The sequence below is a fragment of the Ochotona princeps genome, unplaced genomic scaffold (assembly GCF_030435755.1).
Source record: "Ochotona princeps isolate mOchPri1 unplaced genomic scaffold, mOchPri1.hap1 HAP1_SCAFFOLD_135, whole genome shotgun sequence".
Lineage (NCBI taxonomy): Eukaryota > Metazoa > Chordata > Mammalia > Lagomorpha > Ochotonidae > Ochotona > Ochotona princeps.
Window position 1 is genome coordinate 52543 of NW_026696453.1, and position 70837 is coordinate 123379.

The following is a 70837-nucleotide window of genomic DNA, read 5'->3' on the forward strand; positions in this document are numbered from 1 at the left end:
CAGGGATTCTGCTCACGGCAGACTTGACTCCAACCAGGGGTCCCAACAGTGACTTCCTGGCCCAGTGGCTGGGCTCCATCCCAGCCTGGGCACTTGCATGGGACACTGGGATGCTGGGGGGCTCACTTTTTGGCTCCATGACTGAGTTTCTCCACTTGGAGCCATCGCAGGTGCTCCCCACTGCCTCAGGGGGCTGGGGCCCATCCTACATGCATGCCCAAGCATGCTGGGGGCACCATGCAGGGCATAGCCACTCGTCCACCTGACTGGAGCATCCAACACCGAACTCTGAGGAGCAGATTGTGCCCTCAGGAAGCTGCCAGCCTTCCTGCAGCTCAGCTGGCAGTTCCCAGGCATCCAGTCTCCCAGGTGGCTGAACAGCCACCTGCTTGGCTTGTCCAATGTCCACCAGGCGCTGGACCCACACCTGCTCTCTGGCCAGACTTGATGCAGGCATGCTTTGTTTGAATCATCACAGTCCAGAAGCTACTGCGTGGGCTCACAGAGCTTGGCTGGCATCGCCTGCAGACTCAGTCAGCTTCCTGCGTCCAGCCTGTGGTTTGACTCCAAGTTCAATGCTGCCAGCATGTGGCAAGGGCCCATGTGGGTGGCTGAGTGGACCCTCTCCCAGACAGCCCCCACCCTTCTCTTGCATTAGCCATTTGATGTTCAGACACACTTAGCTTTTATCTTGTGGATCCTCTGGGTACCAGCCCTGCCTGCCACCCTGCCCGACCTGGGGTAGCATCCGGCACCATGTGATTTATCACATTTCCCTTTTCTGGAGGATTCTTCGGTCAGCTGCTATATGTGGACAGCCCTGGGCCTGAGGTTCCCTCGGCAGCAGATCCAGGCTCTACTTCCTGTCTGGGATGTGGCGGTGCGATGCTGCCCGGAGGTGGGAAAAGCTGGGGTTGTCCGTTCTCTGCACTTTGTCATTGCTCCAGTCTCTCTCAGAATTAACAGCTTGCGAAGGGGCGAAGGGGTCCCTACAAGGAGCCTGCTCCTGGTGAAGGTTTCTCCCACTGGGCCCAGTGCTCACCAGCGATTTCCTGCATGCTCTCTTCCCACAGGCGTGCTCACAACAGCATGGATGCCCCTGTGCTCTGCAGACTCACTGGGGTTGTCTTAGTCACTTGTCCACAATCTCTCACTGCTGTTCTTTATCTTGATGCCCACACCGGGCCAGGCACAGCCCCCACAGGTGCTTCCTGTGGCCCGGCTGGCCTGCAGCTCTTGAGCTTATGTGCACTCCCTGATGTGGAAATCACCCACGCTGGCCTGCTGCTTCCCTGCTTCTGTTCTGCAGTGTTGGCAGCACTCACTGGGCATCTGCTGGCTGTACCCAGACCCCTGGCAAGCCCCTGCCAGACACAGGGCCCTGGCAGGAGCTGAGAGTGTCCTGACTTGCATGTGGTTATAAGGGAGATTGTCTCAATGTACTCTGAGGCCCTTAACACCAACATTTGAGAAAAGTTGCAAATGACTGTCATTTGAGAAGACCCCAGAAGGACCCCCAGCCTTTGCAGGTGCTAGGCTCTGTGTGGCTTGAGGAAGGCAGCATCCCAGGCCAGCTGGGCCAGCATAGCGGGCTCTGGGGCGGGCAAAGGGCCTGGCTGTGAAGACCCACGTGTCCAACAGGAGAGTCTACAGGTGCAGTACACAGTGCCAGGTCCTGGCTCCAGCTTTCTGCCATTGCTCATCCTGGGAGGCACCAGAGATGGTGTGAGTACCGAGTTCCTGCCACGGACATAGGAGACCTGGATGGAGTCCTGCTCCCTGCCCCAGCCTGGTGGTCATGGAGACAGCAAACCAGCAAATAGTATCTCTCTTTCTGCCTCTGTCTGATTCATTAACTAACTGTAAAAAGCAAGATGGCCCCAGACACCTTCCACGCAGGCCGGCAAGAGTCGGAGCTAGGCTGACTCATCAGGCTCTCTCAGCTTCCTCTTCACCACAGAGCCCCAGCAGAAGGCTGGGAGCCCCAGATCTCAGCCCTGGGGGCAGGCACAGAGAAGCCCCTTGCTGGCTCTTTCTTCCTTCTCCCTGGCTGAGGGTCTCCCTGCAGATCTCCATTACCTAATTGCAATATTAAGGCCATCCATCTCCCGGTAGCAGAGCCGTAAAGCCAGGGTTTTATTGCCCACTTACAGCACAGACCCTGACTGTTCACAATTATTCCACAATTACTGCTATATTGTTAAGTAAATAGCATGCCAGAAGCAGCAATTCCAGGGCTCATAAATATATAAACAAGCATGGGGGTGCGGGAAGCAGATGGGACAGGCGCAGGTGGCCACAGCCAACACAGTGCTTGGAGACCTGCAGCCACAGCTTTCGCCCAGCAGGGTGCTGGCAGCCGTGGGTGCCCAAAGGGCAGAGCTTTAGGTCCAGTACCCTGCAGCTGGGTGACCCAACGCAAGACATGGGCAGCTGCCTCAAATGGACACAGTCCTGCCATGCCAAACTGCCCTTCGCATGGGCACTCTGGGGACTCCTGACTGGGCCAGGAAGTGTTTGGGTGGAATACAGACAACCTGACTCCCCTGCCTGCTTGTTTTAAACAACAGTGTCCACAGCATCTTTGCTGATTGTAACCAACAATGGGAACCTGCCCAAAGGTCACCAACAGGAGGGTGGACAAGCGAAGGGTGCTCATGTGGAGGCATGAAATGCCAGCCTGTAGCCAAAGGAAGGACCTGCTGGCCCACACAGGCACACAGCTCCAGTTTCCACTCTGGGTGACAGAGGACAGAATCCAAGGCGCAGTGGTGCTAGCTCCTGCTGTGAGAAATCCCCAAGCTGGCCACAACTCCTGGTGAAGAAGCTCCCCTGATGTCCCAGTGTCTGGTACTGCCCTCCCCCACCCTGCCAGGCCCTGCCTCCAAAGTTCAGAGCAGCCCAGATGCTTCCCCAGCCACTGCTTCCTCCTCCACTGCCCCAACCCCCAACCCCCAAGCACCATGGCACTGGTAATCCCTAGGGACCTTATCTTCCCTGGCCTGTGACCTTAGAGATTCAAAAGTGGGAGCCAGGCCACACGTTATCACCGAGAGAGTTGTGGGGCGAGCTCACAGCAACTGCCGGCTGTCACCCAGCGAGGCACCTGGGACGGAACACAGCACACTCCCACCCCTGAGTACTGACAGGGCCAGCCCAGGACACATGCCAGGTCCATTGTAACCAAGAGCACACCCAGCCACGGGGCCAGAGCATGGGACACGTGGCCAGATGAGTGGCCTTGCCCAGAAGTGTACACCTGTCCATGCCCACATGGCCAGACCACGCCCTGAGCCAGGACATGTGGCTGGCAGACCAGGCTTAAGGGTGAGCACCTGCGGACCTCCCTCAGTGCCTGTTTGCTCCTCCACAGGAATCACCAGGGACCCCATGGCTGCCAGCTGGACTGAGCCTCTCCAGGGGCTCCTCACTGCCCTGCTCTACAGCCCGTTCTCCCAACAGTTTCAGCCCCTGTCCTCCTGCTGTTGGCATGGCAGAGGTAGAAGCTGGGGCCATGTTCACCTGCTCTGGGCTCCCTGAGTGCCACCCCAAATCAGCCAGATGCAAAGGACTCCATCACCGGAGCCGGCAGCTGGGCATGGTTTCTGTGGCCCTTCAGCTCACATTACTTGAGGGCCCTTCAGAAGTTCTTGCCTCACAGACAGGTTCCTCCCATGATGTTAAGACAACAGCAGTACAGTGAGTGGGGGTGGGGAGGGGTGGACGCATCTGTCCCAGGAGCTGGAGGGCTCAGTAGGAGTTGGAGAGCTTCCTGTCCCCACAGCTGCTGTGGCTGCAGCGCGGGTGGAAGCTGAGCAGGGACTGCCAGGCATGCCCTGGAGTTTGAATCCTAGGTTTTGCACAGCCCACCCTCCTTATGCTCAGGAGTCTGGGGTCTGCCTGGTGGCGTGTGACACTCAGCACTTTGGTGCAGATCAGATGGAGGGGCAGCTGCTTTCTGCAGCCCCTGGTCTGTCCCATCTGCTGGCAGGGAACCGTTGCTGCTGGAATCCATTCTCCTTCCCTTTCTCCCTATTTTTTTTCTCTCCCTCCCTCTCTCGGGGGAAGAACCCATGTCAGCCCAGACTAGGATGGGTGATTGCCTGCTCCAGATGACTTGAGGTGGTCAGGTATCCGGGACCATGGGGTTCGGGCACGGGGACCTGCATAAGCCCCAGCAAACCAGGACAGAAGACCCCAAGTTGGGGGTTTGAAACAAAGCTTGCTCCATCAAATGTGAGACAGGAAGGTGCAAGTCCTCCATTCAAAACTGTCCAGAATAATTCCCAGTGAAGGTACAGTAGAGTCCTAGACTGGCAGAGCGGCTGTGGGATCAGTTAGAGGGGAGGGTACTCTGAGGGAGCAGGTGATCCCCCCACCTCCAGATCCTGCTGACGCAGAAGGCTTAGGCACAAGCCAGAGACAGCAAGTGCGAAGTGAGGCCCCTGCCCTGTTCTTCCCCAGATGTCTGCCTCAAGTCGTGCAGCATTGCCAACAGCCCTGGGCCTTAGCCCAGTGTCACCAATAGCCCCTGGACCGCACTGTCCCCAGTTCTGCAGTGTCACCAACAGCCCCTGGGCCTCACTGCCTGCCACCCAGCATCACCAACAGCCCCTGGGCCTCACTGCCCGCCACCCAGCATCACCAACAGCACCTGGGCCTCACTGTCCGCCATCCAGCCTCACCAACAGCCCCTGGGCCTCACTGCCCACCACCCAGCATCACCAACAGCCCCTGGGCCTCACTGTTCACCAACAGCCTCTCCAACAGCCCCTGGGCCTCACTGCCTGCCACCCAGCATCACCAACAGCCCCTGGGCCTCACTGTTCACCAACAGCCTCTCCAACAGCCCCTGGACCTCACTGCCCGCCACCCAGCATCACCAACAGCACCTGGGCCTCACTGTCAGCCACCCAGCATCACCAACAGCCCCTGGGCCTCACTGTTCACCAACAGCCTCTCCAACAGCCCCTGGACCTCACTGCACACCACCCAACATCACCAACAGCACCTGGGCCTCACTGCCCGCCACCCAACATCACCAACAGCACCTGGGCCTCACTGCCCGCCACCCAACATCACCAACAGCACCTGGGCCTCACTGTCAGTCACCCAGCCTCTCCAACAGCCCCTGGGCCTCACTGCCAGCCACCCAGCCTCTCCAGCTTCTGCAGGCTAAACGATTTTGTTGCACGTCCCAGGTGTTAAGAGGGTGACTGATCCCCCAGGCCAGTAGCAGAGCCTCGAGGTCCTTTCTTCACCAAGGGCAACACTCTGCATGGGAAAACCAAGGCCACCTGCAGGGGTCACAGCTACATTCTTGGGGTCAGTCAGCAAGAGATCAGAGCCTCTATCTGCTGTGTTCTACAGTCCTGTGGCCCTGGGCCAGAGGCCCACATTCCCTAACAATTTCCCTTGGTTTAATGGTGCTAACCTCCGAATGTCCCGCATCAGGCACGAAGCAGAGGGCGCAGGTGCACAGCTGCGCAGTGGACGCGGCAGGAGCACTGAGACCCACTTCCGGAGGCTCACTTGGCGAGGGTAGCATCTCCTCCACGCCGCTCTCGGCCACCGTTTCCTCGTCCCACACGCCGGCCTCCACCACCTTGTAGCGGCTGTGTGGCTGGCGTAGCACGTGCGGGTCCTGTAGCGCCGCCTCCCGCTCCGCGGCCAAATCCAGGTCTTGCTGCGCCAAGTGTGCACGCAGCTGCCGGATCTCAAACTGCAGAGGGAGAAGGGCCAGGCACGTCGGCTGGGTGGGGAGGTGGGGGACAGGAACCCTGGCAGGGTTTGTCCCCAAAGGGGAGGAGTGAGTTGGTAAAGTGACTGCCTCGTGCGCGTGTCCATCGGACGAGCCCACCCTGGTCTAGGGCCCCCGCCTGCTCTGTCCCCTGCCGCGCTCTGGCCATGTGGCCTTGGATCTGTCTCTCCCTCCCCAACCTTTTTCATAAATTTTCACCTCTTTAAAGGACCTGGGTTGCCCCATCAGGGGGCTTTATGAAAACCACACATTTTAATTTTGGTTTAATTTTGGCCTTCTGTGTCTGTGGCTTGTGGTTGTTGGCATTCGGGGTAACTGGACTGTGACATTAAAAGATGGGGTAGGGCATTGGGGCAGGGAGAACTCTGTGTCCTCTGCTCAAGGGGCAGCAGCCGGGAGCATGCACAGCCCCCTGTCTGCCTGCCCCCTCCTTCCCACCTCCCCTGCCCTGCCTGCCCTCCCCAACTGGAAGTTCCCTCCTGGCTGGTGATGGCCAAGTACACGCAGCCTGTCCTGACCTCTCCCGGAATGTCAGGCCCACACCTCCAATGCCAACTCAAGCTGCTGGAAACAGGAGCGAAACCTGCTCCTCCGATAGCCTCAGTCCATTTCAGCTGCACCTTCTTCAAGTGTACATGGCCTGTCACTCTCCCTCACCCAAACACCTGTGCCCCAGTCCAGCTCTACCTCCAAGTGCTGGCCATGGCTGCCTCCTCCCCGGTGTCCACTGTCCCCACGGCCAGCACTCGCCTGCACCTGGACAGCCACACTCCTTATCCCCCACCAGCACCGGCCCTCCCCACTCCCAGCTGGAGCCATGAGGGTCCCATAAGATCACTGCAGACTGCGACGTCCCTGTCACTCAAACGCCATGGTGTCCCACCTCTCTTGGGAAACTCCCGAAGCCTTGTAGGTGCACTGTCTGCCAGTGCCCACCTGGCCAACAGTCTCACCCTCTTTCCCATTGCCAGCCCCTCCACACAAGCTCACTGTCCCTTGAAGATTCAGAGACCATGCGCTCTCAGGGTCATTTCCCCAACTGCTTCTTCATCCTACAACCCCTGACCTTTCGTGGAAGGTAGCTGGCCCAGGCCGTGGGTCACAGCAGCCTGTCTGAGTGCTCGGCATCATGCTTACCACCTTCTGGCATTTTGTGTGTGTTTATTTTAATGTTCTCTTAGTTTTTCTCTTTAGGAAAGTCAAACATGCACACTAATAAAAGCAGTCACGAACACCAGCAAAGCTGGCATCCAGCAGCCACTCTGGGTTAGTGTCTGTGGGCTTTCTCTCTGGCATTGTTCAGGTTTCCCAGAGAGGCCTTTAGTTTCTTGCCTATGGATAAAACCTCGAGTTGGCTCTGTACTGTGCAGGAAAGTATGAGATGGGGAGGGCGGGTGGAGGGAACTGGGGATGGTTAGTGCACCTCTGCCTAACCTACACTTGAATATTTTGTGTGCACATTTCTGAAAAAGATTTATTTCCATTTGATTTATACAGGTAGAGAGAGGGGGAACAAAGGGACAGAGCTCCCCCATCTGCTGATCCAGTCCTTAAATGTCCTGAGCAGGCGCTGGTGCAGTGGTATAGTGGCTAATCCCATGTGGGTGCCCATTTGAGTCCCAGCTGCTCCACTTCCCATCCAGCTCCCTGCTTATGGCCTGAGAAAGCAGTCGAGGATGACCCAAAGCCTTGGGACTCTGTCCCCATGTGGGAGACCTGGAGGAAGCTCCTGCCTCCTGGCTTTGGCCTGGCTTAGCTCTGGCCATTTGGGGAGTGAACCAATGGGTGGCAGATCTCTCTCTTTACTAACTCTTTCAAGTAAAATAAATGAATCCTTAATATCTATATCTGTATTATCTATATAGATAGATAAAGATACAGACATAGATATAGATCTCCTGTAATACCTACCCATGGCTGGGCCAGGCCACATCCAGGAGCCCAGTACTCCATCCAGGTCTTCCACATGGCTGATAGGGATCCAAGTATTTGAGCCTTCCAGGGTGTACACCAGTAGGAATCTGATCAGAAACAGAGCACCGCAGCATCAGATGTGGGTACCCCAAGCGGTGTCGGTATCCCAACTACTGCAAAAAAAAAAAAAAAAAAAAAAAAAAGAGCCCGCCCCTGTGTGCAGACTTAGCCAAAGCCCTGCCTCAAGGCCAGCTTCACCCCGTCTCCTTCTTCCTGGACTCCAGGGGTTTTCAAAGGAGAATTAGTCATGCCTCCCCTGACCCCTGCAGCAGGTGCCCTAGTAATTAACTCTCCCATCTGCAGTCCGCTAGATCAGCTGTCTCCTGTCTGCTCTCTACCCTCTCCTAGCCACCTGTCTCTCTATGATTCTCTGTACTTTATGATTCTTTTTTCTCTTCCTATCATTTGAGTGGCGTTTGGGGGAGGAGAGCAGGGTGTGGTTCCATCACCATTTCCCTTAGGGACTCCCAGCATCCCCTTCCTTCTGCCCCCAGGGAGCCATGTGCTGGTGAGGGAATGGGCTTGAAGAGGAGTCTGTGTGATGTCAGCGACTGTAGACTGTCGTCAGGATGTCACAGGGAGCTGAGAGGAAGTGTATACCACAGCTGTACAAGCAACTCTTCTGTTCTCCGCTCCCCGCCAGAGTTTTCACACCCCGGGTCTGCTTTGGTGCCTGGTGCCCAGGAGGCACCCAAGAAACAGTCTTGAATTAAAAATGAATAAGCAAAGGCATGAAACTTGTTAATTGCATGAAATTCTGTACTTTAGATCAAGCCCCAAACTCTAGCTACAGTATGAGCTCTGACCTTAGCCCAAAGCTGAGACCAAGACTGAACTTCAGTGCTAGCTGCACATGAAGTTCTGACCCTGGCCACACACTGGCCCCTGACCCTGGTCGTTGGTTAAGTCCTAGTCCTGGCCATGCCCTAAGCCCTGATGCTGGCCATACTCAGGGCCTTGATCCCAGCCACACTGAGCCCTGATCCCAGACATACTCTGAGCCCTGATTCCTGATCCCAGACACACTTGGGGCTCTGATCCTCTAACCCTAGTCCCAGACTCAGCCCTAATTTCTGATCTCAGGCTCTGGGACCTCAAAACCAAGTAGTTACATGGGCTGGGGGCTTCAAAGGGCCAGAAAACAGGGTTGGGTTGCTTCATGACTGGGTGCCTTCTGTGTAGGGGGACAGCATGCAAGCTACCCCTCTGGCAGCAGATCTCAGAGGGCCTGTAAGGCAACCTTCCCAGCCTTACTGGCCTGGGAGTCCTGCCTGGCCCTGCGTGATCTGAACTTCCTATGGGCACACCCTGTCCACTTTCTCCAAGCCCATGCATCTGGCCCCACAGGCCTGGCTAATGGCTTCCTGGCCACTCTAAAAGGATGCATTATTGATGGCTTGTAATTGATATGGAGCTGCCCAAGAGTGTCCCACTGGAATTCTGGCCAGACAGTCAGAGGCCAGCCAGGACTGGCCCTGCTTGAGCCCCCACATGCAGGCCCACACACAGAAACATGTCCTAAGCTGAAGAGGCAAACTCCAAACATGTGGTAGTTCTCCTAGTCACCTGCCAAGAGGCCAGGTAAAACAAGGGTCCACATTGAAACTGTTCCGTGGTTTAGAATGAGATTTCCTCCCCTAGCTGAGAGGTGAGTGCAAGTAAAGGCAGAAGGACAAGAATCCCGTGGGGAGCCGGGGAGCCCTGGGGTGGGGCTGGCAGCAGATGGTGTAGAACAGAGAGCTAGCTGACAGTTCAGAGGGGCTGGGGAGGTGGCAGGGGCCCCATTAGCCGAGCCTCACAGCACATCAGGGCGTGTGAAGGACAGAGTCTGCCTGTATTTGAAGAGCCACAGAAGCCACTGGTATGCTTTGGCCTGAATATTGGAGTGGTGGAGGCAGCGTGCAGTGACAGGCTGTGAAGGGACTGTGAAGATAGCAGAGTAGATGGTGGACCACACGAGGCCAGGGGGGCCATGGCAACAGTCCAGTCTGGAGGTGATCGCGGAGGTGGAAAGAGGCACATGGCTTAGATTGAAATGCTTTATGTCGAGAGAGTGGAAGTGGCTGGGTGCACTCAGTCCTTCACTGTGAGGAGCCAGTGACTCCTCCCAGGAGCACCGCAGAGGGGTCTGGTTGCTCTGAGCTCTGACCTCAGCTGTGATGGCCCTAGAAGACTCTGGTGTGACTTTCAGAGAGTGGTTCTGGATGCATGTGGATGCATTCTAACATGAGTGCTCCTCAAAGCCAACTTCCAGGTCATCAAGGGATCCCAGCACATCAGGACCCCTCAGATGGGGAGTGGCCTCCATGCTGGACAGAAGATGGAAAGGCCAGAAGCTACAGTGCACCCGTGGCAAAGCAGGGTCCCATAACCCTACTGGCAGCCCTCAGGACTACGGGGGCCTGTAGCCCTCTGAGCAGGATGGGAGGGACTCATTGAGTTCAGGGGCCAGGACAGGTCAGGGGTTACACCCTCCAGGGCAGTCAGGAGCCTGAACCCAGACCCTGAGTAGGTCCACGTGTGCCTCGGCACCTCAGCCTCACTGGGTGGCCAGTAAGGTGAGTGGAGGAGTGCTGAGTCTGTGGCGAGCTCTGTCTGCACCGGCCCCAGAGCAGCACCTGGGTGGGGACAAAGTACAAGTGCTCTCTGTGCTGTCTCTGGCTTCCTGCTGGGAATGTCCCATTCACAGAAGACCCAACTCTTCAGTGTCAGATAACGCAAGCCAGAATCTTCGTGTGTCATCAACAGTGTGTTGCCTATAGGAAGAATGACTAGTCATGCCAACAAGCAGGAAAAGTGGTTGATGACCAATATGTAAAGCAGCACACAGAAGCTCGCCTGTATAAACATTTGAGTTAACAGATAGGGAATTCAAAATAACTGATTAGGGGCTGGTATTTTGGTGTCTTGAGCTAAGCTACCACCTGCAATGCCATCATCCCATATCAGAAAGCCAGGACCAGTCCCAACTGCTTCACTCCCGACCCACCTCCTTGCTCTGGGAAGGCAACAGATGATGGCCCAGTAGCTCAGACCCCTACGCCGCCGCCCCACAGGAGACCTGAATGGAATTTTGGGCTCCTGGCTTCAGCCTGGACCCAGCTGCTGTGGCCATGTGGGAAGGGAGCCAGCGCACGGGGGATCTGTCTCTGTCACTCTGCTATTCAACTAACTTTAAAAAAAAATAAATATCAGTAATATGTTAAAGGAAATAGTGGAAAAGATGGACAAAATGAATGCACTGTTTCTTCAGAGAACTAGACTCAAAGTCAGATACAAATTTTGAAAACAATACGTAATATATATCACACGCATAATGTTATTATATATTAAGTATATGGGTAGATGGGATTCATAGTATACTGGATATAGTAGAAGACAGATTTGTTAAACTTAAAGATAGGTTTCTAGAGAATTATCAGAGCTTACAGCAAGAAGACAGAGGTGGGAGGTGAGAGAAAATAGGGGAATAGGACAGGCTGTAACAGAGGTGTGAATGTTGATCAAATGATGTAACATACTCACATTTAGAACCCCAGGGTGAGAGCAATGAGAGAATGGGTAGGATCAATTGAACAGAGAAGTCACAGACAAGAACCTTCCAAACCTAATAAGAAACCTCAAGCCACAAGTCTCATAAACTAAGACACCCTTAACAGACAACAAATGCCAAAAAGTCCCTACCCAGACACCTGCTCAGAATGAGTGGCAAGGGCCAGCATAGCCCTTGGAAAAAAAGGTGCACAGTGGTGGCCTGGGTGACAAAGTGGAGCGAGTATTCCACCAACAGACAGGCCTGAGACCATGCCCAGAGTTAAGAAGAAATAAGGCACACCCAGAGCCCTACCTAAATGCACATCACAAAGCATTTCCAATTAGAGAATTTACCCAGATCAGGCAGGGTCCACAGGGAAGTCCTCTGCATGCATTACTGGAGGGGCCAGGCTTTTAACATTTGCCCAGGTGGGACCAGACCTGTCCAGGCAGCTGGGCAGCCACACCCAGCGCTCCTTAATGGGCTGGCTAAGGAGTTCAGTCAACACAGGCCCTGGGCCTGATCAATGCACACTTGGGCCAAAAGCTCGATGGGGTCTAATGCAACAGCAATAACCCTATTGCATCCTATTAGTGCGGTCGGCACCGACTGCCCTGCTTTCCGACCCATCTGCTTCTGGCACAGCACCCAATGTTTATTTCCATTGGCATCACCGTTGTTGGTCGCAGTAAAAATCGGAGGCAGTTACAAACACATGATTTAGGTGCCCAGTGACACTGGGAAGGACCTTGGCCCCTCTCCATCCACTGTGAAGATGATGGGGGTGGGGTGGTGGGTGGCCATAAATCTAAATTTTGGCAAAAGAATAACATAAATTATTCCTCTGATGGCTAATTTTATCAGCTAAATGGGCTTGTCACTGAAGCTATCAGCCGCTTTACAAATTACTTCCAGTTTGACACACACACACACACACACACACACACACAGTTTCCAGGGTGGATGGAGGGCTAGAATATTCCATCTAACAGGCCATTGTGCTGAATTGCAGGATGGGAAGGAGCCCCCTGGAACAACAGCAGACCCCTTTCCGGAGGTTTCCCTACTGCTATTCCTGTTTTTCAGCTCCTTCTCTGAGCACAAAGGTGAGCCCTCTGTGTGCAAGCTCCCAGGCCTTTTCTTAGGGAAGCAGCAGGGTTTAGGGGGTAGCCCCTCCCCACATACCAACAATAGCCAGAGTGGCCAGAAGCTGGGGCAAGGGCCTGAGAAGGCCCCCTCCCAGCCCCAGTTCCCTCTGTCAGAGATGCCCAGGCATTTTGTTTGCTCAGGAGACAGGCCATGTGTTGCCGAGCCTCCTGCAGGGAGTGGGCAATAGTGTGGTCCCCATGTTCTGGATTAGGTCACTGTGCAAGGAGACTGTTCTTCCTCCTGGGCACACACACCTGCTCCTGTGACACTCCTCGGCTGAGAGTCACGTCTTCAGGGGTTTGGCTGTCCAGGTGGGTCTCAAAGTACAGCTGAAGATGCAGGGTCTCTGCCTTCTTGTTCCTGGGGCACAGCCTGGCTGGTGACCCACAAAGGCCCCAAGTTTTGGCCAGGCAACTCCTCCACCCCCACCCTGCCATGGCCCCACTGGGATCCCATCTGGCCCTTTTTGCCACCTTAACCAAGATGACAGGTTCAGGTATTTTTACCAGGTTCCCTTGGTTGGTTTCTGTTCATCTGTGTCCCAGATGTCAGTGCCTGGGAAGGGGGTGGCGGATTGAATCTGTCTTCATTTTTTGGCACCTTTCTGTGCAGTCTGTGGGCATCTCCCAGCTCCCTGGGGAGGAGGCCACATTCCTAGGGCATGACCAAACCAAGATGGCAGGAACCGGGGTTCCAACTGGGTAGGGAGTGGGATAGGCCAGGACCAGGGGTTGTGGTGGAATCTCTGTGTGGGTGGGAGGAGGGGGAAGGCTGCTTGACACTGGCAAATGTTGATGTTTGCTCTGCCCGCATGGCTCATGCATTGTTGATGTGGTGTGTACAGCAGGGAGCAGGTGTTCTCTGCCAGACCAGGAAGTAGGAAGGAGCTATGGGCTTCCAGGAGTGGACCTGTGCTGGAGGATCCATGAGGCCAAGCCCAGCAAAACAGAACATTTGCTGGCCCACGAGGAGTAGACTGGGGACTGCTCACCCTCAGCTTCTGGGCTTGAAAGAGATTCCTTCCTCTATCTCCTTCTCTGCCCACACGCAGGACCTCTCTCACCTCAGTGGGCCCTGACCCCCAACAGCAGCCAGAAAACTCCAGAAGCCAGCCTAAGAAACCCCCAATCCCACTTCTAACACCCTGGTTATCCCTGGAGGCCCTGCCCAAGCTTGCCTCCCATCCCTGCCCTTTCGCCCACACTCAGAATAGCCTACAGCTCCCCAGATACAATGCCCACACCTGTGCCCCACCCACACATTGCCCAGATCTCAGGTGGCTCTAACTCCATGCCAGCTCCTCTGCAGGCCTTCCCCGTGTTGGCACACAGAGCCCCCAAGCATGTGTCTTATGAAGTCTGCATCATAGCAGGTGTCGCCCTGGTATGCAACAACAGCCCAGCTCCCCGAGTCCCAGGAGAATAGGGCCCTGTCCTGACCAGGCTAGCATCCCTGATGCCCATCACCAGCCCAGAATGGAGCCTGCTGGCTTTGAGCAGCAAGCCAAGGGCTGTAGTATCCCCTGAGGGTCCTTCCCAGGACATGCATGTCCCCCTGGGAACATTACTCAGAGGTCTCTTTGTGAGGAACATTCCTTAAAAAATGGAGAGGAGTGATGCATCTGAACACACATCCTCTAAGAACCAAAGGTGGACAGGGCTGGCCTGGGGCTGGGGCACCATGGGGGCAGATGGAGAAGCCATGGTTGCCCCTGGTGGGTGCCTGGGAATAGAGAGGGAGGTGCCCAGGGGTGGCCAGAGGACCCAGGCCTACATGAGGCAGGCAGCTCTGGGCTGGCCTGGGCCCTGAGCCTGGCAGCCTTGGGTTTAGCGTCTCAGGCTCATGGAGCAATCGGCAGCAGCCCCCTCTTTCCCCCCAGAAGCCAAGGGTCCCCACATCCCAGGGTGGGCCCTCACAGGGCCCACTAGCCATCTTTAAGAGCTAAGAGCACACCCAGCCTCTCATCATGGTGTGTGGGCATCGTGGGTGGCAACTGGCACCCTGTGGGAGGCTCAGCAACCTTCAAGATGAACTGGCGGAGTCTGCTGCAGTGTCACCCAGGTGACCAGGGAGATGTCCCAGCCCCGGGACTTGGGCTGCCCCAGCAAGGCAGTGGACAGCAGTGGGCAGAAGGGGAGGTGGTGGTGCCTTACTCCCTGCTCCTGACAGATCTGTGTCAGCCTTTCCAGCTGCTCGTCCTGGACGGCCTTGGCCTTCTCGTATTGCTGGATGACCGTCTCCATCTCCACCTTCACCGGCAGCACGTAGGCTGGAGGGGGGGGCAGCCCTGTGAGCAGCTCGGCAGCAGCAGCAGGGCTCGCTGGGCCGAGGGGCAAGTGTGGGCCCCAGACTCAGTCCCCCCAGGATGGAGAGTGGGGCGGGGTGGGGGAGGACAGAACTCAAGGCATCCTGAAGCTGCACCCGTAACTCAGTCTCCCTCCTTGTCCACAGTGGTGGCACCCTTCACTGGGCTTAGTGCAGAGCTACCTGCAATATGGCCTGGGCATGAGGCCATATTCTGGGGTCAAAAACAGGAGCCAGTGGCTTCCTGAGAAGGCAGCTTGGGAGGGGGCAACTGATGCAGTGGTTAAGACACGCCTGGCTCAAATCCGAGGCCTGAAGGTCCAGTCCCAAAGCTGGCTCCTGACCGCTGCTCCCTGTCCATGCAAGTCCTGGCTAGCAGCAGGTACTTGGCTCAGGTAGCTGAGTTCCTATCACCCCCGTGGGAGACCCAGATTGAGTGCCTGGCTTCAGCCCAGCCCAGCCCACCAGCGCTGTTGTGCGCATTTGGCGGTGTGAACCAGTGGCTGGGAGCTTTCTGTCGGCTTGTCTGTCTCAGGAGGTAGTGTTACGCCCCTCATCCACAGCAGGTGCAGCCACTGTGGAGAGCAGCTTGGTGCTTCCTGGCAAATGTTAAAGAGGGACCACCTGGCTTGGGAATCCCACTCTAAAACTAGGGGACAGGAAGACACCCACCCACACACAGACTTCTCCACTAATGTGGACAGGAGCGCCTGTCCCAGTCACCAGAATACAAAAGGCTTTGTCTAAATCATCATTCACCTCTGTGAGTCCACGACACTCGTGAAGACGTGCTTATGTGACTGAAAGGCGGAGTGACAGAGAGGGAGTGGAGGAGGGGAGAAGGGTCCGGCAGAAGCCAGGAGCCCAGATCTCCCATATGGGAGGCAGGGTCCCAAGTACTAGAGCCATCACCTGCTGCTGCTTCCCGAGGGGAGGGAGGGAGGGACATTAGCAAGGAGCTGGATTGGAAACAGAGGAGCCAGGACTTGGCCAGTCCCCAGTACAGGGCAGTGGGCATTGCAAAAGGTGGCTTAAAGCACTGCCCCACCTCTGTAACTGATACACACATAGGAAGACCCAGAGGAGACATCCTGTGCCCAGGAGAGGGAGGGCCGGGGGGCTTTCCCAGGTAGTTCTCTGCAGCTCATCAGCCCTGAGCTCCCGGATGTCTCAGTCTCAACTCCTAACATTGACCTGACTGTCACACCCTTCTTGCGCCTTCCAGAATGCAACCCTTCCTGGCTGTTTGGAGGCCTGGGTCCCTCATCTGACCACCATGTTCTCTAACCTTCCATGTTGCCACACACCCCGAAGCCTCCCAGGTGCTCCCTGGCTGACACAATAGCATCCATGCAGAGGGGAAATTCAGGACTGTGTTGGCAGTGGCCTTCCCCGGCTCCAGGCCCAGGGACTGCCTCCTTGGCTCTGCCCAAGACAAGAACAGCCAAGTGACATCCATGGGTGTCACCAGCATGCCTCTCACGGTGGGGGAGAAGGGGAACAGCCAGGGGGAGCGCTACCTTCAGAGAGGACGCTGTGCGACCATGCAGCTGTCTGCAGTTGGCATGATGCAGTACGCACCACCCTACCCTGCCCTGTCCTGCAGAGGACGATGCTCTCAGCGGTCCAGGGCTGCTCGCATGGGGCCAAGCAGCCCTCAGCCCTCTCGCCTCAGCTTGCCTATCTGTCAGATGAGAGGAATGCGCAAGATGACCCTCCCTCTCCTCCTCCCCCACCCAGGGTCTTCTGGATTTCCAAAGTCCAGGACCCAACCACATTCCACTTTCATGAAAATTCCAGGTTAGGGGCTCCCTGATGAGAGATGAGCTGGGATGTGGGGTGGGAGGCCAGGGAGGGGTACTTCCCCAGGGCATGGGAGACCCTGGAGGCCTAGTTGCCTGCCTTCATCCCTGGGGACCAATCCAAGTCATAACCTCCACCATCTGCAATGAAAATCTAGGGCTTTGGGGGTAGGGGCCGGCCAGCAGTGTGGCGCAGTGGGTTTAGACCATCACCTGCATCCTATATAAGCACCAGTTTGAGTCTCGGCTGCCCCACTTTCAATCCCATTCCCTGTTCATGTCCCTGGGAAAGCAGCAGAAGATGGCCCAAGTGTTTGGGTCCCAGCACCCACGTGGGAGACCTAAGGTGTGCGGGGTCCTGACCTAGGGGACAGTGACACTGGGGAGGGAATTGACTCTGTCCTAGGGCAGAGGGAAACTTAGTCATGGTCCCAGGAGCAGGTGGGCAGGGACACACGTGGCTGCCCCCAGAAGGGCGGGTCATTGCATGTGCTGTGAGTAGCTGCACTGGCCGCCACCAGGACACTCACCATAGATGACTCTTTTCACGCGCCACACCCGGAGCACGATGATGAGGCTGATGGCGTCCCAGGGGTTCCGGGGCCCGTTGGCCACCGTGGACGCCACCATCGGGGCCAGGGACAGGTTGATCAGCCCCGTCAAACACCTGTGAGGGGAGGCGAACCTCAGCACCCTGGGTCTTGCCGCCAGCCCTAGAGTCAGAAACCCTGCCCATGGTCAAGGGTGAGGAGGACCCCCTGGGCTGGGGCCGTGGGTGGCTCCAGTGTTTACCTCGATTTTGTTCTCGATGTAATCCCAGATGCCAAGCACCACAATCCGCAGGACAGTCTGGGAGGTGCGGAGGAGAAACAGAAAGAGAGAGAGAGGGTTTAGGGTTCTGCAGCAGCCCCCTACTTCTCCCCCACTGAGAAAATTCCAGAACTCAAGGTCAAGAGCACTCAGTCTCAGGGGAGGGTCTTCCCTACCCCCTACCACCTCACCTGCAATGGGTCAGGTGGCCCCTCTGCCTTTCCTCTTTGTGCCACTCCCCAGTGCACCCCTCACAACTCCCAACCCCATGCCAGCCTTCTCTGTGTCCCACGGTGGAGAACGAAGCCCCCGCCACCCAAGAGGGAGGCTAGGAGGGGCTCCTCGTCTTGGCTTTGATGTAACCCAGATGTGCCTGTTGTGGCTGAGCCGGTGGATGGGAATCCATGGCTCATCCCTGTGTCTTTCTGTGTCTCAAACACATACATAAACTATAAAAAAAAGAGCACAGATATGCTCTTGGGCAGGTTTTGCCCGGGGCTATCGTTGGACAGCAGGAGGAAGCCATGGGTCCCAGGATCCAGCTACAAGTGAACCTAGAGAGAGAGGAACAGCCCTTGCCACGCTCAAGTCCACACAGCGTGGAACAGATGGCTAGGGAAGGCCAGTGGCTGGTGCACGAGCGCCCCCTGGGGGCAGCCATTGTCAAAACAGGAGCACACGGACTGGTCCAGCCTCTCACAGGCATTCGCTCCCAGCTCCACCCCAGGGTTGCTGCACCCACGGGCTCAAGGGCCTGTCCTGGGCCTAGGGGAGAAATGCACAGGTGCGGGAGGTTCGCGCCCAGCTTCCACTCCTCATGGGAACAGTCTCAATAAACCCCCTTGCCAAAAACCTCTCCTGGAAATGGGTCTCCTTTAGGCTCTACCTTTGAAAGCCAGGTGTGTGTGTGTGTGTGTGTGTGTGTGTGTGTGTGTGTGTTTCCACCTCTCCCTGGCCCCTGCTCACAGTTCCCAGGCCACCTCAATCTGAAGAGTGCCTCCGTAGCTTCCCAGTCATCCCACTTCCCCACACCCCCTTAGCTTCCCCTTCCTGTGTGCTCGGCCAGGCTCTTGTCCTTTGTCTGTCACCCAGGACCCTGGTTTCTTTTCTTCTGGGACCCCCTGTGTCCCTGGGACCCCCTCCCCCATGGTGGCAGCCTTGGTGACTCTGGAGTCCCCAAGCCCATGGCTATGGCTTCGACTCCTCTCCTGAGTAGCTGTCCTCAGCCCAGCCAGCAGTGTCACCGCCTTGGGGGCTCAGCCAGAGGCCCTGGGGACTGCAGGGGACCCCTTACCTGCTCTCTGTCACCCCAAGTCCTTCTCCCTAACCTCCCATCCCCACTGCCCCATGATCTTTCTAAGCTAAACCGTGCCTTCCACTGGCTGGAAAAGGCTGTGTGTCCAGCTCCTTCTGGCTTGGAACCCTGGGGATCCCTTGCTGTTGCAGGCTGGCCCCAAGTCCAGGCCCCACACAGTCTTTCTGCCACCAGCTCGCCAAGTCTCCCTCCAGAACCCAGCATGCCAACTAAGCAAGTTGCCTTCCAGTGTGTGTCATGTACCCGGATGTGGGTCGGGAGACTGCTGTCTCTAAAGTTGGCCCCCTTAGCTTCCTCACTGGCCAGTTTTAGCCTCGTGGACCACCACCAAGGAAACAACAAGATGGGGGCAGTGCGGTGTCTGATCTCTGCTTACTGTAGTACTCTGACTTACGCCAACCCCTGCTCTATTCATTTCAAAGATTTAAAAAAAAAATTTTATTGGAAAGGCAGAATGGCAGGGAGATAGACAGAGATCTTCCATCCACTGGTTCACTCTTCAAATGGCCAGTTAGAGGCAGGAGCTTCCTCCAGGTCTCACACATGGGTGAGGGGCCCAAGCACTTGGGGTATCCTGTGCTGCTTTCTCAGGTGCATAGGCTGGGAGCTGAATGGGAAATTTGGAAATGTTACTTTGGGTAGGTTTGTACCCTGATGCCACTGCTGGGGTGCAGTCATCACAGGCTGTCCCATGTCACTTCACTTCCTATAGATGTGTCACTGAGCCACAGGTGACTGTAGGGACCTCCTCATTCTCTTTCTAAGATGTATTTGTTTTATTTCAAAATCAGTCACAAAGAGAGCGACAGAGAGAAAACTTCCATCCTCTGCTCCCAAAATGGCCACAATAGCTGGGGCTGACCAGGCTGAACCAGGAGCCAGGAACTCCATCTGGGTCTCCCACGTGTGTACAGGGAATCCAAGCACTTGAGCCATCTTCTGCTGCCTCTTTTGAGCACATCAGCAGGGAGCTGGATCAGAAATGGAACAGCTGAGACTTGAGCTGGTGTCACAGAGATTTTACGCACTTCACCCACTCCATCACCCTGGGGACCTTCTCATTGGTCTGTTACAACCCAGGTTAACAGAGGAAGTTTATACCCACAATCCCACTTGAATGTCACTCATAGACCAGGATGCTTGATTTGCTCAGAGGTGAAATGGCTTCCTCAGGGCACACTGCAGGTGAGAGCCTGAACAGGAGCCTCTCACCTGTTCTTCCTCCCTTCCCCAGGCCCACCACAATGAGGTGGCTGCCTGGTGGAAAGATGAAAGTCTGAACCCCTAGGGATACCTAGCAGTGTGGGGTGACAGAGCAGGTGTGATGGCAGGCAGGTAGCACTTACTGCTTGTACTTGGCTGGGATTTTAAAACAGTATTATTTACTGGAGAGCAAGATCTTGTATGCTGTGGCTAGCCTCCCACATGCCTGAAATAGCCAGGAGCTTAAAACATCCATCCAGGTCTCCCACATGAGTACCAGGAAAGCCAGGTACTTGAGCCAGTACCTGCTGCCTCCCAGGCACGTTTAGCCGGCACAGAATGGCTGGGGCTGGAAACAGGCACGCTGACGTGGGCCGTAGGCATGCCAAGCGGCGGCTTAACTCACTGCACCATTTCCAAATCCATCACATGGGGATGGGTGCTGAGAAGTGGATGGCACTATTTTTTATTAGCCAAAAGTGAAGAACTTCCTCCAATCCCTATGTGAGGGTTAAACTGGGAACATCCACACGGCACACTCAACCACAGAAAAGCACGGATGGGTGGCCGTTTGGTACTGTGGTTAAGATCTTGCTTGGGGTGCCTGATGGCTCCAGACCCTGTCAAGGTTCAATCCCTGGTCCAGATGTCCAGTAAGTTTGTACCAACTCCCAGCAAGAGCCAGCTTGACCTTTTCTAAACAAGTGCATTCTGTGTTTCTAGACTCTTCTTTATATATTCAACCACAAAGCACAAGTGACAGTAAATAGGAGAGGAAAAATCGGGTGCGGGATGAGCCTTTTTCTCCCAGATTCATATTATCTATCCCCCCTGTAAGTGATGGGCACACCACACGCTCTCCCGGTGGGATGAGGGCTGACCAACTGGGCACAGAGCCTGTGTCCCAGGGAGCGAGAGAACAAGAGTCATCCCAGCTGACCATGGAGGAAGGGTGGGGCTCAGAGTAGGGTGCAACAGGGCATGGCCCCAGTCTTGGGGTCCTGCCAGGCAGTAGGCACCAGTCTGGGCATTTTCTTTTTTTTTTTTTTTTTAATTTTATTTTAAATTCATTAATTACATTGTATTATGTGACACAGTTTCATAGGTACTGGGATTCTCCCCACCCCTCCCTAAACCCTCCCACCATGGTGGATTCCTCCACCTTGTTGCATAACCACAGTTCAAGTTCAGTTGAGATTCCCCCATTGCAAGCATATACCAAACATAGAATCCAGCATCTTATTGTCTAGTCAAGTTCAACGGCTTCTTAGGTATACCCTCTAAGAATAGAACCTGATGTGGCCACGTGCAGCTCAAGACACACCTGTGCCGTCCTTTCCCTCCTGGGAAACTTTGGTTCTTCCTGCTAATGCAGACCTGGCCCGGAGCAGGTGGTGGCTCACACACATGGGTTCCTATGACTCACATGGGAGACCTGCATTGAATCCCTGGCTCCAGCTTGGCTCAGGCCTAGCTATTACAGCTATTTAGGGGAGGTGGGAGAATCAGGCGATTTCTGTTTCTCTCCCTTTCAGATTCAATAAATTACCTCTTGATTCCATTTTCCATGAGCAGTTTGGAGCTCTCTTTGCAGGCTCCCATGGGCCAACGTACCGTTGGGGGCTGAGGGTGAACCTCAGACTAGAGCCACAAGGACATCAATAGTGCTGCCACCTAAGCCACCCTGGCACTGCAAAATGCTCAGGAGAAGTGGCACCAAGAGGGAAGGTGACTGGCATATAAGATGATGAAATTCATGCACGTGAGGGGTTCTTGAAAATGTATGAACATGCATATTATGAGCAAACTCCAACGCACAAACTCCAACACCTTTTATCCACCCAAATTAGCCCACCTTTCAGCCCCATTTGCCATGGACTTTTGGAAGAATTTACATACAGTACATCTACACAGTTCAATTTTAGAGAAACAACACATACGTTTGTAGTCTAAAAATGCTCCAAGCATTGGATGACTGGAAAAAAAATAGTAAATAAAAAGTGCCAGGGCCAGTGCTGTGGTGTAGTAGCTTAAACGACAATAGCCTCCCATTTGAGCACTGGTTTGAGACCTGGATGCTCCACTTCCCATCCAGCTCTCTGCTAATGCCTGAAAAGCAGTGGAGGACGTCCCAAAACCTTGGGCCCCTGCACCCATGTGGGAGACCCGGAAGAAGCTCCTGGCTTTCGTCTGGCTCAACCCAGGTTGTTGCAACCATCTGAGGAGTGAACCAGCAGGTTAAAGGTCTCTCTCTCCTTCTTCTTTGTAACTCTGCCTTTCAAAATAAACAGCGTCCCTCTCCCCTTGAGGCGTCACAGTCCTCTGGGCCCCAGACAAAGCTCAGTAGTCTCTCTGCTGGGACAGCCCCTGAGCTCTGGCTGGGGTAGGTCTGCACAAAAGAAAGCTTGCTTCTGGGAGCCTGTGTCTGGAGCCCCTGCCATCCCTGCAGGCCCTGGGCTGCTTGCCACACCCCTCTGGGTTTCTGTTTCCTGTAGGATGCTCTGTGTACCTGCCCAGGCTGTGTGAAAGCTCAGGCGAGCTGTGAGTGGGACGTGGTTCAGGGTAAGGCAGGAGCCCCTGGGGTCCCAGCTTCTTGGGGTTGGCTGTGAGGATGAATCCCACTCACCAAGCCTGAGAAGGCTGGAGGTGATGCCCCTTGACCCACAGCCACACCCCCAAGCTATGAACCAAAAACAGCAGTTCAGAACAAGGGAGTGACATTTACTGTTGCCAGTCCCTGGGCCTGGGGTCAGTCCCTGGTCCTCTCCTAACCTGGCAGCACAGGGTGTTGAACCCAGGTGACACTCTGGGGAGCCAGGTCTCCTTGTCACTCCACCACTAGGCCCCAGGGTCAGGGAGCCCACTCCTCTCTGCTGTCTAGCTCCCTAGCCTGTGGGAAGCCCTCCAACTCCAGAGTGTCTCAAGTGGTTTGTCTCTGGTGGCGACAGGAAGGGACCCTGAAATAACATGGGGTCATAAATCTGGCCCAAGGATCATAAAAACCAAGCCTAGGGCATGAAGGGGTAAGAGCCGCAGCAACTGACTAGACATTTTTGTTGGCAGTCACACACACAGAACATTCCCTAAGGTCTGCATAGAGGCATCTGGCCACAGGGACCTGGTGGACAGGGTGGGGGGCAGGGAGCAGCTGCTACTCAGCTCCAGAGCCTCAGGCCCCCAAGCCCTGGACTGCAGGAGCCAAGGTGTGCACAAAGATGTGCTGTGCGTGGGAGGCCGGCTGCCCCATCCACCTCACCCCTGGCCACACTCAGCAGCATGGCCACAAAGCCCAGCTCTCTCCTGATGTGTTACAAGGGGTTTCTGGGACTGCTTGGGTTTCGGCTCACGCCACAAAAATTCACCTCCAAGCCCTATTCTGCGCACACTGCCTGTGGCTGCAGGCTCACTCCTGCTGCCCCGGCTCAGTCCCACTCACTGTGCAAGACACCCTGACATCACTTGTACTGAAGCCCCACCCCAATGCTGCCTCCTTTTTGCATATGCAATTAGGGCCCCACCCCCTACCTCATAAAGGGAAGACTGGAATTGGAGTAATGGCATATTCCATTTCCCACAACACCTGTGCATGTCCCTGTGAGCCTGAACTCCGTGGGCATCTTCACATCACCTCTGCCTTCCCCTCAAGCCTGCTGACCTACACACAGCGGGGTGGGCTGGTGGCCCGTGCATTGGACCAGTCCCTGGCTCCATTAGGAGGAGCTGGTGTTGCCCAGGAGACATTCCTGTTCCCACAGGATCAAGTCCAGCTTGATCTCAACAGGAGGCCCTGTTCCCTTGTGGAGCTCAGTGCCCTGTGTCACACCCGCTTCCCTGCTGTGTGGCCTCAGGGCCTGCCACCAGGCAGGAAAGCCTGGTTTTCCCTGGTATTGGGGGTTGGAGGGGCCAGAGTTGTCACCCACCTCGGACAAGAACACGGACAGGATGATGAGGCTGATCCAGTGAATGACGCCAGTGAACTGGAAGGCGCTGGAAACTGCAACACAGGAAGGGCCCATTGGAGGGGCCACTAGCTGGCAGAGCCGGTTCCCGGGGACATTCAGAGGTGGCAGCATTCGGGTCAGAGAGCCACAGCCAACCACTTAGGGCAGCTGCCCAGGGGCCCAGGAACTGGTACAGGGGTGGGGAGGAATGTTGCACCCTGCGTGGCAGAGCTGAGAGGGCTGGGGTGGGGGCAGGGGGTGGGAAAGGAGATGGGGTGCCAGCAGCCCAGACGGCCTCTCCCGCTGCCCCACCAGGTTCAGGGATGAACGGCAGCGGTGGGCGGGAGAAGGTGCTGGCTGTGGGTCCCGCCTGCCTCACCTTCAGCTAGTGCCCCTTTCCCGAAAGTCCCAGCCAGGGACATCTCCGCTGGCAAGGCCTGGAGCAGGGTGGCTGGAACCTAGGACGCAGGACAGGTGGGGAAGAGAGATTGCAAGGACCCAGGCAGGGGTGGCGAGGACAGAATTGCTGTGACACTCTCAGCAGCCTGCCTGCCTGCCTGCCTGGCACCCTGTGAGCCCCCTGGGAACACTGTCCAGACTGGAAGGGCAGCCCAGGGTGTGCAATCCCAGGTGCAGGTGGGGGATGCGGGGCCCCCTGGCCTTGGGCCAGTGCACCCCTTCGACCAAGCCCCGAGGTGCGGCAGATTCTTTACAGTCCCGGGTCACAGGGACACCAGTGGGAACCAAGAAGCTGAAGCCCTGAGTGACTCAAATACAAACAAAAAAACACAAAAGTCTCTCCATTATTTCTCCAGTGAATTCTTGGGCTTTAAAAAAAAAATGGTTTGCATGAACACAGAGCCATAAATCTCTGGTTGTGCATTTTTATGGGATTTAACATGCCTTTTATGAGTTGCTATTGGATCTCCTACCAAGGCCAATCTCCTGGAGATTTCATATTAAGAAAAAAATTCCAGCATTGGCTAGTTCTCTATTTCACTGACCCCCCCCACCGAAGATCCCCACCCACCCCAGCTGCAACCTGCCCCCTCAGCCCTGCCTTTCCCCAGCAGAGCAAAAAAGCAGTGGGGCCAGCAGGGCTGGCGGGAGGGGTGATTCTAGCATGGTTTAATAGAATACAGGTGGAGTGTGAAGACACTTAAGGAAGCATGAGCTGCATAAAACCCAGTGAGGACCACCAGACAGAAGCCACTGGGGTGGGGCTTGCTGGGCCCCCTCTTCTGGAGGGGGTTCAATGGCTCCTGTGGTCCCACATTCCAGTTCCCAGTGCCAGCCTCTTAACCTGCCCCTCCCCTCCCCTCCCCACTGCCGCATCTCAATTTGCTAGTCCAGGAGGAATGACCACACCAGGAATCTAAGTGTTACTGGTGGTGGTCCCATAGGACACAGCTCCATTAAGCTACAGAAAATTCCAAATACTAACAAAAGTGTTTGTGTGTGTGTGTGTGTGTGTGTGTGTGATGCATACAGGAGCCCCCAGCCTTTTTTTTTTTTTTTACTGTCTCATCAAGTCCCTGGTGGTGGAATGTTAGGCGGGGCCCAGCTCAAGAGACCCTCCCTTGGGTACAGAGGGGTGCCGGGCAGAAGGTGGTCCCCTTTGAAGCCCTGGGGCCAGGTGGTGGGTTGTGGGAGGGGGCCCCCTGGTGGACGCAGGTGCACATGACATATTCTCTCTGGCTACTCACAGTGGAGAAGCTTTACATCTATTAGCAGTTCCAAGGTCAGGAGAATCACCACCAATATTACACAGGCTACCAGGAAACTGTTGAGACTCGCACTGAGCAAAAATACCTGCCACGTGGCTGCTCGCTTCCCACAGCACGGCTTCAGCCAGTTAGACCTGCGGGGACACAAGCCGGGAGAGGCGGGCTGAGCTGGGCAGCCCCAGCATCTCCCAGTGGGAAGTGCCTGGACTGCTTTTCCTAGCCCTGGCTCCTGATTCCAGCTTCTGCGAACCTTAGGCCCTGGGAGGCGACAGGTGCTGACTCCAGGGGAGTGGGCTCCTGCCCTCCACCGTGGAGGCCTGGGTGGAATGTTCTGGCTCCTGGCTTTGTCCTCAAGCTCAGCTTAAGCACGGCCATTGCAGGCATTTGGGGGAGTGAATCTGTGAGTAGGAGGAACTTGTCTGCTTAGCACACCATCTCTCTTTTGGTTTCTCAACCTCTCTCTAAATTTGCCTTTCAGATAAATAAATCAATCTTAAACAAAACAACAAAAACCCAATGACACTAATTCTCAGCCACCTCCTGGTGAGTCCACGGTGCCACCGGACTGAGAGTGGCAGCTGCATTGCTGGAGTTGGGGTGGGGAGTTCTTCATGACCCAGCCATAGGGGGGCAGGGAGAGTGGGCAGGGTAAAGCTTATGACTGTTCAGGGTACCCGGCAGGAAACTGGGCTTGTTCTCGTCTTTTCTGTAAGGTTTTATCTAGATACCTGTGGCAGTGACAGACTGCAGGACAGACACAAGCTGTGGGAGCTGGCCCCCTAGAGAGAGGAAGGCCAGTTTTGGCAAGTGCTGGAGGAGTCCACGAGGGCCTGGGGGATGGTGAAGGAGGGGGCTGACAGTCACCATGGATTCATTCTTTGAATTTAAAACATGGATTTGAAAGATGGGTGGACAGGGCCCAGTATGATGGCTTAATGGCTAAATCCGCATCTTGGATGAGCCAGGATCCCATATGGGTGTCAGTTCATGTCCCGACTGCTCTACTTCCCATCCAGCTCCCTGCTTGGAGTGGAGGATGATCCAAGGCCTTGGGACACTGCACCTGTGTGGGAGACCCAGAAGAAGCTCCTGGCTTTAAATCAGCTCTGCTCCAGCTACTACAGCTATTTAGGGAGTGAACCAGTGGGATGGAAGATCTTTCTGTGTCTCTTCTCTGTAAATCTGTATTTACAATTAAAAAAAATAACTCTTGAAAGATGGGTGGACCCAGACACATTGAGATCTTCCATGTACTGGTTCACTTCCCAAATGCCAGCACCAGCCAGGCCTGGATCCAGACCCAAAGCCGGGGCTCCCTCTGGGGTCTCCCACTGAGGACTTAGCTGCCCTCCCCACCAAGGGTGCACATTAACAGTACGCTGCAATCAGTAGTACAGCTGGAACTTGGGCCAGGCCCTTTGGTTATGGGGGGTTATGCAGACACCCCAAGTGGAGTCTTTGTCTTAATTGTCACCCCAAACACTGGCCTGAGCTGACATTTCAACTAAGGCAGTAAGGGCGTGGCAATAAGGGGGGGGATAAAGCCCGCAGGGCTATCTGGGGGAGTGCCCTCCTGGCCTGGCTGAGTGTCCAGCAGGCAGGGACAGTTTGGGGTACTCTGCAGGCAAGGGTCCTCCAGGGCAGAACCTTGCCAGAGCAAGGAGGGCTCCCCCTTCAGGAAGTGGGGCGGGGAGCTTTCAGACTGCCAGTCCCTGGGCAGGTGTGGCCAATGCTGCCATAGGTTTTGCCTACCCCCCCACTCCCCATCTCCCAGGTCCCAGACTGCACCTCGCGGCCTTGGCCCCAGCCCCTGACCCACCTCCCAGGTCCCAGCCTGCACCTCGCGGCCTTGGCCCCAGCTGACTTCTGTCTCCACAATCTGCTGCTTTACATCATGTCCTGTGAGAGCCCAGGTGGATGCAATTGAAGTCCACGCGGGGAATGATGGGATCCAGGGGGCCGGAAGACCCGCATCTTCCGGGGCAGCGTTCCTCAGCTGCAGCTCCACCCAACATAACCGGGGGAGCCCCCAAGCCCCAGCGCCCAGGCCACCGACAGACACACCAGGCCACTTCAGCTACCTGCCTGTCAGGCTGGCGGCAAGTTGCAGCAAGCGCCAGTGACCCAGGTAAGCCTGAGAACCATGCCCCTGGGAGCTCGCGAGGACCTGGGGCAGTGTCAGCGCCCTGCACACCGGCTCTACCCCCCGAGCGGCTGGCTGGGCAGGAGGACACAGGTGTGTTGGCAGGGGGAGGACGCCGCGGGCAGTGCTGACCCCGGAGCCGCCAGCAGAGGCGCCCCCCAATGTCCTCCCTGAGGAGCAGGTGGCCTTGGTGGGCAGATGGACATGGTTGTGTGCTAAGCTGCCTGGGAGAGAGGCCGCGGGGGCGGGAGGTCAGGCGGGGCTGCCTGCTTCTGTTTTGTCTTCAAAGGTGTTGGGTTAAACAAATCAGAGTCCAATCTAGATTATGGAAACACACTTAAAAAGGCAAACCCTCTAGCCTCTGTTGGCATGGTGTATTTGTGTGTGTGTGTGTCTCCCCCGTCCATCCCCATTATAACTCCGCAGTTAAGTCCTTGACATCCAAGGTTCTTAGTCCCTGAAATGGAGGTGTCGGCCTGTGCAGGCTTGCTGTGAAGGTGCAAAGCATTAAAACAATCAATTCCCAGGAACTTCAGGACACGTGGCTTGCCATCCATATCAACTATGCCTGTTGGTCTGGGTGCTTGGCTTGGTCGTCTCGGGGGCGGGGTGGAGTTCCAATGTGTATTCCATTCTGCATCTAGTTATCATGTGCCCCGACATCGTTTAGGGGCACTTCATGAAACAACGGACAGAAAGGGGTAATTCAGTGATCAGCTTGGGACTTTGGTCGTTAAGTTGCTGGTTCACAGAGCACCTGGGCAGTCTCTAGCACCAGTGTCTGATGCCAACTTCCTGCTGATGCCGGCCCTGGGAGGCAGCAGGTGGTGGCGCAAGTCCTTGCTGCGCAAGAGGGAGACCCAGATAGAATTCCCAGCTTCTGTCTTTGGCCGTGTCCAATCCCGGCCATTGCAGACGTTTGGGGAGTGAGCCAGTGGGTGGAAGCTTTCTCTCTCTCCTCTTTTTGCACTTGTACAAACAAAATTCACAGGAGATGCTGATTGTCTGGGGCTGCCTCCTGGTGAGCCTGCAGCAAGTAAACTCCTAGATCTTGCTAAAAAGCAAATATAAAGACCCGGCTTCTCCAGCCAGAAACCGTGTTGTTGACCTTGATAATGTTCCTGGAAGGCAGGTCCCCCGGGCTCCCTCCCAGAGATAAAAACAGTCCTGGCCAGAAGGGTTAGGCTGATTGGGGCAGTGGGGAGGTTCTGCCAGCCCTTCCCAGGACCTCAGGGTCACCAGCCTCAGACCAAAAGGCGAGCCCAGCTTGCTGTACCCACAGGGGAAGGGCTGTGTCCAGCTGAGGTCATCAGAGCCTACCATTTGCATGCCCCAGGATCTTAGATCTCCGTGCCTCCTGGCAAATGTCATTCCCGGAAGGAACATGGCCCATGAGGCAGGAGCTGGGATTGTGCCTAGTAAGCCACGCCTATCTCTGCTCATCCCACCCTCACCCTCTGAGGACAGGAGAGCCCGCCTGGCCACCACACACCACGCACAGGGGTACCCAGGGCACCGTGGCCAGGGAGTGGCTCCCAGCTCTGTCAGCGCCCAGCCTGACTGGGGAGGGTGGTGCTCTGCAGGCTGACCAGGGCCAGTGGCCATGAGTCTGGCGGGCCAAGCCCTAGTACCTAGGTGCCCCCATAGATCGGGGAGCGTCCCCATTGCCTTCCCGGGTGACCAGGACTCCAGTCCCCTGCCCCGCCCACTGTGGCCAGCGGCGCTCTGCCGCCGTCTAGCGGTCACTCCCTGCAGCACCCTTGGTGCCTCAAGTGAAGTGGTCTTGGCCACCTAAGGTTACAAGAGAAATCATCTTATGTGTGCATTTTATTGTCTTCCTAATAGGTGCAAAGTCTTTGGGCTATAGTCCAAAGGTCTAATCTGTGCTTTCTAGTAAAAAAAAAAATATATATTTTTGGTGGTGGGGCAGGAGGCACACTGTGACTCCCTGGTTGGAGCACTGTGAATTCTAAACTCACTGAAATAAGAGCGGGGTTCAGCTGGGGGTTGACTGTGGACGCAGCAGTGAAATCTGGCACTCGAATCCCCCCACCCCACGGCCAGGGAGGGGGCCCTCACCAGTTACCCCAGGACACCCCTTGCTTTCCACTAAGGGGATGCGGGGATGCCCGAGGCAAGGCTGCTGCTGGCTTTGCTTGGGTGGGGAGCGTGCAGTCTGCACCCCTCCCAACCCCCCACCCAGGCGGGGGCTCCCCCTCAGCAGGTCCGGGTCCAGCTTCCGGCTCCCCACACCCCAAGCAGCAGCTTCCTTCCCTTCTACAGCCCCTCCCCTCCCCTCCCTCCCTTATCCATTCATTCCCTGGCTTGGTCAACACCCCCTCCAGTTGCAGGAGCCCCCGGCCCCGCCCTGGAGGCACACTCGGCGAGGAGCAGAGCCGGCTGTCACCTCTGGGTGCACGGGTGCAGGTAGGCGAGGGTGCGGGGTTCCCCGAGCTGGGCCTGGAGGCGGGGTTCCCTCGGCCCGGACAGTGTGGGAAGCCATTAGGGTCACTGGGGCTGTTGTGGCCTGTTAGGTATCCCCCTGCCTCGGCCTTCTCTCAGCGCCACCCTGGCCCCCAGGTCTGGGCGCAATGGCCACCTGCCCGGACTTGGGACACTGGCCCTTCAGGAAGACTCAGCTGAGAGACTCTCACGTCCTCCTGTGACCAACACGGCCTCAGGGACGGCCGGCCCAGCTCAAATGGCACGGGGATGAGGGCCTCCAGGTGATGCGGCCCTTGGTAGAGATCATCTGGAAAGCGGGTGGTTCCCAGGCCAGCAACTGGGAAGGCTAGCGGAGGTGCGGATGGAGTGCTGGCTGCGGATGCGGACTGGACGCCCCTCAAGGCGGGAGCGCCAATGAAGGCCTCCATGGCCGCCCGGCCTGCCCCGGCCAGCGCCCCACAGTGCATTTTGGGAAATGAGGCGGTTGACGGGCAGCCCGTTTGTCCAATGGCGTGTCCCGTATTCCCGTCAGGTGACCCAATCCTAGCCACTAGGGCATGAGGAAAGAGGCTGGGTTGGCGGAAAGCTCTTTGCTGTTCTTGGAAGGAATGGGTGGGCGGCCATGGCGGCCTGGCAGACGTGAGGGAGGAAGGAGGTGCCGGACAGGCGTGGGGAGACTTGTTGCCAGGGGGACGGAGAGATGGGAGGGGTCTGGGCTTCGGGGTCTCTGGGAACCCTGAGGAGAGGTGTGTGTGGGGCGGAGGCAGCAGTAGCGGCCAGGACAGGGACACCATGGCGGCTGGCCTTGGTCCCCTTCTCCCCGTCTCCTTGATCCGTGCTCGGCGGCCCGGGCTCAAAGTGGTTGGCGAGGCCTGGGTGCCGGGGCCGGCTTCATGTTGGGGGGCCATGCTGGGTGACGGCGGCCAGGCTGGGCACCCTCGCTACTTTTCATAATGACTGGGGTGGCCAGCGAGCAGCCGGCCCGGTGGAGGGCTACACCCGCGGGCACGTGGAGGGTGATGGGGCTGGATGGGGCTCAAAGACGCTAACCTTGAAGTGAGACCACAGCATGGGTGGGAATCGATGAAACCCCACGGAAGGCAGAATTGAGAAGCATGAAAATGGCTGAGGACAGACGCTGAGAACCCGACGTTTAAATCATAAATAGAGGATGTCCCATCCCTGAAAGGTGTTGGAAGGCTCTCTCACAAAAGGAGTGGGCATTTCGGCTTGACCCTCAGCTTAATCTTGCTTTTCCGCTATGGAACACCCTTAGGGGGACAGGCGATGGCTCAGTTCTCTGGTCCCTGCCTCTCATTTGGGAGACCAGAAGGAGTTCCAGGGCCCCTGGCTTTGCCTGGATATCATGAACACAGGGGAGGTGAAGCAGCAGAGGGAAGAACTTGCTTGCTATCTCTCACTCACTTTGCTGTTGTCCAAGGCAGAAACAGGAGGACCTAGAGAATGTGGGAGGCACAGGGGACCCCGAGTGGTGGTCAGGGGCAGGTGCTGGCCACAGGACAGTGTAAGGATCCGTTAGGGACCGTGTGGCATGGAGACATCCACCATCTCAGGCCCAGGATGTGAGAAATGCTTATACCTGCCGTGGTGTGTGTGTGTCGGGGGGAGCACAGGAGTGCATGGAGAAGGGGACAGAGTGAATTTTACTGGGTAAACGGGGTTCTGCAGGTGGGTGTCGCAGGCAGCCATGTGACACCACAAATGTCCTTGATGCCACTCCTGTGCACTTAAAGGATGGAGCTGAGATGCCAGCTTTCCTGCTGTGTGTGTACGAGGGTCCTTTAACAGTTCACGGTAGGCAGAATCAAGTTTACATGGGGGCAGACAAGTTTCTTCTAAACCAGGCATTGCTTTTCCTAAGGTACATTTTTCACGGTTTATTTCCTCATGTATTTTGCCACTTAAAAAAACAACTTATTTGAAAGAGCTGCACAGAATGAGAAGCAAAGAGCTCTTCCATCTGCTGGTTCATTCCCCCAGAGAGCTGCAATGGGCCACGGTGGGGCCAGGCTGAAGCCAGATTTGGGAGCTTCATGCGAGTCTCCCATATGGGTGCCAGGACCCAAACTCTTCTACTGCTTTGCCCAGGCCATGAGCAGGGAGGTGGATTGGAAAGGGAGCTGCCAGCAGGGCAACTGATGCCCGTATGGGATCCCTGCATCGGGGTAGGGCTTTAGGTGCTATATGCCCACCCCTCTCCCACAATTTTTAACTTTTTCTTGAATCCCACTGAAATGGGCATTTGGCAGGGTGGTCTAGCGGGGCGCACATGTGTTACCATGTTACCTACTGTCGCAGCCATGATGTACACGGATGTGTCACACGTGGGAGAGACTGGTGTGTCTGTGACATGGGAGGCAAGCCCAAGTGTGCTGGCATGGATTCTGGCTCCATCCTTGCCTCTCTGGGCATACAGCATCAATGCTGTCCCCACTCTGCCCCGTCCCAGACTCTAGGATCCTTTAAAACCCTGGGTCAAGGGGAGGTGGTGGTGGCGGGGGAGAGGTTGTGCTGAGTGAGCTTTGCATGGTGTGGGGGTACCTAGCCCCCCTGCCCTCCAGCAGCACCACCCATGGTGGTGGAAAGACGCAATGTCCTGGGGACTTTAGGCTCAGAGCTGCTGGGAAGAGCCCCTCCGGGTTGCCACATGCTCCCGCTGGAAAGGCCAGGCTGGGAGTCCAGGGAACTTCCCCTGACTCCAAGTCGGCAGGCAGCCAAGCTCCTCCCCCGCCATCCCCCCAGCACCTGCTTGCTTGATGTCCTTCCCCCTGGCTCCAGGCTGCAGTCTCCCCTCGCTGGCTCTGGGAAGGCCTCAGGCTGCCAAGGGGTCCCCAACTGGGAGTTCCAGCAGCCTAGGCCAGTCCCTTCCTGGGGTTGCTTCAGTGTCACCCACTCCCTGGGCATTCCTGGGGATTTAACCCTAAGCCCAGATCTGCCAGGGCCCTTCCCTTGTGTCCTCACCTACGGGGAGCATCCTGACACTGTGGAGGCCCACCTCAGAGGCAGAAAGAATAACAGCAAGGTTTCCCTCAGCTGTCTCTCTCAGGTTAGCAGGGAAACATCAGTGCATCTGGGTGCTGGTGTACACCCACATCAAGGTGCACCCAGAAGGCTGGTACACCCATGGTGTTACACCCATGGCACATATGAGGCACACTGCTCCAAACCAGAATCCTCGGAGAAGTGTCCCTGCTTCTCTGCACGTTTTCCCACCACTTGCCTTGAACTTGACAGGGACTGGGGCCAGTGCAAGGAATGAACCCTGGGGGGGCAGCTTGAACATGATAGGAGGCACACTACTGCAAATGACCACCAGAGGGCAGTGGCACAGTGAGTCACCTGGTGCGATGTAATTTTGCAAGGCCAGGTGGAAATGTGTAGGGCAGGGGTTGGGAGTGGGCCAAATGCTGAGGCCTTGGGAGCACAAGGCCCTGGATGCTGCACAGGTTGACCTGAGCCCAGCCTTCGAGCCGGCTGGATGCTGACAGTAGCCCTGGCTAGGGCTACCCTTTGGTACCTCCTGTGTGTCCACTTGGCCTTTCCTGTCTATGTTCTGCTGACTTGATAATTCGGGAGGAAGTGCCATTTTCAGAGACAGCCCCTGGGGTGCCATGAAGGTGTCCGGTTTGGTACCTGTTGGGTGACTTAGCCAGGAAAGTACAGAGAGCCATGCCACGCTTAGCAATGCAGCTGTAGCTAAGGCGACCCCTGGAAACCTGCCACCCTCACCCTTAGCTTAGAGCAGCCACACAGTATGAACTGTTCACAGATATCTGGGAGGGAAATGTTTCTTAGCATGGGCTCTTAAGGTCTTACCAGCTGTTATGATCGTGTGTGTAAGGGCCATGGGGTAGAAGTCTTGCACGTCACCCCGGGGGCCTGGCCCTGCCCTTCTCAGACCTGGGCTTCTGGTGGATAATGGGTGGTTTGTGGCAATGGTGGGGCCGTGAGGAGTGAGTATCCGACCCTATAAGCTGGGCAGGGAGGTGTTAAGGCTCCTTCAGTGTGGTCCTCCCTATAAGGGGAAGGGGCAAGGCTGGCCAGTCCTGACAGGATCCCGCAGGAAAGAAAGGCACCCCCCAATGGGAACTATCAGTCTCTGCTTCCTAACATCTCTCCTCTTTGCTGCCAACACTGCTGCCTCCACCACCCCTTGAAGTGGGGGCTGCCGGGGGGAACCTAGGGGGTGACCCAGGACTCGGGAGCCTGCACCGCTGGCCGCCCCTCCCCACCCCCAGCAGGCAGCACCTACCCTTCTCTTTGGTAATCTCCATCCAGGTTTGACAGGAGCTGCGAGCCGGCCGTGGAGAGGTTGATGGCAGCCAGGGGCAAGTCCCGATCGGCAAAGTTCACCAAGAGCACCGGTGCCATGCTCTTGGTCTCCTTGTCCACGTGCTGGGAGATCTCAACCTCAGAGATTCCTCCTCCTAGGGCAGGCCTGAGGGGGATGGGAGAGAGGCACAGGGTGGAATCATCTCCCTGGCCACTGGGGGAGGGGAATGTGGCCGTGGAGAGGGCAGGGACTGAGCCTGGCCTTGTCCTTCACGGGCTGAGGAGTGGCAGTTGCCCAGATCTGAATGTAGGGGTTTCCGGGACAGGTGCCTGGGGGAGAGCAAGATGCAGAAGGGAGCTGCCAGCCGACAGAACCCCGGCAGATAGCACACAGCCTCTGTGGCATCACCCATGTCCTGGACTGGCCTCTCTTTTTAACATTGTCACCTTGGGTTTTTTATAAAGGTCCGGGAGTGTTCTCACGCCTGGCCTCCCTGTGTATTGGCGCAGACGGGTCTTGCTGGGGTCTCTGGACAACACTCCCTCCTCACTTAAACCTGACCCATGGAGGGAAACTGGGAGCTTCCTCTGGGTGACTGTTGGGCTTGCCCGGAGCCTTGCCATAATCAGACCCATCCTCACCCATCATGCACCACAGCCATCACATGTCTTGTCAGTGACCAAGCTAGCCTCTCTTCCCACTCGCACGCTCCTTCCTCTCTAGGAGTGATTGGCTGGTGAGCAAGTTTAGTGCCTTGCAAATGCTGCAGCTGGAAACAGCCCGAGTCCTGGAGGTCAGACCCTGGAAATGGGGTGGCAGGACCAGAGACTCGGGGTAGGGGAAAACCTTTGCAGCTTCTAGAAGCTCCTGGAACCCCTGGTGCATGACCTCCCCGTCACAGCACAGCTCTGTTCCTCCCATCTCCTCCTGCTGGGAGGCTCTTGGGGGTGACTGGCCACTGCTCCCAGATGACCTGGGGCCATCCACATCCTGCATCAAACCTGACCCACCTCTCATGATGCCATTTCTCATGGCCACGAGCTCCAAGAATGAACTGGAGCAGGCAGGCCCAGCCCTTGCCCAGTCTGCAGAGTGGCCAGGTCCCAGTCCCCAGCCCAGCACCACGACCACACTGCTGGCTCTGGCAGTGCTGACTGGGCCAGGGCCTGGGCTGGAGACAAGATCCACAAAGAGACATGGCCAGAAGCCGGGGCAAGGCACTCTGCCACTTCATCGACTTGGTCCTTGTGGCCAGGGATGGGCAGGCCTGTCCTACAGTGATCCATTTGGAGTCTGACACCTGCCACATCCCCAAGAGGATGGTAGGCCTAAAGGGACTCCAGGGGGAGAGAACAGGACAGTTCCCGGAGCAGCTTGGACTGGCCTGGCTTGGGCCTGACCTTCATGGGCTTCCAACGTGGTGGAAATTCAGCACTGGGTGTCCCAAGACCAGGATCCCCTGGTGTAGCTCTGGTGGACTATGCAAGGCCTTGGGCATGAATGTGCACACTCTGCTGGAACTTGGCCTTGGCATGTCACAGCAGATTATGGAGGCTTCAGCCCCAGGCCAGGAGATCGAATCAGGGCCCATGTGGGATGCTGGTACTGCAGGCCGAGGCTTAGTCTTCCAAGACACAGCATCAGCCTCTGTGGCTACTTTTACATATTTAATCATTTTTATCGCAAAGTCAGATATACAGAGAGGAGGAGAGAGGAAGATCTTCCGTCTGATGATTCACACCCCAAGTGACCACAATGGCCAGTGCTATGCCGGTCCAAAGCCAGGAGCCGGGAGCTGCTTCTGGGTCTCTCACGCGGGTGCAGGATCCCAAGGCTTTGAGCCATCCTCAACTGCTTTCCCAGGCCAAAGCAGGGAGCTGGATGGGGAGTAGGGCTACTGGTGCCCATATGGAATCCTGGCACATGCAAGACGAGGACTTTAGCAGATAGGCTACTGCGCTGGGCCCCTGTGGCTACATTTAAATGTAGTTCGCACTCCTGGGGGCCTCAGTGCTGGTCCTAGGACCCAGGGTCCAGTCCTCAGAGCCACACAGTTGCTGGGTCAGCTCTGTGGCCACACTTCTTCTCTAGCTCTCCCTCCCTCCCTCCCTCCCTCCTTCCTCTTTCTCTTCCTGCCTCTCTCTTGCTCTCTCTTGTGTGCGCTCTTGCTCGCTCACTCTTCCTCTTTTCCTCTCTGCAACCATTCACTCTGCATTGCCTTCAAGTCTAAGAGAGGCATCCAGGGAGGTATCAACCTTGACTCCACAGGGCCCTGACCAGGAGGCTCTCATGGACCCTGGTTTGTCAGCCACGGCCAGCCTGACGGCCGCATCAGGCTTCCTGGGCCAGAAGAGGTAGAACTTGTCAGAGGTCAACTGAGACCAGAGAGGAGTGGGTTGGGGGCAGAGGGCATACAGACCCCCTGCAACTCAGGGCTAGGGAGACAGGTGAACAGGACTGCCCTCTGCTCATGGGAGTCGGGCCTAAGCGGAGGGACCGGGAGGAAGCCAGGACTCAACAAGAATCCTTGGAACTTCTCTCCAGACATGGACGCCGAGGCCAGTCACCGGTAGATGGTGTCGTGCTGATGGCCAGTGGCCACAAGGTGTGTGGGACAGGAGGGCAGGTCTGGGAGGATGAGCAGTGCCCCACGATGGCAGCTGCAGAGCCGCAGGCAGGACACGATGCCCAACCACTGGCTGCACCCATGTCCAGGGCAGCAGGGTCGTGAGCAAGTCTGTGCCTCGTCTCTGCACCTGTGAATGGGGTTAGTGACAGCATCAGCCTAAAGAATCAGCAGTGCACCTGACACTGCATGGCACAGGTGCAGGGCCAGGCCTGCCAGGACAGCGGGCCAGCAGAATCTGACGTCAGCATGCAATTTTATAAGTCAGGAAAGCGATGAGGAAAGATTTGCTTAAGCCTTGGTTTTTGGCACACTTGGAATTATTGATTTCGTATTGTCAGCACAGGAAAGAATCCAGAGAACAGTAGGAAAACAAGTGCCTGGTTTATCAAACAAAGGGAAAACAAACACAAGCATGCTGAGAGCCAGTAAATACAGCCACAGCAGTACCTACACCAGAGACATGGCCACCCTGTGTGTGCTCGCCACTCCAGGGACACAGCCACCCTGTGTGTGCTCGCCACTCCAGGGACACAGCCAACCTGTGTGTGCTCACCACTCCAGGGACACGGCCAACCTGTGTGTGCTCGCCACTCCAGGGACACGGCCACCCTGTGTGTGCTGGCCACTCCAGGAACATGGCCACCTCGTGGGTACACGCCATGGGCTGAAGGACACTGCCTGACACACCCCCAGCCATCCCAAGGGGACACAAATGCTGCCCCACCCAGTGCCATAGCCCCCAACCTCCCTGTGGTGTGTCAGGTGGTGGCTGCAGGTGCCAAGCATAGCCACACCCTGCAGGCCATGGCCTCCGGAGCTAGCCCATGGGAGGGGGGCACTTGGGTCCCCAGGAGAGGCTGACTGGCTGCGGCTGACACATGCCTTCCTACGGACAGGAGGAGCTGATAAACACCAGGTTTGCATTTGGTTTGGTTCTGAGATGCAGGAGCAACTTCTGCTACTCAAGTTGATCTGAGACCATCCCGAGGGACCCCACAGGAAGAGCGGGACTGGGGGTCCACTCCCCGATGACAGAGATAGGCCACAGAAGGGAGGACCCTGAGCATGGGCTGCAGGCAGCCTGGAGCTGATGGGAAGCCACGCAATCGCACTCCCCCGGAACCTTCCAAAGGAGCAGAACCCACTGGGCACTCTGGCTTTACCCAGTGCTGTCTTCTGAACTTCCTGCCCAGTGCCAGGCCTCAAATGGATGCCTGGTGAGAAGCTGCACAGTATATGCATGGGTGGAGGAATTAATGAGCGAAGCAATGATGGAGAAGGAACTAATGAGTGAAACTGGCTGGCCCATGGCCCTCCTCCCGGTGCGACCACACTTGGGCCTGACTCCTCACCATGAAGCTGGCCAGTGTAAGCCCCAGGATCATGGAGGGATCACAGGCTGGCGTTCATGCCCAGCCAATGCCACTGACAGCACCAAGGTCACTGGGTGGCCATGGGGTGACCCTACGGCTCTTTGGGTGCCCCTAGAAGGTGCCCAGTGGGCACAGAACCTGTCTGGGGAGCTCCCAAAGATACATTGGACATCAATTCCTCCGGCCTCTCAGACTTCTGCTCTGTGGGCACCAGTGGCTCTTTGAAAGAAATCATTTTTAATAGTAATTGTATGTATGTAGAGTCCACAAAGGGACATTCCAACACTGTGCATGCTGGAAATAGGACCACCCAGCAAGCGTGAGGTCACAGGAAATCATTCCTGTGACAGGGCACAGTGGAGGGCAGGAATTTGCCACAATGTGCCACACCTTCTAGCAGCAAACAGAAGAGAGAAGAGGCAGAGAACCAGTCGTACAGTAACATCAGCGGTGGAGAAATGGCAGGTGGGTGTGCGGTGCCATGGGTGAAGCCGTTCCTCCTGCTGATGTATCTAAAAGCAGCAGGGATGGCTAACGTTCCCACCATCCACTGCTGCTTCAACCACCTGCTGCCAAATGTTTGGTTCCCTGCCATCCATGTAGGGAACCCTGGATGGAGTTTCTGACTCCTTGCTTCGACCTCCTCCAGCCCTGACCATGCTTGGGGAGTGAAGCAGGGGATGGAAGATTCTCGCTTACTTGCTTGCTCACTCTTGCTATCTCTTTCTCTCCCTCTCTCTTTGTAACTCTGAGTTTCAAATAAATAAGTCAATCTTCCAGACCAGAAGAAGGGGACAGGTTGCTTCTCTTATTGGAGTTCTCTGGGTATTCCCATCAGGCCTCTCTGTTGTTTCCTGAGCAGTGTTTTGCAAGTCAACGCCACAGGACATGGTGGGGCACAGCTGGCGCACCACACTGCCCACTTAACAGTGCCCGTGTGCGATACCAGCTCGCTGGCCACTACTTGGCATCTGGCTCCGCGCTCAACAGGCTGCAGACACACTCACAGAATACTCGGGCTCCAGGAAGTTCTACCTCATTCCACTAGAGGCCTGCTCATTGGTGAAACTCCAGGGGCTGGAAGCAGCGTCTCTCTTCCACCACAGCGTGTCTGCCATCACTCTGGGGTGTCCACGTGGAGCAGGAGTGGCATCCTGGATGCATCTGTGTCCCATCCTTCAGCGCCTTCTGATCACGTCAACAAACCGAGAGGCAGGCAGATGCAGAGCTGGACTGTAGAAGCCCAGCCTGGCACGCGCTTCTTCTCTGCCTTCATACGGGCATCACCCATCTCTCCCCATCATTCTTTCCTCTGCTGTCCACAGTTCCTCCAGCTCAGTCATGCGTGGGTGTTGCTGAATTCTTCACTCGGTGAGCACCTCTGTGTAGAAATGCCTTCGACTTCACCCATGTTTTATGGTCTTTCCGCGGATGGATTTAAATTTCGGTACCCAGCAATGACTGTTTTCTTTGAACAAACTTCCAGAAGAGAAAATGATGACTAAATGGGTCTGCGGATGTTTATAAAGGATTTGTAACTGTTATGCCAAATTACCTTCCCAAAAGGGCTTATCAATCCACAGTGCCCCCAGCAGTGTCTAAAAATGTACATTTGGGCCTGGCAGCGTGGCCTAGCGGCTAAAATCCTCGCCTTGAACGCCCCGGGATCCTAGATGGGCACCGGTTCTAATCCCGGCGGCTCCACTTCCCATCCAGCTCCCTGCTTGTGGCCTGGGAAAGCAGTCGAGGACGACCCAATGCATTGGGACCCTGCACCCGCGTGGGAAACCTGGAAGAGGTTCCTGGTTCCCAGCTTCAGATTGGCGTGCACTGGCCCGTTGCGGTTCACTTGGGGAGTGAATCATCGGATGGAAGATCTTCCTCTCTATCTCTCCTCCTCTCTGTATATCTGCCCTTCCAGAAGAAAATAAATCTTAAAAAAAAAGATCAAATGTCTACTGTTGAAAAAAAATATTTAAAAAAAATAAAAATAAAAATGTACATTTTCCCCTCTCTGATGGCACCTCCGATCCCTCTCTTTGAATTGCAGTCACCAAACACAGAGCAAAATGTGTCGACAGGGGATTTGTTTCCACTTAGGCTGCTCAGAGACGGGTTTCTGCCATCTGTCTCACGTCTTCTGTTGGCTCTGGAAAATTCTCAGCCATTACACCTTAAGATCGGGTCTCTCCCCAGGGACCTCCCACGTGGAAGGTGGTGGGTCTGCTCCCTCTGCATGCACTCGGTGAGGCTGCCCGCTCCTGGCTGGGCAGCTAATTCCAGGCGGCTGCCAAGTCACCCGTTTGAGTTTGATTTAGTGTGTGATTTCTGTGGCTGCACTCCCTCCCACCTGCTGGACATCGTGTTCTGGCTTTCTGGTGTCTTTCTCCCCTCTGACTCTGGAAATATTTCATACACATTTATTTTAACACTCCTTAGAGGTTGCACTATTTCCTGTATTTCTCAGTGTGTCATTTAGCCCAACCAGTACGGCTGCTGCTTCTCCCAGAGCTGTGATTCAGCTCTGCCCACGGACCAGCCTTGCTGCCAGCCCAGGGACCCTGCTGCCAGCAGCTTCCACTGCCCTCTCAGCTGCACACTCGCTGGCACCTGTGTGTGCATGCTTCTGTGTGCATACGTGTGTGCACATACATGTGAGCCTGCATGCATATGTGTGCATGTGCATTGCGTGTGTGTGTTTGGGGATGAGATCTGGCCGTGCGTGTGTGTGTGGGGGAGGACGAGTTCTGTATGTGTATGTGTGTGTGCGTGTGTGTGTGTGTTTGGGGATGAGATCTGGTTATGTGCCTCATGTGGCATGAGAGTCTCCACTGTAGACTCTTACTATAAATTTCTTGCTGGCATGCAACTAATTATAACTTTTATTATTATGATTACCATTATTATTTCCATGAGTCTGAGGTCCCAGGAGGCAGCAGCAGTCGCTGTCATCGATGTAACTCCCCAGAGCAAGTATGAACAGAGGTGAGAGATGACGGTCCCACTCATCCAGAGAAATGCTGTCACATCCCCAGGCTGCTACCGGACACTGAGTTCCACCTGCCAGGAGCACCCAAGCTCTTGGAACAGTCCTCCATTTAACCTTGCCTCTGGACCTGTGGGCTTCTCACTGAGAAGCCCCACCTTCTGCTCCCATCAGAAAACAAGGCCGGTCAAGGGCTTGAGACCCAGGTCTTACCCACAAAGCACCTGGAGGTCTTAGTTCTCCTAGAACACTTGGGGATTGAAATCTTTATAGACAATATCGTATTGGATGAAGACGGGTCTTGGCCGACAACGACTGGCGTCCTTCAGTGGAAGGAAGGGCAGACACAGAAAGGGATGCAATGATGCACAGGGCAGCCACACCCCTCTAAGGCGAGGGTGAGTGCCGGGGACCAGAGAACTGCCAAACAACAGGAGTGACTCCATTTTGTTATTTCCTCATTTTGTAATGGTCTTGGAATGCAAGTTCCAATTAGCCTTCACCTAGATTCCTGGTAATCTTTCACCTGTAATTGTTCCCCCAAGATAAGGGTTGTCATGGTGATCTCCGCCCTGCCTGGCCCACATCCTGCTGTAGAAATCACACCCCCCCCCCCCCCAGCCCTTACCTGCTGCTTAAATACTGCTTGAGAAAATAGTTTTCGGAGCTTGATCAGACATCCTATCTTGCTCCCATTCTTTGTGTCTCCTGTCCCCCACAATCGTCGGTTCTCTCCCCAGGTCTCCATTGAAGACCCCGTGGGCCAGGGCCGGGGCAGGTGAGAGGCCATAGCAGTTGTTGCTCAGAGGCTCCAGAGAAGCCAGTCACCCATCCCTGGAGTTTGCTTCTTGGCCTCCAGTGCCCTGCATTGAGAGTAGCTTGTCCCCATCTGGACTCACTGTGGCCTAATTCCCTGCCTGGACCAAGTGGTCAGGAAGGGGGCCTTGAAGGGTGGCAGTTAGGCACCAGGAGGAGGACTCTCAGGAGACATGGATGCCCACCTCTCAGTGTGGGGGTCTAACAGTAGGGGTCAAGCCCAGGGGTGGGGGTCAGGTCTAACAGTAGGAGTCAGGTGTGGGAGTGGGGGTTGGGGGTCAGTTCTGGAGTGGGGGTCCTCTGTGAGTGGGATTTATGTGCAGGAATGGGGTCAGAGCCCAGGGAAGTGTGCTGGGTCTGTGAGAGCTGCCCCACGCGGCCTCGGCCCCACATCTTACAGTCCTCTCTGCTTGCCATTGCCTTGTCATGCCATTGACCCACCATGAGGCCATCTAGCACACCTGCAAAGCCACCAGCTTGCCCTCACTAGGGGCTGAACTCAGCAGGCCACCTGACTATAGACTACAGCCAAAGTCAGTCTCTTTTCTTTCGCAGACCATCAATTTGGGGTATGCTCTTGGCAGAGAGGTGAAGACGCAACTGGTGACACTTCTGTTCCACATTGGAGTTCGGGAGCTCAAGCCCATCTCCACTTCCGATCCAGCTTCCTGCTAAAGCAGCCCCCGGGAAGCAACAGGTGTGCGGGCCCTTGCCATGCACTGGAGAGGCTTGGGTGAAGTCCTAGGCCCCTGCCCTTGACCTAGGCTGGACGCAGCTGCTGCAGCCATCCTGGGAGTGAACCAGCAGGTGGAAGATAACTGTGAATGCATGTCACTATCAAATAAATAAACATGAATAAATGAACATTTTAAGAAGAAAACTGAACTTGGTAAAGGATCCCCTCTCCAGTGTTTTGCAAGAACCATAGAATAAACGTCTCTTGTTGGAGGTCTCCATGCTGTTGCCTCAGCTGCTGGGGAGCATGAGGAGAGAGAACCCCTGTTCGGGGTCCCACATCTGTTGAGGCCAGGAGCCCTGGGACCTGCAGCAGGACCCCCTCCCCCAGATGAGGCTTTGAGAGGCCCATGTGTCTGAGGATGAACACCGTTCCTGTTGGAAATGCAGAGGGTTGACTGGGAAGGAATAGATCATGGGCAGATCTGAATATATTGCCATTGAAATTAAGTTGGGCAAGTCGGACGTGAAAGATTTGAAAATAAATCATGTGAATCTAGAAGGAGTCTAACTTCAAACTGTTTTATAGCTGACTTCAACCTCTCACTCTGCCTCAGGAAAGCTAAATGAGAAAGCAAAGCCCGAGTGCCATGTGAGAGAGAAGGGGTGGGGAAGGGAGGGAAGGAGAGACAGGCTGGATTTTGAGTCAGGGGACCTGTGATTGACGGATTGCCTGTACCAAATATTTTACAAAATTATACTATTGGTGAAAATTTCATGCTGAAAGGGAGAAAATTGTAGCACACATGTGGCATTTTATCCAACTACCACTTAGCTGGATAAGTGGCTTTGGGGAGTTGTGCAAATTTCTCCTCCAGAGGCTGCCTGTGCCGCCGAGAAGCCTTGAGCAAGCAGCAGGACCAACAATCCCGGGAGTCCGGGATCCTTGCAGTGGCATTCTGCCACTCATCCCAGAATGGGCCTTCGGAACCTGTGTGTCATTGCTGGACCAGTCGCTTCCCAGGTGCCCTACCACCCACTGGCCAGGGCCATCTTCTCCCCTGCAAGGTGGCACAGCAGGAGGTCTACACACTTATTGCACAGCAGAGCGTTGGGTGCTCAGTGCAAAACATGAACCTCCCCCCAGACACCTGGGGTTTTCTCCCTTTACAGGACTTGCAGGATATGTAACAGCAAGGGTTGACAGCTGGGACCTGGCTCCCCCAGCAGCCATTGGAGGGTGGATGACATCCAGGCACGTGGGGGAATCCGTTTTCTGTTGGAAAGTGGGGGGAGGGGAGAGCAGGGTGTCCCCCTTTCTGATGTTCATGGACATCTGCCAGTCAGTCGGGTGCCTTTTCCCCAGACCACCTCCCAGAGTCTGCTTGCCACTCGCATAGTGATGCTGCTGCTTTGTGCCTCTCTAAGAGGTGTCGAGGAGCCAGCCACACTGTGCACCTGTTTCTCTCACCCCCTTATTCTCTGGGCCTAGGCGACTCTGTGCTTGCACCTTGCAAAGGAAGTGTCAGTGTTCCAGCCCCGCTGCCAGCTCTGCTCCTCTCCAATGCAGACGGCACCGTGGATGCAAGCGCTGAGCTGGGTGCCCAGACTGCCCATGTCTGAGGACCGACTGGTGTTTCACAAGTTGAAGGTAGACTGCCAACAGTCATCCAGGTCCCCCATCACTGCAGTGTGGCCTGCTCTATGGCTGAAGGACTCTCTTTAAGAGGTCCCAGGAGTTCTTTGGGGTGTCTGTTCCTGTTAACGCACCCCCACGGGCTGCACAAATTCTAAAGGAAGAAGGTTGTTCTGGGCTCAGGGTTGTAGCCCAGGGTCAAGAGGCCACACCTACCAAAGACTTTCTTTTGTTTTTTTTTTTTCTTTTTTTAGATTTTATTATTATTGGAAAGCCGGATATACAGAGAGGAGGAGAGACAGAGAGGAAGATCTTCCATCCGATGTTTCACTCCCCAAGTGAGCCGCAACGGGCCGATACGCGCCTATCCGATGCTGGGAACCAGGAACCTCTTCCGGGTCTCCCACGTGGGTGCAGGGTCCCAATGCATTGGGCCGTCCTCAACTGCTTTCCCAGGCCACAAGCAGGGAGCTGGATGGGAAGTGGAGCTACCGGGATCAGAACCGGCGCCCATATGGGATCCCGGGGCTTTCAAGGCGAGGACTTTAGCCGCTAGGCCACGCCGCCGGGCCCCCAAAGGCTTTCTTGCTAGCAGTCCAGAGATGACCCGGGTACCACCTGGCTGAAGACAGGAAGTGCACCTGTGAGCATATAATCTGGGCCCTCTCCTCATGCTTACAAAGTCGCCAGCACCCATTCTTGGAGACTCCACCCTGGTGACCTGACCCCATCTTAACCGCCTCCCTCAGCCCCACCTCAAAGCACCATGGTTAGAATACATTTCCTCCACTGCACACCTCACAGAGCAGACGCCACGTGAGTGTGGGAGGCAACAACCTCTATACAAACTATAGTGTATGGTGCTCTAGGATCAATGGTGCGGCCGAGCAGTTGAACCTCCACTTGCTATGCCACCATCCTATATCAGAGAGCTACTCCACTTAAAATCCCAGTTCCCTGCTGATGCGCCTGGGAGAGAGAGCCATCGATGGACCCGGTTCTGGATCCCTGGTCCCATGAGGAAGGCCTGGGTGGGATTCGGAGCTGCTGGCTCTGGCCTGGCCCAGCCCCAGGTACTGCAGGCATGCGGGGAGTGAGTCAACAGATGGAAGGTCTCTGTCTCTCCTCCTCCTTCTGTCACACTGCCCTTCAAGTCGATACATAAATCTTGTTTTTTAAAGCCACAGTGCAGGGGTCCCAGACAATCTTGGGGTACCCCTTCCTCTGGCTTAGGTGACCATGAGTTCATACTGATCAGAATCCTGGCTTTAAACCCAGACTTGTTTGTGTAAAGCATCTTCTCACGGGCTGTGCTGGGACCCCTGCACCCAGCTCAGCCCCTCCACCCACTGCCCGTCTTCTGCTCTCCCTGATCCCATGCAGAGCCAGCAGGCGCCGCAGCCAGAGCAGCCCTCTTGCACTGCCCTTCAGCCTGGCGCCCTCTGGCTGACTGCCCTGCAGGTACACTTCATCCTGAGCCAGACCCATCAGGTGGCCACCTGAATGCTCCTTGGCTGTGTCCAGGTTCCAGGAAAGGAAGTCCCACAGGTTCCCAGGCTGTCACTGTCAGGGCCCACCTGTCCTAGTGATGTCAAACATGTGTCTGTTCCAGAATAAGTGATTAATAGGCACCAGTGACACTCCTCTGGCATTGGGTCCCGAGGCCGCAGGAGCAGACAGCACCCCATCCCCGCAGGGGATTGCGAGCAAGCTCTCTGGGCCTGCCAGGATGCAAGCGCAGCGCAGAACATTCCATTCCAAAGTCAGGGCCGTGACACATGCTGACTTAGACTGCGTCTGCAGCCCTAAGACAAACAGGTGTTGTGCCCAGCACTGGAATGCAAGGCTTGGCAAGACTCTCTCGTGGACCTTGCCTGGGCCTGGCCCTCAGCAGGTGACAGAAGATCCAGAACAGGGGCGCTAACATGCCTACTCTTCAGTGGGCACTGGACCTGAGCCTGTCCTTTTGCTAGCCAGCAGGTACACATGCAGAGAGATAGGAGTGTGGTTCTGCTGTCCTGGCCATCCTGGACCACAGGAACCCCACCATGTTCTGTGCCTCCTTGGAGGAACCCACGCCCCATAAATGTGTCTCCCTCTGGTCCCTGATCCCATCCCCACCCAGGACTTTGCTGCCTGAGCCTGACACCCTGTATTGTTAGGGAACAGAGCAGACCCTGCTGCCTGCCTGCTGGGCGGGCCTCAGTGGCATCTGATGACCAAATGCGTGTTACAACAGCCTTGGCACACAAGGAGACTGCTAACTTGCCATTGCTCCTTAAATTCTCCCCAGTGCACCGAAGGCTGGACATGTGTGTAAGCTGACAAGGCATCGAGTGCCCCCCTGTGGAACTCCGAACGTGGCACAGCCACCTGTGAAGTGTGCCTTGGTCACTTCCCTAGTGACAGCAGGAGCTTCAGCCACTGCTGTCCAGCACCGGGAGGGAAAGTCCGGCCTTCCCAGGACTAGCCTGGGGGACATACTACCCTGCACTTCCACAGGACAGCTGCCCGGGATAGGGCAGTTTTTGCACCCTCGGAAAATGGAAGGCTTGTAAGGTGTCTGCGCCCAAACACTTCATCTTTGGCCTTCAGTGAGTCCCTACTATGTACAGAGAACACCTGACAACTTGTTCCACGCACAGACTCAGTCCCCACACCCCACGCCACATTTGCAAATCTCAAGGAATCCCAATAGGGGCAGGGGTATCCACTAACTGGGGACCAGGGTGCCCACAGGGCAGCCCCCAGCCCTCCCAGGTGAGAATGGCCCTTCCTGCTCAGAAGTGGGGAATTGTGGCTGTGAGGGGTTACCTTCAGGTGAGCAGAGCTGGTGCGGCCCAGAAGGACCAGCAGCCAACCCAGCCCAGAAGGATTGACTGGCACCAGCAGTTTGTAGTGGGTTCCAACATGACAAAGTACTCAGGGCGTCACAGAGCGGCTCACCTGCAGAGCCCCACTTTGACTCTGGCAGTCCCATGAGACACTGATGGGAGCTGACAGTACTGGACGGGGAACTGTGACAGACCGCAGCCCTGGGGCCACCAGGGAGCTCCAGCAGGCACTAAGATAACATGACCGGGGCTTGGCTCACAACTGCTATGTCAGCCTTACTGATTCTCCTGCTGAGAGAGCCCCCCAGATGGGAGGTGACAGGCAGCTGGAGCAGAGTGCCCGTCAGCTCTCGTGGTCAGCTTGCCAGCTCTGACCGCTCCCAGCAGTCCTCATCTCAGCCGGAAAGCGAAGCTGTTCCCATGGAACTTCATTTAAGAACCTGCCTGAAAACATTAGGGCTGGTGCTGATGGAAGGCTCGCCGCTGAGCCCTGCCGGCAGCTGGGCAGGCAAGGACACAACTGCCAACAGGGTGTTGGGGTCCCTGAGAGTCCCAGCAGGATGTTCCTTTCAAAGAATGCAGTAAGAGTGATCCCAGAGGTCCGGTCACGATAGCCAACTCAGGTCACACGCACCGCTAGCCCCCTGCAGTCAGACGAGCCCACTCCCCTCTCCTATGGGAGCCCTGTGTCGTTGCTCTTTGGGGTTGGGGTAAAGGTGCCAGCCATGCTAGACGCCCGTGGTCTTCCTGAGCCACCGCCCACAGCTACGCAATCCAAGTTCCTGCAGGTCTCAAGTTTAAGGCCGACCCAAGAAGCAATTGCTTCACTCTTTAGCAGGTGTTTGTACATGGCTCACAGGGCAGCGCGAGGCAGGGGTGGCATCCTGGGGCCCAGCTCATGGCTGGGTCTGGGTCGGGGAGTCTGTGCCGGGAGACAGGTACTGCTGTCATCCTGAGTTGTATAGTCAGGGAAACTGAGGCTCTGGGAAACAACTTTATGTCCAGCCCACAGCATTCAGGGCTGAAGCCAGGACGTAGCGCTGGATGGTCTGAGTCCAGCAAGGCCACGCCACACCCAGTAGCCACTGCAGGCACCTGTCCCTGGTACCTGCTCAGGTCAGCAGCACCGATTTCTGGCTTGGCCACCACAAATGTCTCCATCCTACTCACATGGCAGGGTAATCACCAGCCCAACCATTCTAGAACATTCCCATCACTGGTCCACTCAGAGATTTGCTGAAGCCCCACAGTATGGGCACTGCTTGCCTTCTGCAGGTCAATAAACAAGCAAGAGCCCGAGGTCTTTCCTTGGAGGCACCGGGTTCTGGGAGCCCTCGGCTGGTCACCCGCCCTGCCTGGGCACACCTGGTACTGTGGGGTGGACAGCAGAGAAATGGGCCTGACCGGTGCTATGGAGCTGGGCGGGTCCAGAGCCGAAGGTTAGGACAGCTACACTGACAGCCATGGTCAGGGCCCCTGGCTCCTCCCACCCAGGTGTCCACCACAGTCAAGTGTGCATGGAGGTCTCCCACGAAAGAAGAGGGGCCACATCCCAGAACTGCCAGGGGCTCAAAGCAGTGGCCCAAGGGCCATTCCTGCTGTGTCAACATGGTCTCCATGTGCTCCTCACCCCCGCAGGGGTCCCGGTGAGCAGGGGCTCCAGAATGGTGCAGACAGGATCCCCTAGGAATGAAGAGACACAGACAAGCCACTAGCATCCTGCAGCTGCCTGCGGGACCACAGACCAACCGGGAGTCCCAAGGTAATGGAATTGTTTGCCGGCCCAGGGTTGCAGGTGCCAGCTGGCCTGAGCTGGTGGACACAGCTCTCCAGCCTCTGCCCACATTGTTGCTCCTCTTCCCTCTGCCAGGGTCCATCCCCTGACATTAAACAGATCACACCTATACTCCCTGAGCACATGGCCCACCCCTGACAATGACCGGAGGCCAACACAGGCCCCAGTGACATCATGGAGCCCTCCCATTCAGCCCTGCTCACCTGCACAGGGGCCATGTCAGTCTAGTCTTCTTCGACCGAAGTCTCCAACCCAGCACCTCCAACCCCATGTGCCCTGGGAGAGCTGGACACTGAGACTGTTCCAAGCCACAGCAGGAGTAGGTGAACAGACGCCTGCTGGCCTCTGAGTGTGGGTGGATCAATTGGTGGCCAAGGACAGTGGCCAGGACTGAGGGGTGGGCCAGGGACAGTGGTCTAGGAGATAGGGCGGGACCTCAGACCTGCCGCTGAGGCGCAGGGGTGGTGGCCCAGAGGCAGGGGTGGGCTGCAGTTCTGGGGTGGGCAGCCCTGTGCCAGCCCTTGGACATTGGCCCTGTGGACAGCAACACAATGTGGAAGGCGGTCGGTGGCTCAGGACCACTTAGTTCCCGACCACTCAGATAGAAAGTAATCATTAAAAACACGTAAATTAAGTTACCCTGGGAGCTTAATAGATTGATTAGTCATCGACTTCTTCCCTCCTGTTGGAGCTGAGCCTTCTGAAGCAATTAATCATCAATGGCTCTAAGCAGCCACTGAGGGTGAGCGGGCCTGGGTAGGGCTAGTGCTGCCAGACCCTGGGGAAGGAGGGCCCCACCTTCACCTCCCTGCTCCCCCCTGGACTGCACACAGCCCCTAGGTGGCTCAGACCCCCTGACCACCTGCTTCTCCCTTCAGTTACTGTCCAGCAGCCACTTTTCTTTAGCCTTATTTGTTCTTTTTTTTTTTAAGGCTAAATGTTGGGCCTGGTGTGGTAGCCTAGCAGCTAAAGTCCTTGTTTTGCGTGTGCCGGATCCCACATGGGCATCAGTTTTAATCCTGGCAGCCCCACTTTCCTTCCAGCTCCCTGCTTGTGGACTGGGAAGGCGGTCAAGGACGGCCCAAAGCCTTGGGACCCTGCACCCATGTGAGAGACTTGGAACAAGCTCCTGGCTTTGGATCAGCACAGCTCTGGCCATTGCGGCTGCTTGGAGTGTTAATCACTGGACGGAAGATCTTGATCTCTGTCTCTCCTCCTCTCTGTAAATCTGACTTTTAAAAAAAAAAGCAAAATATCAAAAAAAGGGGAAAACAGAGAGAATGAGATCTTCCATCTACTGGCTGCAGCAACTTGGGGCTGGGCCAGGCCAAAGCAAGAGCCTGACACTCCGTGTGGGTCTCCCAGGTGGGTGGCAGGGGTCTGAGCTGAGCCAGCATCGACTGTTTGGAGGCATCCGCTGGGAGCTAGAGACAGCAGCCAGGCCTTGGACCTGTGTGCCCATGTTGGATGCCAATGTTGTAACAGCTCAACTCTGCCATGCCTGTGGCATAGAGAAAGGTGGGCTCCTGTCCTCTGCAGGTGAGCCTCTGGGAGCCTACAAAGACACGGCTGCTCATCCCTGCATCTGTGTTGTCTGTCTGAGCATGCGCTGAGCACCCATGGGGGCCAGGGCCTGCATCAGTGCTGGAGGACTCCCGGACCACTGGACGTGCTCGGACTCACAGGGCCCACCAGGGACCACAGGCTGGATGGGGAGCCTGGAAAGGAGCGCGCCAGGAGGACTCCAGGGGGCTTAAACACAGTGAGGAAGGCGGTCCACAAGGAACAGTGTGAGCCCAGCATCTCAGGATCACCTCAGCAGCACCCCCCAGGGAGGGCAGGTGGCAGGGGGCAGCAGCAGAGCCCCCAGCAAGGGCAGGGGGCAGGGGGCAGCAGCAGAGCCCCCAGCAAGGGCAGGGGGCAGGGGGCAGTTGCACAGTCCCCTAGAGTCTTGGTCCTGGTGACATCCCTGCCCTCCATGTTGGGACACTCCTCCCTAGCCAGCCCTGTGTGTGTCCCAACAAACACCAGCATCCTGTAAGGATGTTCCCCTGGGGGAGGCCACTCCTGGCCCTACTACAACCACCTGCCGTGACACAAGACAGTAACCTGTCCTGCACAGGACAGCGCAAGAAGGGGCACACTTCCAGAGAAAGAGATCAAGTTGAGGCTGGGCATATGGCCAGCCAGGGACAAAGGCAGCTGCTCATGGGCACAGGAGAGGGCCTCAGGGGCTCGTGTGATGGACAAGCTGCAGGCTCCTTGAGAGCAGGACAAGACCAGCGCTTCTGTTCAGCCCTGCCCTCTGCCTCCTTGGAGCAGCCAGCACCCTATCAGAGCCATCCTGGCACCCCACAGGTGCCTCCAGCTTGGGAGCAGCAGCTGGAGCACATGGGCACCACGCAGGGGTTCCCACCAGGGTTCATGGCCAGGTGGCAGTCTGAGGTGGGTACCTCCTCATCCTGGACCAGCCCAGGACTCTGGCCTGCGGGCCTCCACATGGAGCTCCATGCAGCTGCTCCCAGCGAGCTCACTGAGTGTTGGGGCACTGCCAATTTGTGGCAGATGTCTGAAGAAGCTATTTCTAAAACAGCAATTACCAGGAAAGGGAGCAAATTACTAGTCACTTCAAAGAATTTCACACATGGAGGATCCAGGCCCCGCAAAGTAATCAGGGCAATGTGTTTGCAAAACTGCATTATTTATATTGATACTTCATAGAGGAAGGTCAGGAGCAGAAATTGAAGGTTAGCAAGGAATGAAATACAGGGGTCACGCTATCGCCGCACGTCGGGGAGGCCTGGAGTATCCTTCACGTGCCTCAGAAGGCGACTGCAGCAATCCAGACCGCTATCCAACATTGGACTTTCAGGAAAAAGGAAGTCCCTGTGCCATACCTGCAGCCCACACAAAGTTAGCCTTGCCCAAAAGGCACCTGCGGTGTCAGACAGGTCACTCTAGGGTTCTGCCCATCTTCCAGCTCTGGGCAGGGTCAACAGGAAATCCACCACTGACCCAGACACAGAAGGAGCTGAGAGGCTGGGGTTGGTGAAGCACTGGGGCAGGACCCCAGATTAAGCCCCTGCCATCAGAGGTCGATGGATGGCTCTCCCAAGCAGAGGAGGAATGCTCTCTCTACTTCCACAACTTCCTCACTGGGCCCTGACAACCTCCAGGGGCTCAGCACTTCAGTATCTACCCATCCACCCATCCATCCACCCATCCACCATCCATCCACCCATCCACCATCCATCCACCCATCCATCCATCCACCCATCCATCCATCCATCCATCCACCATCCATCCACCCATCCATCCACCCATCCACCCATCCACCCATCCACCCATCCATCCATCCATCCATCCATTCATCCATCCATCCACTAATCCATCCACCCATCGACCATCCATCCATCCATCTATCCACCAATCCACTCATCCATCACCAGCCTGTGTCATCTGCTCTCCCCCCGTCACCCAGCTGTCACCCATCCATACAAGCACTGAAACCCCCTGAGCAGCTCTGGGAAGACCCTGCAGAGAGTAAGGTCCTACAGAAATGGAAGGGCTGAGAGGAGACCTTGGCAGTCTCTTGACACCTACTGTGCAACACAGGCAGCCTTGCCGAGGGTTGAGCAGGGGCTCATCCATCATCATTCCTGGGGTGGCAGGTGCATGGAAAGTGGGAGCACTTGTTGCCAGAGGGAGATAGTCCAGGGAGGATCTGCTGGAGCATGGCGGAGACCAGCAGGGTGGCAACGGGAGGAAGAAACCTGACACAATCTGCCCCTAGACAGCCAAGAAAATGTGAGCAAAAGAGGAGCCTCTGAGCCCCTGCTGAGGACAGTCCACCCCCCGCCCCTCCCCTTCACCCAAACACAGTGGGGATAGGAAGGTGCGGGCAGTGCCAGCAAAGCCACAGTTAAGGCATAGGGCAGAAACAGGCCATTAAAGGCACCAGCAGGGACCAGCAGGCAGGTTGAGCATCTGCCTGCAGAGTCCAGCATCCCATAGGGGCTCCAGTTCAAGTCCTGGCGACTCCACTTGCAGTCAAGCTCCCCACTTAGGGCCCAAGAAGGCAGTGGAAGATGGCTTAAGTGCTTGGGCTCCTGCACCAAAGTGGGAGACCTGCAAGAAGCTCCTGGCTCCCAGCTGCAGAACGTCCAGCTCCAGCCATCGTGGCCATTTAAGGAGCGAACCCACGAATGGAAGATCTCTCACGCTGTCTCTCACTGGAATTCTTCCCTTTCACATAAAAATTAAATGAATCCTTTTTAAAGAGACACTAACACCTAACCCCATCTCCTTGCCTCTCCTGCCTCAGCTGAGTGTGACAGGCTTGTTTGACTGTAATGCCATTCCATGTTAAGAGGAATTTAAACTTCAAATAATTAGCCTGGATAGGAGTGGTCATCTCTATATGGCTTGATGCCACTCTTGGATGTAAACACCAAAGTGTGGATTTGCTTGTGGAATCATCCAACGTGTGCCGTCCCGACTCTAGGGGTCCATGAGCACCTGTCAAGTTCTCGCGGTGGGGCGGGGGGCAGCAGGGATGCTGTTCCAAACTCCAAAAACTGTCTCCACTGCTCCTGGATCTCTCCTGGTGGACCCTCCACCAACAGCCCTGCCTGTGGCTTCCCGGGGAGCCAGAACAATGGGAGAGAAGGGGCTCTGAGCTGCCTTCCCCCCTTCCTTATCGTGGTTGGCAGAGGCAGTCAGCCACATAATAGGGAGAACAGCTTGGAAAGGACCCCATGGAAGTCCCAGGTCATGCCTGTTTCTCAGGAGCACAGGCAACTTGTGTCCAATGGGAATGATAGACTCAGCAACTGAACTTGAATTCACTTGGGGAGCTGCTTGTGAAGACACATCACCTGACGTGGTACACACATAGTCTTCCCAGTATAGACACAACACACTCTGAAGTTTTGCTCCCACATGTGGTGGAATGCATGCTCATTGAGACCTCGTGACATCATTCACAGATGGAGTGCCGAGAACTGACCACATGGCCCAGGTTCTTGCTCTAGTCATAGGTATACCCAGTAGCCCATTGCATGGCTTACAAAACACAAGTTCAAAACCAAAAATGTCTTCAGGCTACAGTGAGGCACAGACCAAGCTGGAGGCATATCGAGGCAGGGCCCTCGGGCCAGCGGCCGTGTGGTCTATGGTTAGAGGACAGGCCTGCATGCTCTGAGTCTTGCTAGGAGCAAGCACGGGCTGAGCTCCCCAGCTTTGCTCTGCAAGGCCTGGCTCACACCATGAAGGATCCACTCGCAAGCACAGAAGGGGCCATGGACACAAGGCCCTTGGCCACCGGGCGTCCAGCCACCTCCGTCACTCACACACACAACCCCAGGCTGATCTCTATGCTGTCCATGTCAGTAGCCACAGGACACAAGCATATGCAGTTACCAACAATTTCCAAAGTTTCTCAAGGGGGCGAGCTCCCTATGGGCCTCTGCAACAGCCGCCCGGTCCCCTGGCCAGCACTGCGCCTCAGGGCAGATGCCCAGTCCCCTGGCCAGCACTGCGCCTCAGGGCAGATGCCCACCCCAGAATGCCAACAGCAAATTTTTTTCCTCTGCCTGTCCAGGCCTTCTCCCAGATGGGTGGGCATGTATCTTGGGGCCGGGGCAGAAGCAGTGTCCACTCTGGGCTGAGCTCGGTTCTCCCCATGAGCTGCCAAAGGCACACACACACAGAGGGATATGCCCGCTAATTCCCCACTACTGCTCAGAGCCCCTAAATGACTTTGAGATTAATCTGCCAGGAGACTGGCATGTCCTTCAGTTGGCTAATAAAGCAATTGGCCTGTGTACCAACCGTGCCCCCAGACATGGGAGCACGCCCAGCCTTGCCAGGCCTACTTAATGCAAAATTGGTAATAGCATGTACAAGCTCTCAAAGGTTAGCTTCTGAATACAAGAGTGAGGCTCGCAGACAAACCCAGCAGATCGCTGTGCACCAGCAGCAGCTTGCAGCAGTGCCTTCAACACTCTCAGCCCGGCAGAGGGCAGGATAGGCCCCCATGTGTGGGTCCCAGAAGTTGGCCAAGTGCCTGCAGGCAGACAGGAGGGCAGGCAGGCAGGAGGGCAGGTAGGCAGGAGGCATGACCCTCACTGTGTGTGGGCCAGAGGACACGGGGTCAGCAAGACACGCACCTAATTCCTGCTGTGAAGGGTGCCGGAAGCCTCTGCCCTGGTCGCCCTATCAGATGCACGCTGCAGACAGCACATCTGGTGGGAGTGGCTCTGGGAGACCTCCGCCTAGCCAGCTTCTTCTGCAGTATCCCTCAAGGGCACTCCCACAAGGCCTTCCTCCAGCGCATCAGAGAGAAAAAGCAGGCGGAGCCGGACAGGGCTGATTTCCTGGGTCTGCAGGCAGAAGATGAGCTGCTCAGAAGGAAGAGTGGCTTTCCATCCCATGCCAGCATACTCTGAGACACTGCGAACAGACAGAGCTCCATGTCCAGGGGACAAACCCCACCACACACCACCAGGTCAGGTACAGACGGGCTGGGACGTGCATTCCCCAAACGCTGCCACAGAAATAAACATCTTCCCTCCTTGGAATGCCAGTACCAACCTATGCTGGCTGAAAGGCAAGGGCGATGGCAAAGTCATCCCACCCCGAGGCCCTGGGCTGGCCATGTGACAGCCTCACTGGGCACATGTGGCTCAGGCAGAGGACCCACAATCCAAGCGAGGAGCAGCTGAGGAACCAACACGTCTTGGCACCGCAGACAGCTGTGGGTATCGTCCTGATATGAACTACAAAATAGGTACTAGCACTTAGTTATGAAGCTTCTAGAAGCGTAATCACACACATAATGGCAGGTGGCCATTAGTCCTGTGGTGACACTGCGCTGGACTGCCAGGGACCCTCCATGCCTGCTTGATTACGGAGATTGTCAGAAGGAGATGGGGGCCTGAGACAGCTCCCTTATCTCAGCATTTGGGCCCCAAAGCAGGGACATGACCTCACATGTTCTGCCCAGCTGGAATCGCTCCCCTAGACACAAGCCTGGCCATTTCCTGAAACTCGGTGCCTCTTTTGAGCCCTCAAGGCCCCAATTCTGGACGGGGGCAGAATTTTGGGAGCCCAGCAAGGAGCCAAGCCTGCAAGCAATGACTGCAAGTTATAATGGTATTCATCTGTCACAGGCAGCCAGGGGGCTGCTGCACACAGCTACTCGCTGTAATAATGACATATTGACCATGCGGGACATGGTTGATTAACAAGGCGATTTTCTAAGCAAGCCACTATTGACAAATGTCCACAGTCTCAGGCACTCAAGATCAATACCCTTTAATTGAGTCAAATCTCAACAAATTCCATTAAAGCAAGATCCCAAAACGGCCCCAAACTAAGTGGGGTGTATTTGTGTCTAATTTCCCCCACATGAGTGGAGGATGTCCCAGTCACTGTTGGACTCTGGTAACAGTGCTATTAGCTGTTCTATCCACGAGGGAGGCACCAGCCCGGGTTGCTGCTGTCACTCTGTGGCCCTTCTGAGGCCCATGCTGGACACCAGTGAAACAGAACAGGGAGGACTCGGGGCTGGTGCTGTGGCATAGTATGCATAGTACACAGCGCAGGCATCCCATATGGACAACTGCTGGAGCCCCAGTTGCTCCACTTCCAATCCAGCTCCCTGCTAATGCACCCGGGAAGGTCACGGAAGGTGACCCAAGGGCTTGGGCCCCTGCACCCATGTGGGAAATTGGGATGGAGCTACCAGGAGAAGAGTTTCTCTCTCTCTGTCTCTCTCTCTCTCTCCTCCCCACCCCAAGCAGTACTGCAAGAATGGATTGAATTCCCTACAGTGGCCTCTGCGCTGTAACACATTCACTGTGAGACCTGTAAGCCTGGGGTGGGGCAGGAGCCACGTGCCTTCTCTGGCCCCTGATCCCTCCTGGCCAAGTGCTGGTGAGGCTGAGAGCAGCTCGTACCCTCAGGACTGAGCTATGGGGGACTCTGTCCACCCAGGCCATCTTCATTCACATCACCCAGCCCTGTGCCTGTCATCATGATCCCTGGAGCCCAGGACAAGATGGTGGGAGCCCTGAGGCACACAGATCAGGCGCTTGCTGCCTGGAGAGGCGGCCCCCTTCTCCCTCAGGCTGGTGCTGCGCTCCAACCCCATGAGTGGCTCTGGGGCTCCCAAGCACCTGCAAGCCCCCTGAGGCCTCCCTGGCTGCCCCTAACTGTAATTTCTCTCCCATGGTGCTGGGGACAAGCCGTACCAGACTTGGGCACTTAAAACAGCGGACACCTTACAATTTACCTTATAGCAGCCACAAGCCGGAGATCAAGGGGCTCTGACTCCTTGGAAGGTCCTGGGGTGGTGGGAGAAAGTCTCCTGCTTCTGGCCTCTGGGGAATTCCAGGGGATCTGGCCTTGGGTTCCAGGACTCCATCCCTGACCTCTGTCTTCACCCAATTGCCCCAGTCTGTGTCCAGCCCCTCTCCCACTCTCTTATTAATGCACTTGCTGAATTTGGGGTTCAGTGGAAGAATCCAGAACATTTCCTCCTCACAGGGTCCTCAGTCACACCTGCACAAGCCTTCTTTCAAGGTTAGCATGTCTCCTTGCAGTTAGAATGCCGGCATCTGCATCCCACACATGAGAGCAGCCACGCCCCAGGTCCTCAGTACACATGCGCTGTGTGTGTATAAGGGCATGATGTGTGCATGACCCCCAGTGGGCTCTGTGTGCAAATTTGCAGGTGTGCTCTGTGTTTTGGATCCATGTCTTGCATACTCAAATGGATGCAATTAGCAAACGTCACTGAGAGACGTTTCTTGTTAGACCTGTGATTTGCTGTCCTGGCAGAATATTAGCCCCAAGAGTTATGGGACATAAACAGAGCTGGTTAACATCAAGGCCACAAAGCTGCTGCTTCTAGTGAAGCCTGGGTGCAGAAAACTCTATCTCCAGGGCTCCGGGGCTCTCTCCTCCAAGAAGGTACGAAAGCCAAGTGCATGGCGCAACCTCCGCTGGTGTCAGGGCACTCCCCACGTTGCTTCTGATTGGGGTACCTTGTGTTCGGGTGGCTCAGAGCAGGGGTGAGAAGGGCATATTCCAGCACCCTGGGCACCTTTAAACCCCCACACTAGCCCCAGGGTGCTCCCTCTGACCTCTGCCACAGGCAGGCGTTTGTCTGAAAGCCCCAAGCTGGTGCCCAGAAGCTGTCAGCACAGTGCCCTCTTCTAGTGAGTCTTCCGCTCACTAGAGAGGATAGAGAACTGAGGGATGGACGCATAGAGACCAGGAAGGGTAAGTGATGACAGATAGATAGATAGATAGATAGATAGATAGATAGATAGATAGATAGATGAATGCATGGGTGATGGATACATGAATGATAGATAATGCGTGCAAAATGGAGCACTATATGGATACACTATAAGAGACAGACAGACAATGGGTAGGTAGCCATATAATGGGTGTATAGGTGGGTAAGTAGGCGCGTAGACACACACAGACATCAACAGATGGATGAATAATGATTTGATATACAGGTCAGCCAGCAGACTTCCAGACCTGAGGCTTGCAGGGGAGCCCTGTTGGGGGCCCTGGTCTTACAGGTAGGTTTGCATTCAGGCAGGCCCTGCCATGCACTGTGGGGGAGGGGGGGGAGAAGCTCAGGCACAGAGTGGAGGTTGGGCAGTTAAACAGGTATGTGCCACCATGCCCCACACCCGAGACATGAGTATAGCCAAACCACAGAAAAGAGGGGACGGTGGTAAAGTAGGGGGTGGGGGCAGGACACAGGCTAGGGGAACCACAGCAGGACTGCTGACCTCAAACAAGAGTGGCCTTCCAGATGAGCCAGGCTATGGACCCCTCAGACTCAGGCCACACTGCACCGCTGGGGCAGAACAGCTGGCTCCAGCAGCCACTGGCGTCCGCCTGATGAACTGGGACCGTCTGCTGGCCTGGCCAGGAAGGGTTCTCACACCAGCCCCAGGGCAGGCAAGTGCAGCTTCAAGTGGAAGAGGGGCTCTCTCTCTCTCGCTCTCTCTCCCCCACCTCATTGATCAACTCTCTATCATCTATCTGTAACTAGTGATCATTCGTCATCTGTAATTTATCTGTGACCTATCCATCTATGCACCCACTCTCTCCCTCATCTTTCTCTCTATCCCTCCAATCCATCCATCTCTCTCCCCATCTCTCCACCTCTCTATCCATGCAGCTACTCACCAATCACTCCCTCACATCCAGGTACACCTGCGGGCCCACCTGCGCAGGCTCACCAAGGGGTGAGCATACAGTGTGGCAAGAGGAGCTGTGGTTGGGCCTCGGGGCACCCTTGACCCCCATAGACAGTTCTCCAGAGCAGGAAATATTTTGTCTATTATTCTACTGAAATGATTTCAGTCTCATGTGGGCCAGGGATTGATTCTGAGAGGTCAAACATTCGGGACAACAGGAGGAAATGGCCTCTGGAAATGCTACCACGCATCATTTTACAATCTCCCCCAAATATCCCTGGACGACGGCTCTAGCCACACTCCGTCAGTGGCCCTTCTGCCAGGTCAGTGGGCTCTAGGGCTGGCCTGGCCTCTGGCTCGGCCCCGGGCCAATTCCAGCTTCATCAGAGAGCCTGCTGCAGCTGGGGTTGGGTTAACTGGAATTTACTTTGAAGAGCTGACTCTGGTGAGAAAATGAATGCTGGAGTCTTAATTTCTCTTCTCTTAAGCAACATCTTTTATGAACAATTTATCCCTTGTCTCTCAGCCAGGTGCCTCCATTTATTTTTAATGGCATCCCTGCCATCCTCCTGTCTCCCTCTGCCCCTGTTCTGCCTGAGTTCTCCGTCACCCGAGGAGCCATCGCTCTTCCCCAGCCATGCCACGCCACCACCCCCACATCCCCAGGCAGTCTCCATGGCTGGGACCTTTGTCCTCAAGCCCTTTAACAGCCGGACCCACTCATCCAACCCAACAAGCCATGTGCTTTGAGGAAGCTGGCCTTCCTGGTTAGTTTACGGGGCTGGGAAAGCCTGTGTTGCCAACATTCCAAATGGGCACTGGTTCACGTCCCAGCAGCTCCACTTCTGATCTAGCTCCCTGTTAATGACCTGGTCCAGTCTGTGGGCTCCTGCCACCCACACAGAAGCTCCAGATGAAGCTGCTGGCTCCCAGCTCAAGCCTGGGGGCGGCCTTCTCCGACACAGCTAGGCGTATGCAGTGTGTCTCAGCCCTGCAGCACTGTGGGCCAATGACACTGGGACTCTGAATCCAGCCTGCGAGCCACAGCCTTGGGGCAGCCTTTAACTCGGGCACCACAGGGCCACGTCTCTGTGCAAGTCCTTACTGGTGTCCCCACAACAGGGAGCCAGGCTCACAGCACGGTCTTTGGGATCCCCAAGGGGTCCCTCTCCTGTTCATGAGCCTCACTTCCTCACCTGTAACACACAGGTGACTGTACCCATTGCCAAGAGTTCCACTCAGCAGGGGAGACCCCAGGGCAAGGAGGAGGGCCAACGTGTGGCCAGCACCCTGCCACCTCAATGGATGCTGCAGGCCTATATCCATCACCCTTGACTCAGCCAAAGAGGCCAGGGCTGGCAGGCCCACCCCAGCACATCCCAGCCCTGAGGATTCATGGAGACATCCCACCCGCCAGCGGAGACTTAGGGCGGCATAAATATTGAGGATAATCCGGCAAATTCTAGGCTGTGCTAAAAGGCTGCGAATCAGCACTCGGGCTGGGTCCCAGTTCCCCAGAGAAAGCATGATTAAGTGTGACACTTTTTAAGTTTTGCTTGGATTTATTCCTAAAAGCTCCTTCACCCGGAGATGCAGACTCCTCACTGGCACAGATGGCTGCCCTGTCGTGAATCAGAGGTGGACAGCTTGAACCGGGTTCAGAGGCGGAGCAGCTCCAGCTGAGGGGGGAGGGGCAAAAGGAAGACACTCCACCTGCTTGTGACCCTGGGCTGCTCCATGCACTGGGTCTCCGTGACCCTGGGCTGCTCTGTGCAGTGGGGCTCCATGACCCTGGGCTGCTCCATGCAATGGGGCTCCGTGACCCTGGGTTGCTCCATACAGTGGGTCTCCATGAGCTGGGGCTGCTCCGTGCAGTGGGGCTCCGTGACCCTGGGCTGCTCTGTGCACTGGAGCTCCGTGAGCCTGGGATGCTCCATGCACTGGAGCTCCATGAGCCTGGGCTGCCCTCTGTTCTGGGTCTCCATGAGCCTGGGCTGCTCTGTGCACTGGGGATCCGTGACCCTGGGCTGCTCTGTGAGCCTGGGCTGCTTTATGCAGTGGCACTCCATGGCCCTAGGCTGCTCTGTGAGCCTGCGCTACTCTGTGCACTGGGGATCCATGACCCTGGGCTGCTCCGTGCACTGGAGCTCCGTGAGCCGGGGCTTCTCTGTGCACTGGGGCTCCATGACCCTGGGCTGCTCTGTGCACTGGGTCTCCGTAAGCCTGGGCTGCTCTGTGCACTGGAGCTCTGTGACCCTGGGTTGCTTCATGCACTAGAGCTCTGTCAGCCTGGGCTGCTCCGTGCACTGGAGCTCCGTGACCCTGGGCTGCTCCATGCAGTGGAGCTCTGTCAGCCTGGGCTGCTTCGTGCACTGGGGATCCGTGAGCCGGGGACACCATTTCCTGTGAGCGAGATAGTATCCCACAGCCTGAATCAGGCAAAGACCTCATTAGTGGAGAGTAGGGTGGGGGAAGGTGTCCCCAGGTGTACCCACCTATACACTGGAGTACAAAGAGCTAACCTTAGCTGCATGTAGCCTGAGCCAGCAGGGGCAGGGTAGGGGGAGGTGAGAACAGAGCAAGTTAAAGGAGAAACCACAGAGCAACAGCAGGAGTGGAGACCCTCGGCCTGGGGGCAGGCGGTGCCTCTGCTGGGGAGGGCTGCAGGGAAGCCTAGGACAGCAGCTTATCAGGGTCCTCAGAGAGAGGCTGAGTGCCCTGGGTCAGCTGCAACCTGAACTTCCCTTTCCTGCCACAGCCCTGACTCACCACCCAAGGGGCTCAGGCCATGCCTTTTACCTGCTCCTCCTGACACCAGCGGCCAGCAGAGGCCTCTGGCTCTTGCTGCAGCCCAAGCAGCAGTTTGTTCAGGAAGCTAAATAGAGGGAGCCCCGCCCACCCAGGGTGAGCCATCTTCTGGAAACAGGAAGGACCTGCAGGGGGTCCATGCTCCACCCACCACCTGCTGCAGCAGGCTGTCAATGCTGGGCCTGGAACTGACCACGCAGCCCCAGCACCTGCAGGGACCATCCATGCAGCCATGTTGCAGCTTGCTCACCACAGCAAGGGCAGTGTCCACGCTGTCTGTCTCCTGACCACTGGGCACTTCCTGGTGTGGCGTGGCCCCTCTTCCAAGGACTGTGAGCCCCTAGGCATCTTCTCAGAGGCAGTCTTCTGCTGACCCATTGGCCCCCTCATTGTGGCCAGGGGCCACTGCGGCAACTGGGCCCCTCCCTCATCTCCCCAGTCTTCCCTAGGGCCAGACAGGTTGCAGAGCAGCCATTTGCTGCCGTCACCTCCTTCCCATGCCCCAGGAAGATGTCATGGGTTGCCTGGGCTCAGCTCCAGGTCTGGGTTGAGCCAGCTCCCCAAATCTCATTGTTCCCAGGCTGCACACATGCACAGGCAGCGCCCAAGCCCTTGTCACACTCTTGTCGCTCCAGCCATCTCCAGCACATGAGCAGTAGAAGCAATGTTTGTGCAACAGCTGGTCCATTGCAGTAGACACTGTGGTACTAGCCCTCACACCTGGCCCCACTGTATCTTCTGGCAACAGCCCACAGCGCACTGGGAACTCACATTTCGGCTGTTTTATCGGTGGCTACCGTTGACCCCACCTGGCCTTCCTAGATGCTCTGACCACCTGGGTGGGGCTGAAACCCTCCCCCAGGGGATGCCTGCCAAGGGCAAGATAATGTCAGCCCGAGTCAGAGCTGGGAAATGGCCTCAGATCCCGAGCCTGGGTTGGGAGAGGGACCAGCACTGTGTTGTTGCAGTACAATAGCCATGTCCCAAATGCACTGGGAGAGCCAGCCCAGCCACAGCTGTGGCTTCTGCGTGGGAGGCAGGACGTGAGCACCCAGGCTGTGGGCCATTGTCCATCCTAGGGAAGACACGGCCACGGGAAGTGGGTGTGGACCAACTACAGGTGCAGTGCTACCCGGATGTTTCTTCCCCATCCCTGGAGAAGGGGGCAGTGTGTGTGACTGGGAGGCACATCCTGCTGAGGTGTCAGGAAGCCTGTGGCTGCACCGCAGCCCCTGACGCTCACAGGTCACAGTCCCTGTCCCCAAGGGGACACGCAGAGGACAAGGCCCTCAGGAGTGGTACTGGAGTCCTCACAACAGGGACCCAGGCAAAGCCCCTTGCCGCCTCGATACACCAGACCCCAGGGCGAGGGTATCAGGACTCACACAGCCTGGACCATGGACTTGCTGAGCCCAAAGCTTGGGTACGCATGCCAAGCCACCAGGGCAGAGGTGCCTCTTGGCACCTGTGGATCAAGACACAGTCCGCCTGGAGCGTCCTTGGTCCTACAGAGAGCCCCATGGATGGTAGGCTTCTGCTGATGGCCCTGACCCGGGGCTGCGTGTCCCTGCCCTGTGCACACCATCCAGCCTGGGCAAACAGGGACTCCCAGCTGATGACATCCCAGGCAACAGGTGCCAGGCACCTGCGGGTCAAGTCCAGGATCCCGCCAGGAGAGATGTGACGGAGAGGCTTCCCCATGGCTGCAGGACACTCAAGTCCTTCCTGCCTGTGATCTGAGCTGGCGGGAGGAGCATGCCCATGAGAGGAGCTGCACACATTCCCCACTCTCCAGAGCTCCTGTGATCTGAGCCAGCAGGAGGAGCATGCCCATGAGAGGAGCTGCACAAGCCCCTCCACTCTCCAGAGCTCTTTCCAGGAAGATCAGAGCTCTTACTGCCTTTGCATGGAGGCTCTGGCTTCCAATCAGGTCGACTTGCTACAATTAATTTTTAATGCATTTTCCAGGAGTTGTGTGTACACAGACTGTGCTATTTTATCATCTATTAGCATAGCCATCTCCACTCTCTGTGTGCTTTATTAAGTGAGGGCTAATTCATTACCACTCAAGATGTTGCTGTGTTAACCGATTATTCTCTGCATTTTCTTCCTTACACATTAAGACTGCAGCAGGATGTTGAGGACAGGCCCAATGGGAGAGCCAGGGTGCCCAGTTGAACCCTGAAGACTCATGACAGCTTGGTCACCCACAGGTACCCACAGCTGCCACTGCAGTGGACTGCAGAGGGGACCACAGCGGCCATCACTCAGGGGTCAGTCGCAAAGTTAGCTGTGGTCATAACACACACAAGGTGACCTGGCCGACCACGCCTGCACTCAGAGGCATCCCCTCTAGGCCTAGGCCACCTGGAAATGGCTCTTCCTGACACTGGTTATCCCAGGGCATGAGGGCCTCACATGGCCCCCAGGTCTGTGATGATGTCACGTTAGCCACAGCGAGAATCGATCACTGTTCACTCAATACATGGTCACCACGCCTGCCACTAGGAGGGGACAAGGGATCGAGGCCCTGTTTCCACTGCAGATGCCGCCCATGCTGACCACAGAGCTGGAGGGCAGAGCCGGGCAAGGCAGCAACTCCTGTTTACCTCTAGTAAAAGCCTTCAACCGAGCCCCAGAGATGTCACGGCACCCGATACAGCCAACCCAAACTCAACCCAGGAACTCAACCCGGCCAACCCAGGGACTCTGGATCCTGCTGGAGTCAGGAGCCTGCGCTCTGGCAGGTTCCCTCCATGCAAACTACACTTCCTGCTGCTTGGGGCTGGGGCAGCTACTCTCGCTTCACCCAGGAGGGATAGTAACAGGCAAGGAAAACCTGCGGGAGCATCCTGGGCCCCTCCCTGGGTGGCCGGGCATGTTCTTGAATTCCAAGGAGAGATGTGGTGATGTTAGTGGAGGGCCAAGACCCGTCAGCACACACAGCAGAGGTACCCACCGGGAGTGAACTGCTCCCGCCACAGTGCAGGGTGGAGGTGGACGGAGCGTGCGCAGGGGCTGGGCTGGAGAGCTGCTTGTTTCCTTGCCCTTCTGTGGAAGCATCAGAAACATCACAGATCATGTTCACGATGGGAATTAGAAAGTGGTATTTCAACAAGCCAGAGGCCACCAGAGAGATGTGGCAAGTGGATGTGTTGGTCATTTTGGGCCACGACTGGCCCTGGCCAGCAGTTTCCTGGAATAAAAGGGTGGCGGTATGGGGGAGCTGGTGGCAGTAGAGACCTGGTGGGGACTGGCAATCTCAAATCTTTCTTCACCCTTGCTCCCTGGGCCTTGGTCCCTCTTGGGGTCACCCATGTGAAGGGGCTTTCAAGTCTCCAGCCCACACCTGCAGAATCAGAGCTCAGGGGGTGAAGCTTTTAGGGGCTCCCTGAGGGACGGGAGGGGTCCTACCACAGGAGCTAAGGTCCGGGATGCAGGCTGGACAGGCAGGTGGGCGAGGCCCCTTAGAGACCAGGTCCCCTTGGGGGGAGTTAGGAGAGCTTGGCAAGGGTACCTGGCTAGGGAGGCTCAGCCTCGGGTTATGCAGAAGGTCCACATGGGGTGGGGGCTCTGGAACCCGTGTGGCCCCTGGGTGTGAAAAGCCCTGGAACGCATCCAACCAGCACGCAGGTGAGACGGCCACATTCATAGTGACAGTGCCTATGGGCCAGCACTCACCGCTCCGAGGGCTCAGAGGCACAGCCTTGTGGCTTCCCGGCATGAGCAGCCTGTAGTGTGTGGGGCAGCCCACGACCTCCCCAGCTCTCCCTAGGTTTTTTAAAAATATTTTACTTATATATATATTCACACACACAGATCTTCCCTTCACTGTTTTACTCCACAAATGCAACAACAGGCAGGAGGCAGGACTGGGCCAGGCCAGGTCTCCCACATCTCCCACATGAGTAAGAGGGACCCACATACTTCAGCCAACACCTACTGTCTCCCAGGTCAAACCCAGCATTTCCCTATGGGATACACCTGTCCCAGGCAGCTCCCTGACTAGTCCCAGGGGCACGTGGGGAAGCCCAGCCACCTGAAACCCAAACCACACTACACGCCCCAGCATGCCTGGCGGCCCCAGCAACCACCCTGACCCCAGGGTTGAGGACCCCCAGAAACAAGGTCCTCGCAGCCTCCTGAGCCCTGAGGGCCCCTGGGCTCTGTGGGCCTGAAGAGCCTTGTGTTTTGATTCTAGGGCATCCTTTGCGCTGTCACTACCACCCTTTACCTAGAAAAATGGTTCCATACACCCTGCCTTCTCGGGTCGCTGTTCCCTGGGGCTCAGGAGAAATGCCTCCCTGTGTGGGGACCCACGTGTGCTGTCACATCCCACCCACAGCAGGTGGGACAATCCTGTGGATAGCCTTGTGGCTGGCTGCTTGAGCCTCCCCCTGTGACGCAGGCATCCCTTGTCCGAGCACCAGCTGGAGGCCCGGCTACCGCTTTCCCATCCAACTCCCTGCTAGCGTGCCTGGAAAGCAACACAGGATGCCTGGGTCCCTGCAACCACCTGGGAGACCTGGGGGAAGTCGCAGCTTCCTGGCCTGGCTCTCACCCTCTGGGAAGTGAAATAGTAGACAGGCAATCTCCCCCTCACTGCGTGTCCTTCTGCTTTTCAGACAAATAAATGGATTACTCATCTTTTTTTTTAGTGTGGATAATCCTAAGAGCTCCTTCGGCTTGCTTCTAAGGACATGGAAGGCTCTCCTCTCACTCACCCCTCCCACGGGGCTGTGCCCCCACTGCACAGGTGAGAAGGGCGAGGCAGCAGAGGTCAACAAGGGCACAGTGGCCATTGGCTCAAGGCAGCCTCACACTGGCCCCCCGCTCTCACCGGTGCCACCTGCTCCTTCTACCCTCACACCTGGTGGTGGGCTGGGGGTCTCCTCAGCTCCCAGAATTCCTTTAGGGAGACAGAAACAGGCCTAGCTGTGACTGGCTGTGGCATCCAGCGCTGTTCCTTTGGGGGAGTCGCTTCCCTCCCCTGCTGGGGAGGAGAGTGGTGAGCCGGTTAGGAAGAAGATGGGGATCTGGTACACCTTGGAGGGCCAGTGGGCTGGGGAGAGACCAGGGACAGGCACCCGCAAAGTCAAGGGCACAAGTCTCCAGGGCAACCTGCTCCCCCATGCCCCAGGCAGCCACAAATCTCATAATCCTGCCTGCCTGGATGCAGGACATAACTGAGTCTCTTGGGCAGACAGGGACAGCCGAGAGGCGGGACACATGGCGCTCACGGGCCACATGAGGGACGTGAACGGGATGGCTTGACTCTGCTTATAGCAAAAACACTGCCAAGAGTAAGCCTGCAGCCTACCTCAGCTCCAGCAATACTGTGTCACAGTGGCATGCAGAGCAAACTCACCCTCTTCCCAGGTGGTGACTGCTCATGTCCAAGTACACATGTGTGTGATGGTGAACACATGCAGATGACTGTGTATGCGTGCATATATGTATCATACATGCACATGTGAGCAGACACATGGTGTGCATTGTGCACACATGCACATGGGTGTGTGTAGATGTGTGCATGTTTCCTGCATGCACATGTGTGTTGGTGTGTGCTGTGTGTACACGTGTGAGTCATGCATGCATGTGTGCGGTACACAGAGCACCCGTTTGAGCTAGCCTGTTAGAGCATGGAGACACCATGGGGAGGATTTCCCAGTCAGATCTTGCACACAGATAGAAGGGGCAGCGATGGCTCAAGCCGGAAGGGTGGGGACCTCCAGCCGCCTGTACCGGGTCTGGCTGAGACAGACTGGCTGTGGGTGTTTACGGCTCTGAGCCGCCAGCCCCGGGCAGAGCCCAGCCAAGTGAGAAACCCCCCCTCGGAGAGCAAGTGTCCTAGGAGAAGCCTGGGCCTCCAGGGGCAGGCAGCTGCACACTCCCATCCCTCCCCCACAGCGCTCTCACCCTCACGGCCCCCTCAGCTCCCACTGAGGCCAGGCACTCTCTTTTGCTCTCCCTCTCTCTCTGTTTTTTAAGGCTGGAGTTAAATATTCTTCAAGTCCCTTTGGCTCCAGCATCAAACAGAATCACGGGTGGTCAGGCAGACCCAGAACCTTCTGCCATTCAGCTGCTACCTGCTGTTTCTGCCTCTTGCCAGCCTCTCCACACCCTGAACTGCAGAGTTCTGCTGCTGGTTAGAGTCCACTGCCAAGGACCCTGCCCACGCCCGTCTGTACCCTCTGAGTGTTGGACAGCGTGAGGGTGGGGGGCCAGGCAGGTTGGTCCCCTCTGGCTCGGTGTGAACCAGACCTGAGTCAAGTGCTGAGAGGTTGCCCACACAGTGAGTAGGTAGACACAGCCTCCAGGGTTACAGGGCAAAGGCAGAGAGCTGCGCGAGGACCCCACTGTGTCCCAGCACCTGTCACAGAACCGGCGTTTCTCTGATTTTAAGGATAAAAATGAAATGCTTACTCCCCACGAAGGGTCTGCAGGAGAAGTAGGCGAAGGCCCGGCCAACAGGGCCTCCTCCTGGGCCTCCTCCTGCTCTGGGTGGCCATGCTCACCCCTGCAAGCCCCCTTGGGTCACTGATGCTCTCCTCCCCACCAACCTGCCCTGTGCCAAGACCCCTCACCTGAAAACCTGGCCCCTGACTAGGTCTACTGTGTCCCCAAAAGATCCATGTCTGTCTTCCAGGGCCACCTCCCCAGTGCCTGGGCCATTTCCTCTTTTCATGTGCCTTCAGGACTGCCAGGCTAGAGGCAAGGAGTTGGCAGGGACCGCTATTGAGTTCACTGGGCGTCCTGCCCTGAAGCCCCTCCCACACTGCACACCCTGACCCCTCCCACACTGCCACTCCCACCCTAGGCCCTCCCATGCTGCCCACCCTGGGTCCTCCCACACTGCCCACCCTGGGCCCTCCCATACTGCCACTGCCCACCCTAGGCCCTCCCACGCTGCACACCCTGTCCCCTCCCACACTGCACACCCTGACCCCTCTCACACTGCCACTGCCTACCCTGGGCCCTCCCACACTGCCCACCCTGGGCCCTCCCATACTGCCACTGCCCACCCTAGGCCCTCCCACGCTGCACACCCTGACCCCTCCCACACTGCACACCCTGGGCCCTCCCCTACTACCACTGTCCACCCTAGGCCCTCCCATACTGCCCACCCTGGCCTCTCCCACACTGTCCACACTGACCCCTCTCCTCACAGTGGAAAGTCAGAGCTTAGCCTTAGATACTGGCTGAATAGCCGGCCTGGCTGCCCATTGGGTGTCCCCAGGGAAGTGTAACGCAGTATGAGTTCATTATAGTCAAATGACCTTGGCTGACACTTCATTCTAAACAGGTACCCAACACCATGATCACTCTGATTGTTCCACAAAAGGGTAAGAAAATGGGTGCTACTCAAACCCAGCACCCCCATATGCAAGTATTAAATTGCACCCACCCAGCATCTCTCCTGCCTTAAAGCTTGCTAGGTGCAGCTCTCTCTTGAGCAAGTCCACACTTCTTTGATGTGTATTATGATTTGCATGCAAATAATCCTTGTTTCTCTGGCAGTCTTACTTCTGTCTTGTCCTCAAATGTCTTCTGGCTTCAGAGATGAGAGCCTGGGCAGAGTCACCCTGTGGCCTCGGGTGAGCCAGCAGCTGGGACACAAACCACGTCCCGCATGGGATCCCAGCACACACGGGGGAGGATTAGCCAATCAAGCCACCATGCCAGGCCCTTTCACTGTGAATCCTAAAGCCCCTGCCATTTAAATCCTCCAGGCTGCTGTACCTGTTGCTTGGTCTCCATGTGGTAAAGCTCTACTTCCCACATGCCAAGTAAATCCTGCGCTGCTCTGACCCCAAGCCCCTGGGCTTGCATGAGGCTCCAACACCTGTGAGTCCCAGGCCCTCCCCTTGCTTACCCGGGGTTTGTTAACAATGGTGCTGCTCCCCCAGACCACCAGCAATGCCCAGAACAAGAGGTCTGCTTGTGGTCCTGGTGGATGCCTCTCCAGGGCTTCAAGAATGCTCCACTCCACAGCACCTCTATGTCCTCCAAAGAGGAACCCTCCCCTCCTCCCTCCAATGGCCAACCTACACGATTATCTCGCCAGTCATAGCCAACTGCTATAGGCTGGACCCAAAGACCCATGCAGCCTGTCATCTTGCCAAGACCAGGAAAGGGAAGTCTGAGAGCTTTGGCTCACTTCATACCTCTTCCTGGCAGAAAGCTCTGGGGGAAGCAGAGGGGCACAAGAACAGCTGGGCATCAAGGATGGCATTCCTGAATGGGCATGCCAGAGTTAACTGGGGCACCCAAGACCCTGGGACACCAGCTGCTACCCCTGCACAGACAGAGCTGTCAGCCATAGCCCACTCACCCTCATCTTCTTTTTATCTCTTGCTTGGTCACAAAGAGCCTCCTTCCAGCCATGAGTAATTCGCTGTCCAGTCCCGAGGACCCAGCCCTGGGCTGCCTCCTAACAGCAGAAAAACTGGTGGACCACACACTCCAAATAAGAGAAAGCTATCTTTCTCTCTCAGTGCTGCCTGGCCACAGGACAAGCTAGAGAATGGGGGGACCCAGTCCCAGGGGTCTGTCAGCTCCAGGGCTGTCTTCCAACTCCTCCTCCTCAGTGAGAAACAGCAAAACTGGTCAGACCCTTGTTACACACTAGCCATCACGGCACTGTCTTCTA

The 70837-nt window shown here is 56.3% G+C and overlaps 1 protein-coding gene across 1 annotated transcript; it reads right to left on the reverse strand.

Annotated features, from left to right (window-relative positions):
- Positions 1-5532: 5532 nt before the first annotated feature.
- LOC131478847 (transmembrane protein 266-like) lies at positions 5533-35435 on the reverse strand (the record flags this gene model as incomplete). Its single annotated transcript, XM_058659413.1, is given in 10 exon segments — positions 5533-5722; positions 14573-14688; positions 17056-17177; positions 17179-17192; positions 17318-17374; positions 23774-23847; positions 25501-25655; positions 34383-34568; positions 34660-34732; positions 35414-35435. Coding segments are annotated over 10 exon segments (1009 nt in total), but the record flags the coding sequence as incomplete, so codon positions are not given.
- Positions 35436-70837: the final 35402 nt, after the last annotated feature.